The following is a 72,089-nucleotide window of genomic DNA, read 5'->3' as shown; positions in this document are numbered from 1 at the left end:
TCCACCCCATGTCCAGTCAACGAAGCAGTGAATGTGATGTGCTGTTGGGGTCTGGATGGGTGTCAACAAACTCAAACTCAACCCTGATAAGACAGAGTGGGTGTGGGTTTTGCCTCCCAGGGACAATTTCATCTGTCTATCCATCACCCTGGGGGGGGGGAGAATCATTGACCCCCCTCAAAGAGGGTCCGCAACTTGGGTGTCCTCCTCGATCCACAGCTCACATTAGAGAAACATCTTTCAGCTGTGGCAAGGGGGGACGTTTACCCAGGTTTGCCTGGTATACCAGATGCGGCCCTATTTGGACCGGGTGTCACTGCTCACAGTCACTCATGCCTTCATCACCTTGAGGCTCGACTACTGTAACGCTCTCTACATGGGGCTACCTTTGAAAAGTGTTCGGAAACTTCAGATCGTGCTGCAGAATGCAGCCGTGAGAGCAATCATGGGCTTCCCTAAATATGCCCATGTTACACCAACACTCTGCAGTCTGCATTGGTTGCCGATCAGTTTCCAGTCACAATTCAAAGTGTTAGTTATGACCTATTCATGGCATTGGACCAGAATATCTCTGGGACCGCCTTCTGCCCCCAAATCCCAGCAACCAGTTAGGTCCCAGAGAGTGGACCTTCTTCAGGTCCTGTCAACTAAACAATGTTGTTTGACGGGACCCAGGGGAAGAGCCTTCTTTGTGGCGGCCCCGCCTCTGGAACCAGCTCCCCCCAGAGATCAGAATTGCCCCCACCCTCCTCGCCTTTCATAAGCTCCTTAAAACCCACCTCTGTCATCAGGCATGGCGTAATTGAGATATTCCTTCCCCCTAGGTATATACAATTTATGCATGGTATGTTTGTGTGTATGTTTGGTTTTTTAATAAGGGTTTTTTAGTTATTTTAAATATTAGATTTGTTATATGCTGTTTTTATTATTGTTAGCCGCCCCGAGTCTATGGAGAGGGGCGGCATACAAATCAAATCCAATCCAATCCAACCAAACCAAACCAAACCAAACCAAACCAAACCAAACCAAACCAAACCAAACCAAATCATAAATAATGCAAGCCTGAACCCCTCATTCCTTCTATTCTCTGAAAAACTAGGGAGTGTCTTTACTGAAACATTTCTCACACCTTTTCTCCCTCTGTGGAGACGGAGATATATTTTACAGGCCAGCCACTGGTTCTTCCTCCTATTAGATAGTTAGATAGAGATAGATAGATAGATAGATAGATAGATAGATAGATAGATAGATAGATAGATAGATAGATAGATAGATAGATTTGTTAAAGGATATATTGTGCCAGATTAATTTTATCTCATTTGTGGATCACATTTCATTTAGAAAAATGGAAATGCTGTAGACGTGGTGTATATGTTCTGATTTTAGCAAAGCATTTGGCAAAGTACTTCGTGACATTTGTATTAAGTAACAGAATTAACAGAGGCCTGGATGACCTGGCAATTATGTGTAGACATGCACTCATACTTGGCTGAAAAACCATGCTCAGATCAATGGTTTTTCCTTGTATTTGTATGATGGATGAAGTGGTTTCCCCAAAGCTCTGGACCTTTCCCCTTTTACCAGTTTTATTAATTACCTGGATGAATAAATGGAGGCAATGTTTATCAAACTTGGGAAATGACATATATCATATAGCATAGAAGGGAGAGAGAGGAAGGAAAGAAGGAAGGAAGGAAAAGAGGTAGGGATGGAAAGAGGGGGAGAAGGAAAAGAAAGAAAGAAAGAAAGAGAAAGAAAGAGAAAGAAGGAAAGAAAGAAAGAAAGAAAGAAAGAATTTTTTTTGGCTGGGAAATGGATTGAACACAGTCATTTATTGAACAAAAATTAAGTTTATTACTATATCCTCTGCTAAGATGACTTCAAATCCTCAGTCAATTCTCCTACAGTGCACCCCAAAATGGGGCATTTGATTAAACATGGGCAGTGATGAAATTTTACTTCTCACTTTCAGTTCTAACTTATTCTGGTTATAAAGACTTATAATAACTTAATTCCTAGCATATTCCATATCTATATAATTATATTAATTTATAGTATTTAAAAACGAGTTTTCCTTGTGCTATAATGTCCCAGACTCTACAGCTGGTTTGGGAAGTGATATTTAAATAGTACTTAAGGATACTTTTACTATAGGTTATTCATAATACTATGAAATGAAAATAATTACAATATATTTTATTGCAAGAATGAAATGCAAAAAATAAACATGAACAAATACATTATAGCAAAAGTAAAATTATTAAATAGATCATATGTAAACAAAGAAATAAACAAAATGGCAGCAACCTCTAAACTGCAGTTGCAAATAACAGAATGCAATTTTAATGTAAAGGTTGGCTGTGTTCCAGCTTCTCACAGTAATTCTTGGAATGCATGAGAAATACAAGAAAAGCTTATCTCTTTGAGAGCAGGAGATTTTTAAAATACAATTGCTTGAGTGGGAGAAAATTGGAGTTGATTGCCATAGCAACAAAAGAATTACATTGATGAAAACTAGCACATAAAATCCTTGTATGGTACATTAATGATAAAGCAATCAAAAGTAAACAAGACAGGATTGGAATTCAGTTGCCTGCTCTGGAAGACATTGATTGTCTTATCCTAATTACTTAAGTTTGAACTTCACATTACATGGAGTTTTATTTTATTTTATTTTTCTCACTTAAAAAAAGTTCAAAATCAGCCATTTCAGTGGGAACAAAAAAGGCTGATCTCTCTCTCTCTCTCCCCCCCCTCTCTCTCCTCTCTCTCTCTCTCTCTCTCTCTTTCTCTCTCTCTCACTCACTCTTACTCTCACTCTCAGTATCACCTCACTAGGTAAATGATACATCGGGAAAGAACCCAGCTCCATTGCCATAAGGTACTTGCTATCCATGTTTGAACATCTGCAAAAAGTAATTCATTGGACAGCTTGCTCTACTTCTACAACATAAGACAGTACCAATTAGCACAAAGAAGCATGTCATACAAAGCATATTCATCCTCACCCTGTGTTACCAGTACCAAACATGGACACTTACAACAAAACATAAATGAAAGTTAGTCCCCACTGAAATGCGATGTTTGGGGAACGTTTCTGGAGTGACCAAAAGACATAAAATCATAAATGAGATCATAAGAGAAAGAATTGGTGTAAAACCAATCTTGAATTACATACAAAAACAGCAAATAAAGTATGGTGGCACAGAGATAACACACACAGCCGGCAGTTCAAACTAGCCCTTTTAGTGCTCCAAATCTCCCCAAACAAACCTCAGCCTATGGTCACAATTAGTCCAGCCCAGCAAGGAGTTCAGGGGGCAAAAGATACAGATAATCAGTCCAGAATATCACACAGGAATGCAAGGATTCTTGGTGTGCCTGGTGAAGCTGGGCAGAGCCCTCTCCTCATTAGTGGTCTCCTTCATGGGAGCTGATCCCCCCTATTCTGCACTCTCCAAGCTCTTGCATAAGAAGGTGGTGGTTCCTGCTCCTCAGCTGAGCTCTGTTCCTTCCTGCCTGCAGGCCTTTCTAATTCCAGACAGCCTGGACTGGACTGATTCTGCCCTTCCCCAGTTTCCTCCAAGGCCAATGGAGCTGCTCTCTCACTCGCTGTCATTTCTTGTTCCAGCTCATCTTCCGCTGCAGAGTCAGACTCCAGCAGGGGCATGACATAAAGTGGTTTGCTCACCTAGAGAGATGTCATGGGATTTCATACCATGTAAGGCATATACAAAAATAGGAGAAGTTCAAAGAACATGATGCAGACCAAGAAGAAGCTGGAGATACAATGTTAAATACTACAATAACATTCAATGAACAATGATTGAGAGTGCTGGGAAAAGAAAGAACCAGAAGTTTGTATATAGATGTAAATAGTAATGGGTAGCCAATTTTTTTACTGCCACACTGTGGGTGTGGCTTATGTTGTGGATGTGGCTTAATGGTCATGTGACTGAGTAGGAGTGGCTTGCCGGTCATGTGATCAGGTGGGAGTGGCTTGAACGATCATCATCGTTCAAGTGAACTGTTAAATCCTCGACTTACAACCTTACCAGTGTCTCTCACTGGAGTGACAATTTGCTTCATGTTTCCTGTGCTCTCCTTCCTGGATCGCGCCCCTTCCCCGCCTCAGACTGGGTAGCTAAGCGAACAAGTGCAGTCAGAAGCATAAATGCTGCCAGCGCCGCTTCCACCAACACCTTCTGCTTGCACCTCAGGCGGGAGGTGGCCACGTGAGGCTGGAGGAGAGCCAGACAGGAGAGAGGAAAGCTCTTCCGAGGCCAGGAAGGAGGAAAGAGGAAAAAAGCAAGGCGCGCAGACACAGCAACAGCAGCAGGGGGGAAAAGGAGAGCCAAACCCAGACCAGTAATCCAGGAAGTGACAGCCGCTGATCAGCTGGAGCTGCGCACACACCTTCATTTCTGCCACTGGAACTGTGTTCCATCCCGTCCTGCCTGCTGCCCACCTCTGGATGTAACTATCATCATTCAACGAAATTTATATAAGCCTTCAGGATAATCCAAGTCTAGAGACACACCCTTTAAGGACTATCAGACCCTATGTTTTAGGATATAATAATAGGATTTTGAAACCTGACATAGTTTCCCCCTGCCCCCTCTTTAATCAAATAGCATTTAGACTTATATACCGCTCCACAGGGCTTTACAGCCTCTCTAAGCAGTTTACAGAGAGTAAGCATATTGCCCCCAACAATCTGGGTCCCCAATTTACCAACTTTGGAAGGATGGAAGGCTGAGTCTACCTATTACGTCAAAAAGAGTCAAAGTATGATTGAATTTCACACATATAATAGACGAGGCCTTAGAATGGCAAACAGGTTTAATGTCAACACATGCCAGCAGTGGCAGGTACAGGCTTAAAGCAAAAACAATACACAGGCTTTTTATATTCCTAGCTGCATGAGGCATCAACCAATACACAGAGAGGAAACTTCCCGCTTACAATGTATCTGGGGCGTGCGCGCCCAATCAGCACCCTGGATAGATCTCGGCTCGCAGCTCTAGCGGCCGGCTGTTCCTATGCAGACACTTCACTCCTTCCCCTTTGGTTAGCACATACATAGTCCTTTAGATACGATGGTCTCCGACAAATTCTTTCAGAGCGACGTGGCTCCGAGACCCGAACCAAAACAGGTTCCGAGACCTGCGACTCCAGGTTCAAATTAGGAAACTCTGTTCTGCAGCGCCAGAAAGGAATGAAAAGCTCGGCTGGGGCAAAGCTCGGCCACCCCCTCAGCACCCATTGTCTCACCTGGGCCAAAATACGATCCTTCCCTGTCTCTCTGGCCACATCATAAGCGGACAACACCAAGGGTCCTTCGGACAAAGCTAAGACAGGGCACGACGGAGCAGGGTCGGACAATAATTCCTGTAGGGGGCATCTGCTTAGGGCGTAGGCATGCGCTATGTGGCGACCCGGTTTGTAAGTCAGTGTGTAGTTATAATTAGCCAGAAATATGATCCAGCGTGACATTCGCGGGGACAACACAAGGGGACTCTGGCGGTTACCTGCTAAAAGACCCAACAAGGGCTGGTGATCCGTGACCAGTTCGAACCTATGGCCATATAAGTACTCAGGAAATCGGCGGACTCCTGCAATCAGCGCCAATGCCTCTTTATCAATATGCCCGTAGTTCCTTTCGGCTTTAGCAAGGATACGGGAAAAAAATGCAATGGGGGCTTCTGAGCCATTTGGCAACCTGTGGCTAAGGACGGCCCCTACCCCATACTGTGAGGCATCACATGTGAGGATCAGTGGTAAACTAGGGAAATACTGCGCTAACACATCATTTGAAACGAGGATCCTTTTAACTGCCCCAAATGCGGCTTCCTCCCTGTGACCTCAGTGCCAGCTAGACCTATTGTCCAGCAATCTGTGTAACGGTTCGGCCACCGATGCTTTATGCGGAATAAAAACCGCATAAAAATTGAGCAGACCCAAGAACGCCTGAAGCTCCGCCTTTGACTGGGGCCTGGGGGCCTCCTGGATTGCCCTCGTTTTCTCGGGGGGTGGGGTGGATACCTTTCCCATCTACCTTGAATCCAAGAAACTCCACCTCTGGCACCCCAAAAACGCATTTCTGTGGTTTCAATTTTAACCCCGCCTCTTTAAATTTAGTTAAAACTTTCTTAACCCTGGATAACAATTCCTCTACAGAACTCCCTGACACTAGAACATCATCAAAATAGGGTACAGTCCCATCCAGCCCATATAACAATCGCTCCATTAACCCTTGAAAGATACCAGGAGGAATGGAGACTCCGAATTGGAGACGATGGCATTAAAAAAAAACCCTATGGGTGATTATTGCCTGGGCCTCAGCGGTGAGGGGGTCCACGGGGAGTTGCTGGTAAGCTTGCGACAGGTCAAGCTTGGCAAAGACCTTGCCGCTTCCCAAGGTGTGGAGCAATTGCTGCACCACTGGTAATGGATAGGAGTGATGCGCTAATGCCCGGTTCACTGAGCATTTGTAATCCCCGCATAACCTGATGCCCCCATCCCCCTTAAAGGCAATGACAAGCTGGGTCTCCCACGCCGCTTGGTCCACTGGTTCCAAAACTCCTTGCGTGATCAGCCGGTCAAGTTCAGCGTCCACCTTTGGCCGGAGAGGGATCGGAACCTGGCGAGCCTTCAGACGAACTGCAGGTACCTGGGGGTCAAGGCTGAAAGAAATAGGAGTTCCCGTGTAGCAACCCAAAGTGTTATCGAACACTGAGGGAAACTCCTTGGCAAGCCTGTCAAATTCAGAAATTCCATTAATCACATTAACCCCCGTAATAGACAATCCCAAAGACTGAAACCAATCCAAGCCTAACAGATTGGAGAAAGGCCCATCAACCACAATTAAAGGCAGCTTGCCCACAAATGACTTAAATCGGACAGTAAAATGACCCTCCCCCAAGATTGGAATCGACGCCCCTTGGTAGTCCTTCAACGTTGAATTGCAGGGCTGCAAACGACCCTTACTCAGTCTGGGAAAACAACGCTTCAGGGAGGCCCACGAAATCAAAGACTGCGCGGAGCCAGTGTCCACCTGCATTGAGCACCAGGCGTCTCCAAGGCGAACCTCTACCGAAATCTTTTCCACGGAGCCCGACGTCTTCCGGACGTACGATGGTACTTGACGCAGAGAGCTGTAGACCGCATTGCATTCCTCCCTCCGGTTTGAGGAAAATTTTCTTTGCCAACGGCCATTGAAATTCTGAGACTCCCTCTGATCCCTAGGCGCGGCAGGTGGGGATCTGCGGAAACGGCAGACCCTCACAATGTGGCCCCTGGCCCCGCAACGCCTGCACGCCGCGTCCTTGAAAGGGCAATTTGACCTGAAATGGCTCCCCCCACAACCTCGGCATGGTGATAAGGGAGGACGGGAACGGGCAGCAGGCAGATCATGGCTGCGGTTGACCGCCAGCCGGCAAACCTCTTCTTCCTCCGTGTCACAGGAATCCTCCTTTTCAATAGGACCCTTCGGCTTATCCGGGAGACTAGGCCCCTTATTTGTGACATTTATGGAGCTGTCCATGGCCGCAAGAGACTGGGTTGACAGCTCGAATGCTCGGGCTTCCGCAAGAGCCGCTTGAAACGTTAAATCCCGGGTGGCCAGGAGACGCCGTTTAAGGCGTCCATCCCTCACCCCAAAAACCAATCTATCTAACAAATAGTCATTTAGATCCGAAAACTCACAGTAGAGAGCCGCTCGGCGGAGAGCGGCTACAAAGTCATTGATTGATTCCCCTTCAGCTTGATTCCTCTGATAAAATTTGTATCTCCGCGCACAATGGGAAGGGGCCGGGGCGTAGTGGTCTTGCAAGGTAGAGAGGAATTGCTGCCATGGCACGTCATGTATAGAAACAGGGGCGAATAAAGCCCGTGCCATCTCAAACATCTCGGGCCCACAGAACCCGAGAAAATAAGACCTCTTACGGTCTCCAGAGATCTCTGTATAGTCATTGGAGATTAGAAAACAGTCGAACCGGACGACATAGGAGTCCCACGTCTCCCCTTGAGGGTCAAAAGGGGGAAAGGTAAGTTGTACTGACATCCTCACTTACATTACAATACTCAAACAGAATCCGCATACACAGGCTCGACCCCTCGTCACCAGTATAATAGACGAGGCCTTAGAATGGCAAACAGGTTTAATGTCAACACATGCCAGCAGTGGCAGGTACAGGCTTAAAGCAAAAACAATACACAGGCTTTTATATTCCTAGCTGCCTGAGGCAGCAACCAATACACAGAGAGGAAACTTCCCGCTTACAATGTATCTGGGGCGCGCGCGCCCAATCAGCACCCTGGATAGATCTCGGCTCGCAGCTCTAGCAGCCGGCTGTTTCTATGCAGACACTTCAACACACACACAACTTCTTCTTTTCATTCATTTTTGAAGCTCAGCTCTGTACTGTCTGCACCACCTCTGTTGTCACTTTCCTATCCCAAGCAAAGAAGACCCCAACAAGGTGCTCTATGAACCAACCATAAACTTCTTCCTTCACTTGGCAGTTCCCCCAAGGTCATACCACAAAAATGAGATGCCAGCCGACAGTTGCCGATGGTGGGAACCAACTCGGTACCGCCTATCAGCTGGGGGCGTTCCCCGTGGTAGCGTGGGAACGCCCCTGACGACCCAGTGGCCGCTCGGGCATTCTGGAAGGCCGAGGGCGGGGAATGCGCCCTTTATCAGGGCTGGCTCTCACCCCCCGGCTTCCCTGGCCCCCCGAGCTTGCCACAGAGCGGACACCCACCCACCCTCCACTCAATCCAGGGTGTTTTATAGGTCGCCTGGTTGGGGCCGAGTAGGAATTTTTTGCAATCTTATAGCATTTGCTATGGTTTGTTTTTTCGCCTACTCCATCCTGGATGAGGAAAAGGATTTGTAGTTATGGGGTGCATCTGTATGTAAATAGGTTTTGACTCAACAATTGGATGTATATATACTTGGTCACTATATGGCAGAAAGGGGGCGGAAAGGGTATCAGTAGCAAATGTGTGTTCTCCTTTGGGCATCTATTGTAAAATGATTGGCACACCTGTCACACAACTCATGCTTCCTCCACGGATGGAGCGGTGTAAAGGGGGTGCCCTTGGGGTTCACCCACATCATTTCCGGTTCTGGGTCATGCAGGGTGAGCCCTCCCACACGCTGGGCGTGGCTTTCCGGCTGGGTATAGGCGTGGCATGCCTCACCCTGACCCGGCATGGAGTTCGCCCATTAAGTTGCCCAAGCATGTTTGTGTTCAGGAAACTCCATCCCCTTTTAGCGACCCATGCAGGTCTTTTTCGTTAATATTGAATAAAGTGACCCATTTTACCCAGCTTGGTGTCCGAGTGTTCATTTCCCGTCCAAGGCAACTGAATTATGCACAAAAGATAAGAGAGTCTGGAAGGAGTTGGGCAGTCTATAAATATGATTAATAATAATAAAATAAAATAAAATTACACCACCACCACCCCAGAATAAGAAGCACATCCGAATATGCCCACAAATTATCCCAGGACATTGATGTAATTCACCTATCTAAACACGCAAACAAACAAACCAAAAACATGTCAACACTCCATGGCACACCAATTTATAAACTCTCCCACCCTCCCCTTCTCTGTGGGTGGTTAAAAGTCTGTTTATGGTCATTAGCACAATACTGTTTCCTAGGGAAAAAAGAAGATGGCACAGAAGAAGAAAGGTTTTATCTTCCCTTCATTAAGAGCTCATTTCATTTTTGCGTTTATTAGATTATATTTTAATAGGCAAATATGTTCAGGAAGGGGAAAAGTGGTTCATCTGGGCTTGTCAAATGGTTAATATGCGCTCATGAATATACACAGAAATCTGCATTAAGCAGTAAAGTAGCAGGCCCCGTGATTTTACATCCTGTCTTGAGTCCAAATGAGTGACAAGGCTCTCACAAAAACTCATTTCCACCCCTGATTTCCCTCAGCCATTTTCAAGCAGGCTTCAAAATAGACCACGGAAACGTGGAGATTTTATTGATGAAAATAAAGTTATTTCTCATTTGGGTACACAACATGCCATGTGCTTTCCCCCTCAGATTATTTGGAATATAGAAACATAGAAGACTGACGGCAGAAAAAGACCTCATGGTCCATCTAGTCTGCCCTTATACTATTTCCTGTATTTTATCTTACAATGGATATATGTTTATCCCAGGCATGTTTAAATTCAGTTACTGTGAATTTACCAACCACGTCTGCTGGAAGTTTGTCCAAGGATCTACTACTCTTTCAGTAAAATAATATTTTCTCATGTTGCTTTTGATCTTTCCCCCAACTAACTTCAGATTGTGTCCCCTTGTTCTTATGTTCACTTTCCTATTAAAAACACTTCCCTCCTGAACCTTATTTTGACATATTTAAATGTGTCGATCATGTCCCCCCTTTTCCTTCTGTCCTCCAGACTATACAGATTGAGTTCATGAAGTCTTTCCTGATACGTTTTATGCTTAAGACCTTCCACCATTCTTGTAGCCCGTCTTTGGACCCGTTCAATTTTGTCAATATCTTTTTGTAGGTGAGGTCTCCAAAACTGAACACAGTATTCCAAATGTGGTCTCACCAGCGCTCTATATAAGGGGATCACAATCTCCCTCTTCCTGCTTGTTATACCTCTAGCTGTGCAGCCAAGCATCCTACTTGCTTTTCCTACCCCCCGACCACACTGCTCACCCATTTTGAGACTGTCAGAAATCACTACCCCTACATCCTTCTCTTTTGAAGTTTTTGCTAACACAGAACTGCCAATGCAATACTCAGATTGAGGATTCCTTTTCCCCAAATGCATTATTTTACATTTGGAAACATTAAACTGCAATTTCCATTGCTTTGACCATTTATCTAGTAAAGCTAAATCATTTACCATATTACCATATATGTAGCTACATCTGAAAATCTGTGCCCATGTATTTGGAATTAGCACCTATATTTCACCTGCAGATGATCAGATTGTGATAGCAATAGCAATAACGCTTAGACTTATACACAACTGCACAGGGTTTTACAGCCCTCGCTAAGCGGTCCATTGAGTTGGCATATTGCCCCCAATAATCTTGGTCCTTATTTTACTGACTTCAGAAGGATGGAAGGATAAGTCAACTTTGAGCTGGTAGTCAGTAGAATTAGCCTGAAATACTGAAAGCCATTTTGGCGCAGTGGTTAGAATGCAGTACTGCAGGCTTCTTCTGCTGATTGCTGGCTACCAGCAGTTCAGCAGTTCAGTTCTCATCAGTTCAAGATTGATTCTGCTGTCCATCCTTCCAAGGTTAGTAAAATGAGGAGCCAGATTGTTGGGGCCAATATGCTGATTCTGAAAACCACTTGCAGAGGGCTATAAAAAACCATGGATGGGTATATAAATCTAAGTGCTTTTTCTGTGCTATACTGCATTCTAACCACTGCACCACTATGTCTCATTTCATCCAGGAAGTGGAATAGTTAAGTCTGTTGGCATCCTCCAAAAATATAGAGCAAAGGTGTGCATTTGGCAGTGATGTATGAAGAGGAAAGTGTATACTAAATGTTTATTAGGTAAAAGCATTAAGAGAAGCACAAAAGAACATTAGATGCGCCTTGTATTAATAACACCTAAAATGCATTTTAGAGGAAAGGACAAACAGCAGCAGTAACAAAATAGCAATTGCATATTTTAATATCTGAACAAGTCCAAAGACGGGCTACAAGAATGGTGGAAGGTCTTAAGCATAAAACGTATCAGGAAAGACTTAATGAACTCAATCTGTATAGTCTGGAGGACAGAAGGAAAAGGGGGGACATTTAAATATGTTAAAGGATTAAATAAGGTCCAGGAGGGAAGTGTTTTTAATAGGAAAGTGAACATAAGAACAAGGGGACACAATCTGAAGTTGGTTGGGGGAAAGATCAAAAGCAACGTGAGAAAATATTATTTCACTGAAAGAGTAGTAGATCCTTGGAACCAACTTCCAGCAGATGTGGTAGATAAATCCACAGTAACTGAATTTAAACATGCCTGGGATAAACATATATCCATCCTAAGATAAAATACAGGAAATAGTATAAGGGCAGACTAGATGGACCATGAGGTCTTTTTCTGCCATCAGACTTCTATGTTTCTATGTATCTACAATGAGAATGAATAGATTAATATATGAAAGTCTGCAATACACATATAGTCTGGATTTATACCTGCCCATATGCCTCCTTAGCGGGCAAAGTGGTACATTTGATACCAGCCCTACAGTCAATGGAATAGGGACAATGTTTCTTCCCTCATTAGAAAAGACAATGGATAACAATAATCAGTTGTCTCATATATTACAAAGTATTTTGTCCAGTTTAGAAAAGATTGTAATTTGCTGCCAAATGCCATTTACATATATCTTCAGCAAGCTCAATTCTTCATTCCTTTAGGAGGCATAATACTGAATTGTCCTACACACAATGCAAAGGAAATCACAGTTCTCATGAGTAATGTAGCAAATCAGCAATGGGTTGAGTAAATTATTAAAGTTGACATTTATCCACATTGTATTAGAATAAATTGCAGTTCTACAGTCTGCTTCTAAAGATGTTCCCATTGCCCCCGACTGATATCAATATTTGAAATTATATAAAAGGCAGGAAAAGGAAAAGAAGAAGGGGATTCTAAATTATGTGCCACAGATCAGCCTACATGTTAGAGAGAAAATAGAATTGAAGTCTATTTTTCTGAATCCCCTGGTAATATCTGATCAAATGTAGAAAGAAAACTGGTTGTATTATATTCATGTGAATTGTTTATGAACGTTATTAAAAAGCATGTGGACAATAAAAGGGTTTCATCAAATCTATTTGTTATAGAAATCTTGAGAGCTGTCTCACTTTAAATAGGAATGCAGAAATTAAAATTAACAAGACGAAAGCAAGGATGGACAAGTTTGTAGCTTAAGAAGACTTGTCAGATAGGGCGAGTGACAAAGCCTATATTCTGGGTTCCTTTATACCTGTCTCAACATTTTTATGCTAATTTCAAAATCCTACTCATATTTACACTCTTTCCTTCCCTTCTTTCTTCCTCATAATTATTGTTAAAAACAACAACAACAACAACAACAACGACAACAACACAATATGATTCCTTCTATTATTAACTGCAAAGTGAATGTTTTTCTCTCTCTCTCTCTCTCATTCCCTCTTTTTAAAACAAAGCACATTCTCCCCTCTATTTGCATTCCTCCACCTTTGGGTTCTGCCCTGATTTGAGACCAAGCAACTTCTTAGACCTTTTAAGCATGTTAGGAATTACAAAAGCCTCTCTGTATCCTCTCATACAATAATCACTATGGATTGAGGTTGAACTTATAAAATGGCTGTCAATTGTGGGCATGGTTGCTTAAAATACCCCACTTGTACCTAGATGATCAACCTTTATATGTTCCTATTTTGCTGTTGTTGGAGAGTAGCCAAATCTGAGCAGCATTAAATTACAATTTTGAGAGTATACTATTCCTGCATAATGCATGTCATAGATAAATATTCTGTTTATTGATAAAATGTTTGCTTTGATGGCCATAGTTTATTACAATATGCATTGTATCAAAAGCCTCTCTGTGTTATCACTCTGCCTTCTTTCTCAGATATTCTCTACCATGCCAGTTTAGCTTTGTTTCATTTTCTAGATAGTTAGGTACATTTCCATGCAAAAGACCCATTGTTTTTTTTAAAGAAAAACTACTTTTGAAAAATGTCCATGAGGTTGATGTGAGTCTTACAGGATCTCTTCCAAATAAAGGAAATTGTGCAATGCATCATCTTTATTATTAACAATTGCTAAAATAAATAAAAGGGTCTTAAAATAAATAAAGATCAGTCCAGTAGAGAAGTTTTCCAGTGTTAAGAAGAGATAAGTATATTGGGACCCTGAGGAATCAATTATTTTGACATCTCTTAATTTTCCTATTCTAATTCTGTCTAAGAAAATGAAATAAAACAGAATTATATTGTCTGTGAAATATGTAAGAAGAAACATACTGTCTACTCCTCATTTGCTTGATGTTTTTACACATTTATGTAAATTATCTGCTCATCAGCTGCAAGCTTCAAAAGGTCCTTTGCCCATTGATCCACACCAGGGGAACTGAAACCTTTCCTGTTTTATAATTTGATAATGTACTATGATACTGGAAAAAAATGGAAAAAAATGGCTACACATAAATAAAAGTGATAATGGGATGATGACAAAATAAGCTTATAAAAAATAAAAAAGACACATTACAAGGATAGACACATGACAGCATTAAATATCTTTTCCAAAGTCTATTATAGCCGCTCTACCAAGAACTAGTCTACAATGTATTTCTTGATTGCTTGTTCCTTTATTATTGATGATTGATGCTAAAAGGCAGAAACTATCAACTACTTTGATACCTTCTTTGTCATTCAATTTTGGTTTTTCTGTTGCAATTAATTTGGTCTTATTTATATTTAATTTTACTTTTATTTTTTCACTGTGCTTCTTGAGCTTTAAGTACTAGGACTTTCAGATCCTTTATATTTTCAGTTATCAGCATAGTGGTATGAGCACCTCATAGGTGATGATCCTCATTTTTCTGAGCTCTTTCCATGGTTTGACATAATCAACACAATTGAAGGCATTCTTATAAATGATGAAGCACATTGTGACTTCTTTTTTTAAAAAAATTCTTTGACTTTCTCAATTATACAGCATGCATCAGCAACAATGTCTTGTGTCCCTTGCTGATTGCTAAAGCCAGTTTGAACATCTGGCATGTCTTATTCCATGTAGGGCTCTAATCTGCATTGGATGATTGTAAGCATTATTTTGCTAACAAAACATGAAAAGAAGTAACAGCAAACTTCAGCGGCAGAGCTCAAAAGTAGCATAGTCAGTGATTCAAAGGCAGGGATCTATTCAAAGGTAGGGATGTCCAAGTACGAACTTAATTCGTTCTGTGACCAGGTTCGTAAGTAGAAAAGTTTGTAAGATGAAACAATGTTTACCATAGGAATCAATGTAAAAGCAAATAATGAGTGCAAACCAATTAGGAAAATCCAAAACTTTAAGGCTTTAAAAAAAAGGTGGCAACCGGAGGAAGCGGCGGGTGAGAGGTTACTTTGGAAGCGAGATCGGGTGGAGAACGTAGCAGTAGGCAAGGGACATTTTGGAAGAGAGATTGGGCAAAGAATGTAGCAGCAGGAAAAGGACATTTTGAAGAGAGTTTGGGCACAGAACGTAGCAGCAAGCCAGGGGTATATTGAAGAGAGTTCGGGCACGGAATATAGCAGTGTTCTTCAATGAGCCTCTGCCTTCCATTCCCCACCCCTCTCTCCGTTATTCCTACACACTTTTCTCCTCTTTTTTCTGCTACATTCTGTGCCCAAACCAGATTACTGCCTTTTGCCGCATGAATCCAAGCGACCGGTTAGGTCCCACGGAGTTGGGACAATGTCATCTGGCAGGACCCAGGGAAAGAGTCTTCTCTGTGGTGGCCCGGCCCTCTGGAATCAGATCCCTCCAGAGATTCGCACTGCCCCCACCCTCCTCGCCTTTCGCAAGAGTCTCACGATTCATTTATGTCATCAGGCATGGGGCAATTAGATCAAGCCCCCTTCCCCTGTCTATGAAATGTAATGTGTGGTTGTGAATGAGTTAGCTGACTGATTTTAATATAAATGGGATTTTTAGTAGTAATTTTAATTAATTAGATTTATTGTTGTGCTGTTTTTTGTATTCTGTGAGCTGCCCCGAAACTTTGGAGAAGGGCAGTATACAAATCTAATTATTATTATTATTATTATTATTATTATTATTATTATTATTATTATTATTATTAATAATACCTGTTCAAAGAATATGACCACTTTAATACCTTGCCCTAAAGTCTTTTGGCAATGGATATGCTTATATAGTCATTTTTAAAATTTGTACAGCCCTCATCTACTGTTATGTTAAAATTGAAACTATGTTCAAATTGGATGAGAATGTAGGAAGCTACATGGTGTGACATAGCATTCTAAGTAAGAGTGGGAGATCATGAGGAGATCATCTTAGCTACAATGCCAAGTAGGTCACACCCCTAGGAAGCAGGTACCAGCAAGCTACTTTTGAAATATATTGTCAAGAAAATGGCAGGGATCAGTAAAGGCAGATGCCAGGAGTCAAACAGTACTTGAAGGTGCCTACCCACCCTACCCCCCCCAAAAAATCATTCAGTTATAGATGGTTGGACTTTACATTATATTGTCCCAGTTTCCCAGTTGGATAACTCTGCAGACATTTCTATGATGAATATGAATATATGCAAATCTCAAATGGGTTTTTGTGCAAATATGCATGACTCTTTGAAATTATCTTCTGCAAATATCTAACCCTTTAAAACTTAGAGGCTAGATTGTTTGCTGAAAGTCTGCATATGAGAAAAATCTGGAAATGTGTTTAATTACACAGACAAACAAAGAAGTGGCAGGGATTTTGCAATACTCAACCAGCTTTATTCATAATCAAATTCCCTGAATAGCTTATACAGAGAGATTTAGTAAAGCATGAGGAGTTGAAAGAGAAAGGAAGGACATCTGGAAGTAGCTTAGTCAGACTAGCAATTGTGCTCATCATGTATATTCTATCTTGACTTTCAAAAGACAACAGTACTATAGACACCACAGGTCTAGGGTATGCATTCCCTAGACCTGTGATGGCAACAGATGGCAAGCAGAGCCATATTGAAGGGCACCCAAGGCATTGCCCTATGTCCACTTCAGCACACATGTGAATGCTAGACATCTGATTTTCGTTTTGTCTTCCAGAGACTTCAGAGATGTGCAAAAAACAGCACAATGGGCAAAGCGGAAGTTTGATTTCTGAACTTCTGGTTTACCTGTTGGGCTGCTTTCTTTTACCATCCCAGGTTTCAGTGAGGCCTGTATGCATATGTGGGGATGGGGGAAAATGTGCACACGAGCTGGGGCAGTGCAGGGCTGGACATGCATGTGGAAATGGGTGTAGGGACGTAAACACATGCTAGCACATGCACACACACCCTTTTGGTATGTGAATCAAAAAAGGTTTGCCATCACTGCCCTAGACATTGATAAGAAGCATTTGCAAATTCAGCCACCCTTCCCCAAATTCAGGATCAAATGTATTTTCAGCAGCTTTTAGCTGCTTCTAAGTAAAATTCTTTCCAAGTAAGCATGATCAAGTTGCCATCTCTGCTCAGTCTCTAAATCCAGCATAGAATATTCAGAAAGATTTCAACTCAATCCAATTTATAGAGAAATGTACTTTCCTGTTCACTTCAAAATCATTTCACCTCCTATGTTTACAAAATTTATTTATGCAATACCCCCCCCTTCTATTCTGCCAAGGATTTCAAAGTGGCTCCCAAATTTTAAAGTACACTGAAGGGTTGCTGAAAGAGATATGGCAGCCAAGCTATGTGAGAAAAGATGCTCTCTGTGCCAGAAAGACAGATCCTTGACAATAGACTCACAGATTAAAGATCCTGCAAATCTTTTCCTGCTTGACAATATGCTAATGTTAGCATAACTGTGACATGTGGCTATACGGTTTTATGATGTGGGTTTTTTAGATGAGTTTTATAAGAATAGAATAGAATAGAATAGAATGGAATGGAATGGAATGGAATAGAATAGGTACTCTCTCCTCCTACCTGCACATCCATCGCAATGGGGAAGGTAAGTAGAACCCACTCCTGGACGAGGCGATGGTGTTTGTTCCAATGAAAAAACAGGAATAAATAAAAACTTAAAACAAAAAAAATCTTCCTTCCTTCCCTCTCTCCCTCCCTCCCTCCCTCCTTCCCTGTGCAAGTCAGGGAGGATGTATGGATTAGTAAGAGAACTTAGGTGTGTGTGAGAGGTGTTGTGTGGGTTGCGTTGGTCATGCAGATGGGCCCCATTGGTCAAGAAGGGTTCATGGAGGTCCTAGGCATATTGTAAGAGGTGCTGCATGTGTCAAGTAGGGCATTCATGGGGGAATGCAGGTCAGGAAGTGAGCATGGAGGCATGTGTGCCACATGGGTCAGTGAAGGTGCATGAAACTAGCACAAGTCGGAGAGGGTCTGTGATGTGTGCAAGAAGTGTTGTGTGGGTCAAGGAAGGGGTGGTATAGGTCAGAAAGACAATCAGGAGATGGCAAGGATTGGGGAGCATGTGATGGGATGGCAAGGGCTGGGAAGAATCTGCAAGAGTTTTTGCTTCCATTTCCCTCCCTTTCTCCCTCCTTTCCTTCCCCCTTTCTGTCTCTACCCTTCTCTTTCCAGCAGGCAAGTGATCTTTGATTAATGTGGGTGTCTAATTTGCCATAATTCCCTCTACTGATGAAGATAACAATAGTAGTAGTTGGCTTGTTCTGCTCTTGGAAATGTTATTGTTGATTCTATGATATGGCTTCTCTAATTGTTACTTGTTTATTGTGATAATGTATCATAGCAGATCCATATTTTGGCTGTATGGGAGTGCTGTTGCGGTATTGTCTTTGCTATGAATTCTAAGGCTAGTGATCTCAGGAGTATACATCTGATTTATTGATATATTTGTCCATCAAACTTAAAAGTAAACAGTGAGGCAAAGATTGATGAGCTCCATCAACATTTCAATCTTAGTGTATTCTGTTAGCTTCATTGTGTTGTGTAGTCATGCTGCAATGGGTTCTTTTTCTAGTTCTGGATCTATGGTCATAACAAATGCTGTGACATCAAACATGGCTATGATTTTATTCACTTCTATTCTTATTCTCTCATTTTCTGGAAGAACTGGAGTGGAGGATTGAGAGAGGATTCTTTCTTATCTGGGAGAGCTTTGATGAGTTTTTGGTTATGTTACAGTATATGTAGGGGTCCGTGATAGAAATACAATTGGACAAAATGTCATCTTGGGTTGATGTATTTTTGGATATCCATAGAAGTGTAAGAGAACAGATCCCCCACTTTTTCTCTGCCATTTTTCTGTTTTCTTTTTAAAATTTTCCTTTTTTGGTAAGATTATTGACAAGGATTTTTTTCCAGTTTTCAAATCAGGATAATATTGATTTTCAGAAATATATTTATTTATTTACAGTAGTTTATTCAATTTATATGCCACTAACCTCATACAGTTCCTTGTGTGTCCAATCACACTTGGCCAATAAAGCTATTCTATTCCATTCTATTCTGTTCCATTCTGTTCTGTTCTATTCTTCTCCAAAGTGACTCTGGACTTTCTGTAAATATTGCATTTTATCCATTATAACAATGATTTGCCCCCTGATTGCCGTGAAAATAGTGAAAAATTTGGTGTACCTTTAGAGTTTTCAGGGCTGTTTTTTCTTCTACCCTGAGGGAAGTTATTTTCTGAATCTTTGGAATAACTGTATGTAAGAATCTTTTTTTGGGGGTGGGTGGAGGTTGTCACAATGATCTGTCCTGTTCTTCTGAATGTCTTTTTTCAAGGCTGCAGAGAATTGTAACTCATTTGCATTCTCTATATTGCTCTTGAGTAGTTTCTGGAGAATACTGTACATTGAAGTAGATAACTGGTAACTAGTACCACCCACTCAGGTTCACCTACATCGTTACCTCTAGAATTTAACCTGAGCAATTTGGTTTGCAGGTTGGCATTCTTTTTTTCAGCTTGTTTTTATTGTTTTTAGTTTTTATTTTATTTATTTTGTCCAGTACACAATACAGTGGCCCCTCATGATACGAACTTAATTGGTTCCAGGAGGAGGTTCGTAAGGTGAAAAGTTCGTAAGATGAAACAATGTTTCCCATAGGAATCAATGTAAAAGCAAATAATGCGTGCAAATCCTTCAGTAAAATCCCAAACTTTAGAAGGGAGGCGAACAGAGGACAGGGAGGAGCAGCTAAAGGGGGCGGGTGGAAGAAGCAAGGCTAGGCTAAAGGGTGAGTGGGAAGGAAGAAAGGCAAGGGGGGCGCCCCTCCCTTTTCTTTCTTCAAAAGACACAGTTTCAAGCTGCTCCTCCCTTTTCTTTCTTAAAAAGACACCGTTTTAGTGCTTTTACAAGCATGCGAAATGTTTACTCCTCTAAGCTACTCCTCCCTTTTCTTTCTTCAAAAGACACAGTTTCAAACTGCCCCTCCCTTTTCTTTCTTAAAAAGATACTGTTTTAGTGCTTTTACAAGCATGCGAAATGTTTACTCCTCTAAGCTACCCCTCCCTTTTCTTTCTTCAAAAAAGGGGGGAAAAAGAAATCCCTTCATCCCAGCAGCAGCTGCTTGGGTTCGTAAGGTGAAAATAGTTCGGAAGAAGAGGCAAAAAAATCTTAAACACCGGGTTCGTATCACGAGTTGTTCGTAAGACGAGGGGTTCGTATCTTGAGGTACCACTGTACATAGAAGAGAATAGACATGAGGTAATACATATAAAGAAAATATAAAATAGAGGAGAAGATATATGAAAGGAAGAAAATATATATGATATATGAGATAAAGGAAAGACAATTGGACAAGGGATGAAAGGCACACTGGTGCACTTATGCAAGCCCCTTACTGACCTCTTAGGAACCTGGAGAGGTCAATTGTGGATAGTCTAAGGGAGAAATGTTGGAGGTTACGGGTTGACACTATTGAGTCCGGTAATGAGTTCCACACTTCGACAACTCGATTGTTAAAGTCATATTTTTTACAGTCAAGTTTGGAGCCGTTAATATTAAGTTTGAATCTGTTGCGTGCTCTTGTGTTGTTGCGGTTGAAGCTGAAGTAGTCATTGACAGGTAGGACGTTGCAGCATATGATCTTGTGGGCAATACTTAAATCGTGTTTTAGGCGTCGTAGTTCTAAGCTTTCTAGACCCAGGATTGTTAGTCTATTTTCGTAGGGTATTCTGTTTCTAGTGGAGGAATGAAGAGCTCTTCTGGTGAAATATTTTTGGACGTTTTCAAGAGTGTTGATGTCCAAGATGTGGTATGGGTTCCAGACAGATGAGCTGTATTCTAGGATGGGTCTGGCAAAAGTTTTGTAGGCTCTTGTGAGTAGTGTGAGATTGCCGGAGCAGAAGCTACGTAGGATCAGGTTAACAACTCTAGAAGCCTTTTTGGCGATATTGTTGCAGTGGGCTTTAGCACTTAGCACATCTCCTTTGAGATGTGGTGTTGATGCTGCTTGTTGGCATCTTTATGTTTTCTAGGGTTATGGTTCGTTCAAGTTACCGTATTTTCCGGCGTATAAGACGACTGGGTGTATAAGACGACCCCCTAACTTTTCCAGTTAAAATATAGAATTTGAGATATACTCGCCGTATAAGACTACCCCTCTTCTGACGCACACCAAATAAAAATGAAAAAACCCCCATCAGATTTGATTTCAATATGATAATAATTTTAATTCAACTGCTTATGACATGCAGGTGTTTAGCAGGAAAACATAAGACTGCTTGTCATCAAACATCAAACCTAACTACCTAACTACCTACCTACTTTTCTATCATTCCATCTTTCTCATCTATTTATCTCTCCCTCTATCTATTTAACTATCTATCTATCTACCTACCTACCCACCTACCTATCTTCTATCCATCTATCATATATCTTTCTGTCGGTCTGTATGTCTATCTATCTATCTATCTATCTATCTATCTATCTATCCATCCATCCTCCATCCATCATCTGTATGTCTGTCTGTCTGTCTATCTATCTACCTATCCATCCATCCATCATATATCTTTCTGTCTATCTATCTATCTATCTATCTATCTATCTATCTATCCACCCATCCATCCATCATCCATCATCTGTCTGTCTGTCTATCTATCTATCTACCTATCCATCCATCCATCATATATCTTTCTGTCTGTCTATCTATCTATCTATCTATCTATCCATCCATCCATCCTCCATCCATCCATCATATATCTTTCTGTCTATCTATCTATCTATCTATCTATCTATCTATCTATCTATCTATCTATCTACCTATCCATCCATCATATATCTTTCTGTCTATCTATCTATCTATCTATCTATCTATCCATCTATCCTCCATCCATCATCTGTCTGTCTGTCTGTCTGTCTGTCTGTCTGTCTATCTCTCTATCTATCTATCTATCTATCTATCTATCTATCTATCTATCTATCTACCTATCCATCATATATCTTTCTATCTATCTATCTATCCATCCATCCATCCATCCATCCATCATCTGTCTGTCTATCTGTCTGTCTGTCTCTAAATTTGTAATTGGCTTATAGCAGGACTCTGAGCAGTATACAATTTAATCAATATAATAAAACGTTAAAACAAAATAATTAAGATTTTTTAAAAATGTAAAATAACATTATCAAATTACATTTTTTGTATGTGTGGTGGTGGCTATCAAAAACCTCTTCCTTTTATTTTTCTTTTTTCTTTTCTTCTTTCTTCTCCGCCTCGCCTCCGCTACTCCCGCCGCCACCTTTGCTCTCCCCGCCGGGCGAGAAGAAAGAAGCGGCGGATAGCTGGTGAGGCGTCGGCTAGAGGGCTGGACCCCGCCGCTTTGCCGCTGCCGGCTTTGCTGGGGTTGAGCGCCACGCCCGGCGGCAGGAACTGCGGGGGGGTAGCCGGCGTAACGAGCCCTTGCCCCAGCTATCTGCCGCTTCTTTCTTCTCCGCCTCGCCTCCGCTACTCCCGCCGCCACCTTTGCTCTTCCCGCCGGGCAAGAGGTAAAGGCGGCGGCGGGAGTAGCGGAGGCGAGGCGGAGAAGAAAGAAGCGGCGGATAGCTGCGGCAAGGGCTCGTTACGCCGGCTACCCCCCCGCAGTTCCTGCCGCCGGGCGTGGCGCTCAACCCCAGCAAAGCCGGCAGCGGGAGCGGCGGCAAAGCGGCGGGGTCCAGCCCTCTAGCCGGCGCCTCGCCAGCTATCTGCCGCTTCTTTCTTCTCCACCTCGCCTCCGCTACTCCCGCCGCCGCCACTGCTCTCCCCGCCGGCGTATCCGGCGTATAAGACGACCCCCCACTTTGGGAAAGATTTTCAGGGGTTAAAAAGTCGTCTTATACGCCGGAAAATACGGTACTCCTCAAAGATAGCAGGAAGGTGCTATTTACTGTAAGGTGAGGATACGTATGTAATGTTGAAATGGCAGAACATTTACACTCAGACAGGCTTACACTTCACCATGAAAGGAGAAAATCAAATGTACATGTTTGAGAATGATTCTGAAGAGATTTTTTGAATATGCAAAGGAGGACAGGCACAGTATTTCTTTAATCTGTCTTTTTCAGATTTCCATACGCACTTGAAAAAAAGACCTGAACACTCTAAAGCTCTAATGTTCAGCTTATGATCCCATGTGAATCCCATATTAATATTCCTGAATAATACCCATATTCCCCCAAACCCCCAATATCATATCTCCCTTTTGAGGACCCTGTAATCCCTATTCAGGGTACAGTTGAGTAGACTCAATGGAGTCGAGCATTTATTGGATGGATACCTTTCGTGATGCCTATGCAGTGTTCCAAGCAGATTTTTTTTTTTTGCACCTTAGGAGAGAAACATCTGCCTCTACCTACTAGAATTGAAGTGTCAACCTTCTGAGTGGGAGGCAAGTGTCTTCACCATTAACCCACCATGTTCATCTATTCATGCTTAATCCAAAATACCGATAATCGTAATATTCATAATAACTTCTTTAGGTATGCACAGCCCCCCCTTTTTTTACCACTTTATGAAAATAAGCAAGCAATAGCAGAGTCTAAGGCCATTTTTGGCAGCTATGTTTTCTGATGTCACAGAAGTGACCCTTCTTCAAGGTGACTGTCTACAAAATTTTAAAAATCTTAGACTCTGTAAAGTTTTGCTTCAAGTTCCAGTTTGACATTGCTTCGCAAAACAGTTTATTTATTTATTTATTAATAGAGTTGAAAGGGACCGTTAGGTCATCGAGTCCAACCCCCTGCCTGAGCAGGAAACCCTACAGCACCCGAGCCAAATGGAAGTCCAATCTCCTCTTGAAGGTGTCCAGAGTGGGGGAGTTCACCACCTCCCCTGGCAGGCAGTTCCATTGGTTGATCGCTCTGGCCGTCAGGAAGTTCTTCCTTATTTCCAGGTTGAATCTCTCCTTGGTCAGCTTCCAACCATTGTTCCTCGTCCAGCCCTCTGGTGCCCTGGGGACTAAAGAGACCCCCTCCTCACCGTGGCAACCCCTCAAGTATCTGTAAACTGCTATCATGTCCCCTCTAGACCTTCTTTTTTCTAGGCTGTCCATGCCCAGTTCTCTCAATCTCTCTTCGTAAGTCTTGGTTTCGAGTCCCCTAATCATTTTGGTTGCTCTTTTTTGCACCTTCTCCAGAGTTTCGATGTCTTTTTTGTAGTGAGGTGACCAAAATTGGATGCAGTACTCCAGGTGGGGTCTGACCAGGGCATAGTAGAGTGGTATTAGTACTTCCCTGGTCTTGGAGCGTATTCCTCTGTTGATGCAGCTTAGGATTGAGTTGGCTTTTTTGGCTGCTGCTGCACATTGCTGACTCATGTTTAGTTGATTGTCCACCAAGACTCCAAGATCTCTTTCGCAGTCACTACTGCTGAGTGGGGTATCTCCCAGGCTGTATGTATGTCTAGGGTTCTTTTTGCCGAGGTGGAGGACTCTGCATTTGTCGGTGTTCAACCTCATTTTGTTGGTATGGGCCCACTGTGACAGTCTGTCTAGGTCTTCTTGTACTCTGAGCCTGTCCTCAAGGGTGTTGGCTACCCCCGCCAGCTTGGTGTCATCTGCAAATTTTATTAGTTCCCCTTTTATTCCCTTGTCCAGGTCGTTGATGAAGATGTTAAGAAGTACAGGACCCAGGACAGAGCCCTGTGGTACTCCACTGTCTACTTTTTTCCATGTGGATTTGGTGCCGTTGAGGACAACTCGTTGGGTGCGGTTGGTCAGCCAACTGTTTATCCATCTACATGTGTAGTAATCTACTCCATTTTTTCTAGTTTGTGAATTAGGAGATTGTGGTCGACTTTATCGAAAGCCTTACTGAAGTCCAAGTATATGAGGTCCACTGAGTTGCGTTGGTCAACTGACTTGGTTATGGTGTTGAAAAATGATATGAGATTGGTTTGGCATGATTTGTTTCTGATGAATCCGTGCTGGCTATTGGATATGATCTTGTTTGTTTCTAGGAAGTGGGTAAGTTGTTTTTTGATTATTTTCTCCAGTATTTTTCCAGGTATAGAGGTCAGACTGATTGGTCTGTAGTTACCTGGGTCGGTCTTTTTGCCTTTTTTGTGGATGGGGACTACGTCATCTCGCTTCCAGTCTTCCGGTAGGTCTCCAGTGATCCAGGATATTTGGTAGATGAGGAGGAGTGGTTCCGCTATGGTGTCTGCCAATTCTTTTAGGACTTTGGGGTGAAGTCCGTCTGGCCCTGGTGATTTGTATTCGTTGAGTTCCCTCAGGTAGTCCCTCACTGTGCTTTTGTCTATGTTGAGTTCGGTTCTGGGGCAGTTTGTTGCAGTTAAATTGCAGATTGGTTGGAGGGAGATTCCCTTTTGTGTGAAGACTGATGCAAAGTAGGCGTTGAGTAGCTGTGCTTGGTCATTGCTGTCTGTGATTTCTCTACCCTCTTCATTTTTTAGTGTGACGATTGTTTCTTTGATTTTCTTCTTATTGTTGATGTGTTGGAAGAATCTTTTTTTGTTGTCTTTGACTTCCGCTGCAAGGTGTTGTTCATATTGTGCCTTTGCTGTTTTTATTTTTTGTTTGCAGGAACTGGCTGTTTGCTGATATTCTGCTTTGGTTATGAGTCCTTCTTTCCATATATATATCTCCCTACACTTTTAAGAGCAAAGTAAAGCTGTCACATTGCTTTTCTTTGCACCACTCTCTTTAAAATAGTTTTATGCAATGTTACAATTAAAAAGATAAACACTATTTTTTTAAAAAAAAAATCCCCTTAAACAATGGAAAGAAAAAAAATAGAAAGCGCAGAGAAGAAAAAAGCTTAAAAATAAGAATAATAATATAGTAAAGAAAATAAATACAAAAAATATTTTCCCCTTCATCACAACAATTTTAGTAAACGTATTATCTGCTCTTAAAACCTAACCTTGACCCTTGCTATAGCTATCTTTAGCTCCCCCAGAGTTAGCTGTGCTAGAGTAACATAATGCTGGGGGAACTAACACAAATACCTAGAGAAAAAAAGAAAACTGAGAGCTTCACCAGGGGGGAAAAAGGCTGCTTGTAGGATTGTGTCACACATGGCCCAACCAGTCCTCCTTCCCTACTCTAACTTTTTGAGATCTGGAGATCTCCAAAATGGGTAATAACAGAGACTAAAGTGGAGTATGTGGTATCTAGTAGACTGGCAAAGCAGACCTAATACCTATGGACTTGCGTAAGGAGGAATAGAGTGGAAAGTGTTGCACTGTGTCTGTGGTTGGTCTTAAAGATTAATAAATGCAAGGATGCTGCAATTGTCTTATTTTCAGGACTGGATCTTAAGTCCCTTTTCGGGGTATCTTTCATAACTTCAAATAATCACTTTAAGTGACTGATTATAAGTCAAGGACAGCTGACATACATTTTTTTTTGCCTAGTTTAGGACTGTATCATTTGCAGAACAGAATTTAGAAATAGAATTGCCTCCGCTTTTTGCCCCGGTATCTGCAGCCTTACCAAACTTGAGTGCCATTATGACAGCCACAAATTATCTTCTCCACAAATTCTTAGAATTCAAAATTGGAGGAATGTTCAGCAATTTTTGGTTATTGATCTTAGGGATTGATAGGCCAGAACTTTCTTTATCATATGGATGTCACACACGTATTGGTTCAATGTTGGCAACTACTACAAAAAGCAAAAGATACAAGGCAAATATACAGTACAATTAATTATTATGAAAGCAATATTAGATGGCCTTAATAGTTCTAATAGGTGAAGACATAATTCTGATGCCATAAGGTCTAAGACTTATGTAGACTTCTAATTCCTGGAATATTTACATGCATTTTTCTGTGAAATGATACATACATGGTACTTGTACAATATTTTCAGCAATTTAAAAAATCAAACTTTTATCGAATACAAAGCATTCAATTTTATATTGAGCTTTTCTTTGTTGAAGGTATGAATTCAGTTTCGGGTGAAGGATCTGCAGAAAGATTATGTGGTAAACAAAAGCTGAAATTGCTAATCAAGCTTCTGATCATTCAAGTTACCTTTATCAGTATATAGTATCTAGCTACCATAATATCTCTCCATGTTTTAAATTCTGTTCTTTTTAATCATAATGGTATCTTGATACTTTTCTGTTTCCCTTTTTTATCTCAATTTTTATTCCAAAGTTTAGCTCCTGTTTCATTCAACTAGTGGAATAGGAAACCTGACATACAAATCCTCCAATAGAAGCTGATTTGTAGTTTCTCGTTTTCTGGGTCAATAAGGATCAAAGTCAATGGTAATTATATCTGACATTTTGTGCTATGATGTCCCCAGCCGAGAAGCCTCGGTGCAAAAGGGATGAGAGGATTTTGGATAGCATTATAGCTATTTAGTAAAAGGGTTGTCTGCAGAGAGAGTTATTGCAAATCAAAATAGATTCAGAGAGATCAGCCTGAATGGCATCTGCACAGAATGGAAACGATTATTTTACAGGTCAGAATGAAAATGTATTGTTTCAAGCAGTGATAATAACTTCCCACAGTATGTTTTTTAATTGAAGCTGCTGCTGTGTTGCTTCTAATTAATCTCTCTTTAAAATTTCTCTTGAGATTTTTTTCCATTTTCTTTTTTTACTTTATCTGTTCGAAATGACAGAGAATGTTACTGCTGGACATTTTGCTTTCTGTTGCACATCTGTCCTGGCTGAGGTCTTCTCTTGGGGTTTATCTCTTGGGGTTTAACTGAAGCATAAGAAGCTAGAGAGCCCACAGACTGCTGGAAAAATGGTAATACAATGAAAAACAAGATAACAAAGCATTCATATACATCCCTTGACTAATTAAACAGACGCAAAAACACCACAATCCACCCATGTGAATTTTGTGGGGAAATGTCCATTGGAGAGGGGGGGAGAGACATTTCTCTTTCAGCAAACTGAATAAAATTTGTGTTGCTGTCTCTGCACGCTATTTTTGTCATTTTCATGTATCTACTATGGGAAAAGATACACAGATCTATACAATTCGGTGCATTCCTCTCTTATGTGCTCCAAACCCTTTGGGGAACCACCAAAAAGATGTGATTGTGCATCAGATGCTTAGGGGACAAAACCCAGGGAAACTGCTTTGCTTGTTCTGAAGTCTATTTGCACTAGATAAAGACCACAATATTGGATACTAAGGTTATGTGCAATTCTTTCTTTCAAAAAAAATCAGATCTTGTCCTTGCTTATCTCTGTTTCATGAGCTTATACTTTAAAGTAGCTACATCTTTTTTAGTCTCACCAGGAAGCCTGAGAGAAACAAGCTGAACAGGGAGAAGTAAATTCCCTGAAATATTTCTGAAGTTGAAAGGTGTTTTTGACAGATTTTTGAAGTGTATTCAATCATTAAGTGCATGCAATCTGCACATACAGTCTATGATCCTGGAGGCTTTTTTGAATCTTGATTAAATCCAAGTTAACCGATGGATGAAAAATTAGTAGTTTTCTCACTCTGATACTAAGACAATAGACGTTAAAACTTGTACCTTACTGAGATATCATAAAAGAATTCTGTAATGTAGATTAAGCTGCTGATTCATGGCCAGTATTTAAATTTCAAGGTTTTGTTCATGTCTTAATACTTTGAATGTCCACTTATTCCTCGCAATCAAGTATTGACATATTTGAATATTACATAGCATCTGATAAATATTTTTTCATGGAAAAATCAATTATGCTTCAATAACTTCGTACTATTTTTCCAACCCTTTAAAAAAGATTCTAAATGTTTTAATTCTGTTTGAAATGGGGTGATGATGTAATCTTTTTCATAGTGTTTGCTCAGCAGCTCAGCCTAAAGACCATACAAAATTTGGGGTTTTAAAAACTCGTGTTTCAGTACATGCAAAGTGGTTTGGTACTTACAAAGTTGCAAGAGTTTGCAAATGATCTGAGATCACGTCCCCTTAATAGGCCACCCAGATTTGTTGTGGGAGGAAAAGGAGAAGACAGAAGCTGCCTTTTCAAACCTGGCTTTCAAAACTGATTTTCAAGAACTGTGGGGGAATTCGGGAAGCTAATGCTGCTGCTTCATCTGTACAACTTGTGACATGGCAGATGTTGTCAACAGTCACGTTTGAGATACCACCTGCAAAAAAAGATTACATGTAGCGATTTAACTAGTAATTTTTGGATTTGAAAGTACTTTACTAAATGACTTATTTCATCTGCAGGTACAGTAAATCTGGCTCCTGATGCATATTCTCCCTGCAGAGGGCATATTACATTGTTTATGAAAAGGGATTGCTTTCAAAAGGTGCTGGATATATTGAAGTATGCTTTATTTATCTACGTATTTAACATGTTTTTCATTTCCTTGTCCAAACAATTTAAAGGTGATACATCACTAAAGCAGTGCAAACTTTACAATAAATTACAGAGCAAAAGCAGAAAATCCATGATGATGATATGTTGTAATGGATAGAATGCAGGCTATTTCTGCCGACTGCCAGCTGCCAGGAATTTGGCAGTTTGATTCTGACCGGATCAAGGGTTGACTCAGCCTTCCATTTTTCCAAGGTTGGTAAAATGAGGCCCCAGATCAGGGCAACATAAACTACTTGGAGAGGGTTGTCTAGTACTGTGAAGCAGTATATAAGTCTAAGTCTATTGCTTAGATTTAGATCTAAGTGTCATTGCTATTGCCATATTTATTAACAGAATGGAGACCGCCGGCCGCTCAATCAGGCCGGCAGGGAACAGAATGGAGCGTTCCGCTGCGGGGCTGGTAAGGGGGGGAGCCGAGGGGGGAGCCGAGCCCAGCCCCGTGGCATTCGCTTTCCTCCCGCCCGCAGCCGAGACTGATCGTGGGCTCCTTTCTGACCTCGGAGAGCTTCCTGGTTTTTGTGAGCTTTCATGCCCTGGAAGCTCTCCGAGGTTGCGAAGGAGCCCACGCTGGGCTCGGCTTCCCCCTCGGCTTCCCCCTCGGCTCCCCCCTTACCAGCCCCGCCGCGGAAGGCTCCATTCTGTTCCCTGAATGGAGACCGCCGGCCGCTCAATCAGGCCGGCAGGGAACAGAATGGAGCGTTCGGCAGCGGGGCAGGTAAGGGGGGGAGCCGAGCCCAGCCCCGTGGCATTCGCTTTCCTCCCGCCCGCAGCCGAGACTGATCGTGGGCTCCTTCCCGACCTCGGAGAGCTTCCTGGTTTTCGTGAGCTTTCATGCCCTGGAAGCTCTCCGAGGTTGCGAAGGAGCCCACGATCAGTCTCGGCTGCGGGTGGGAGGAAAGCGAATGCCACGGGGCTGGGCTCAGCTTCCCCCTCGGCTCCCCCCCTTACCAGCCCCGCCGTGGAAGGCTCCATTCTGTTCCCTGAATGGAGACCGCCGGCCGCTCAATCAGGCCGGCAGGGAACAGAATGGAGCGTTCGGCAGCGGGGCAGGTAAGGGGGGGAGCCGAGCCCAGCCCCGTGGCATTCGCTTTCCTCCCGCCCGCAGCCGAGACTGATCGTGGGCTCCTTCCCGACCTCGGAGAGCTTCCTGGTTTTTGTGAGCTTTCATGCCCTGGAAGCTCTCTGAGGTTGCGAAGGAGCCCACGGTCAGTCGGCTGCGGGCGGGAGGAAAGAGAATCCCCCATGGGCTCCGTTACATCTTCCGCTGCCAGCCAGGCCTTGCTGGCGGCAGCGGAACTATCGCCTTCCTCCCGCCCACAGCCGACTCTCCCAGGCAAAAAGTTGCCGGCATTCTGGGATGATGGGGCCGGACTTCCCAGGCGGAAGGCGTGCCCCTCTCCCCGGCATCTTTTTGCCTGGGAGAGAAGATGAAATGCCGCTCGTAGCAGCTGCTAGGAGCGGCATTTCACTTTCTCTCCCAGGCAAAAAGTTGCCGGCATTCTGGGATGATGGGGCCGGACTTCCCAGGCGGAAGGCGTGCCCCTCTCCCCGGCATCTTTTTGCCTGGGAGAGAAGATGAAATGCCGCTCGTAGCAGCTGCTAGGAGCGGCATTTCACTTTCTCTCCCAGGCAAAAAGTTGCCGGCATTCTGGGATGATGGGGCCGGACTTCCCAGGCGGAAGGCGTGCCCCTCTCCCCGGCATCTTTTTGCCTGGGAGAGAAGATGAAATGTCGCTCGTAGCAGCTGCTAGGAGCGGCATTTCACTTTCTCTCCCAGGCAAAAAGTTGCCGGCATTCTGGGATGATGGGGCCGGACTTCCCAGGCGGAAGGCGTGCCCCTCTCCCCGGCATCTTTTTGCCTGGGAGAGAAGATGAAATGCCGCTCGTAGCAGCTGCTAGGAGCGGCATTTCACTTTCTCTCCCAGGCAAAAAGTTGCCGGCATTCTGGGATGATGGGGCCGGACTTCCCAGGCGGAAGGCGTGCCCCTCTCCCCGGCATCTTTTTGCCTGGGAGAGAAGATGAAATGCCGCTCGTAGCAGCTGATAGGAGCGGCATTTCACTTTCTCTCCCAGGCAAAAAGTTGCCGGCATTCTGGGATGATGGGGCCGGACTTCCCAGGCGGAAGGCGTGCCCCTCTCCCCGGCATCTTTTTGCCTGGGATAGAAGATGAAATGTCACTCGTAGCAGCTGCTAGGAGCGGCATTTCACTTTCTCTCCCAGGCAAAAAGTTGCCGGCATTCTGGGATGATGGGGCCGGACTTCCCAGGCGGAAGGTGTGCCCCTCTCCCCGGCATCTTTTTGCCTGGGAGAGAAGATGAAATGCCGCTCGTAGCAGCTGCTAGGAGCGGCATTTCACTTTCTCTCCCAGGCAAAAAGTTGCCGGCATTCTGGGATGATGGGGCCGGACTTCCCAGGCGGAAGGCGTGCCCCTCTCCCTGGCATCTTTTTGCCTGGGAGAGAAGATGAAATGCCGCTCGTAGCAGCTGCTAGGAGCGGCATTTCACTTTCTCTCCCAGGCAAAAAGTTGCCGGCATTCTGGGATGATGGGGCCGGACTTCCCAGGCGGAAGGCGTGCCCCTCTCCCCGGCATCTTTTTGCCTGGGAGAGAAGGTGAAATGCCGCTCATAGCAGCTGCTACGAGCGGCATTTCACTTTCTCTCCCAGGCAAAAAGTTGCCGGCATTCTGGGATGATGGGGCCGGACTTCCCAGGCGGAAGGCGTGCCCCTCTCCCCGGCATCCCTTTGCCTGGGAGGGAAGGTGAAATGCCGCTCGTAGCAGCTGCTAGAGCCGCCGGCATTTCACCTTCCCTCCCAGGCAAAAAGAAGCCGCGCTGCTGCTCCAGTCGCCCGGTCCTCTCCTGCCTCCCGCGCCGATGTTCCCCCTTGTGTTGGGGGCCGCCAGCCCCGAATCGGATGCAACCTCGCCGCTACCGCTGCCGCCGCGCCCACTGCCGACCCCATTCTCGCTGGAGGTCTAGCTGGAGCCAGGTCCGCTCGGCCGCGCCTCCTCGCCCTCCGCCCAGCCGCCCAGGATGCTGACCTGCTACCTCACGGCGCGCCCACCGCCGGCCCAATCCTGCGCCTCCTGCTTCCCCCCCCCAGCCAAAAATATAAAGGCGGTCTGCCGCTCCCGCGGAGCAATGGGAAGCTGAAGCCGCCCGCGGTTTCAGCCTCCCTTTGCTCCACGCTGCTCCGCCCTGCCTGTCTTTGTGTTTTTGGCTGGGGAGGGGAGCAGGAGGACCTTCCTGACTCCCTCCCCCCAGCACTTCACCCAGGACAACAGGCAGGGCGAAGCAGCGTGGGGCAAAGGGAGGCTCAAGCCTCCTTTGGTGGTGGCGGCCGGCTTCCCGGTTTCTCAGTTTTGGGCTTTCACGCATTAATTGCTTTTCCATTGATTCCTATGGGAAACAATGTTTCATCTTATGAACTTTTCACCTTACGAACCTCCTCCCGGCACCAATTAAGTTCGTATCTTGAGGTATCACTGTATATGGATTGTGTGTATGTATGTGTGTGTGTATTATGTATGTATGTATGTATGTATGTATGTATGTATGTATGTATGTATGTATTAGATTTTTATCCTGCCTTTTATTATTTTGTAAATAACTCAAAGCAACAAATATAAATAATATTCTTTCCTCCTCCTCTTTTCCCCACTCAATAATCCTGTGAAGTGGACAGGGCTGAGAGAGTGAGTCTGGCCCAAAATTACCCAGATGTCTTTCATGCCTAAGGCAAGACTAATTTTTTGTCCTAGTTTTTAAGCTAGTACCATATCAAAACTCTGAAACTGGCCATTAAGATTTTTAATACACCGGCTGGAGCACTCAGCATTGTGCACCCCAGTCTTTGGAGGCTCCCAATAGATGAAGCAAGAGCATCTGGCTTGGCGTGTTATATTTTTATATTTCTGTTTACATCTGTGTGCTAACATTATTGATAAGGCTTTAATTGTCCTTATCTCCTGGTGGGTTTGTTGTCGCTGGATCCTCAAAGAACTAATTGTCTGTCTCCTGGCCACTGTGTGACACTTGATAAAACAACGAAATATCCTTTAACAGGCCAGGCATTGATTTATATCTGCATTGATTTTGCATTCATAAATGAGAGTACACAAAGCAAGGGTTGTCCATCTTGAAAGATCTGTATTATCTTTAATTAACTATTGGAAGGTAGTCGATATTTTTGCAAAATATGTGAGTTTTATACATAAGCATGACAGATATTGATAATTCTGCTCAAATTGTCCAGAAATCATCCATAGAATGCCCAAAATCACGCAAGATTTTTCAGATTCTCAAGGGATACCAGTTATTAATTTTATATGTAAAGGATTCCCTCCTTAGCAGCACTACTATATATGGCAACTCTGGATGAAGACCAGTCAGAAATTTCAACAAATTCAAAATGCAGTATTATATACAGTGCTGAGTGCCCCATAGTTCATCTATTTGTTTATTTATTTTTATTTATTTGTTTTGTCAAGTATGTATTGGTGGTATACAAAGATATAATAATATTTATATACATGATACTAGTAAAAGAGAAATATTAGGACAGGGAATATGCCCCTTACTGACCTCTTAGGAATCAGGAGAGGTCAACAGTGGATAGTCTAAGGGTAAAGTTTTGGGGTTAGATGATGATTCTACAGAGTCTGGTAGTGAGTTCCATTGGAGAGATCCTGCCATAGGATTTGAGTTTTTGAAGTAGGTTGTCATGGACCACTGAATCAAAGGCTTTGGAGAAGTCAATATAAATTGCATCTATAGATTTTCCTTGATCAAGATGAGTTGTCCATGTTTTTGCAGTGAAGGAGCTGTAGATTGCAGGACAGTTTTTTTCTGAATCCAAATTGTTTGTTAGAGAACAGATTATTAGTTTCTAGGTGGAGTGTAGTTGATTGGTTTATAATTGATTCCATAACTTTGCATGGGACGCAGCATAGTGATATTGGTCTGTAGTTATCGGCAAGAGAGGGGTCTCCTTTTTTGAAGATGGGGATGACCATTGCTTTCGACCATATCTTAGGAAGTGTGCTGGTACTGAAGGATTTTTCAAAAATTATGCTTAGTGGTCCAGCTATAGCAGAAGAGAGCTTTTTTAGGAAGTATGCACATAGACCATCTGGTCCGACTGATAGGGAAGGTTTAAGGTCACGTAATGCTTTTTCAACTCAGTTTTCAGTGAAGTCTATTTGGGTTGGGTCATTGAGAGAGTTTGAGGTGCGAGTGATGAATTTGGGGGATGAGCCGTTGCTGTTGACAAAGACAGAGCCAAAGAATGAATTAGGTTAGCTTTGGATGAATCATCATGGTATTCATATGGTTATCACTTCTAAAACCATATGTTGCATGGATCTAGGTTATTTGACTGACTTCTTTTTCCTGAGACATCTACCATCCCACTAGATTGACTACAATGAACTTTTCCAGGTCCCCTCTATTAAAGGTTGTCCTAGCAAGCTATATAAGCTTTTTCTTAAGTCCTAGCAAGCTATAGAAGCTTTTTCCTAGCAAGTAAGTCCTAGCAAGCTATAGAAGCTTTTTCTTAGCTTCACTGTTCTAATGAAATAGCCTTTGAGATATGGGAGGATGCTATCCTCTTTGCTTTCGGGAAACCTTTTCTGAGACTTTTCCCTTAGGTGTTGGGCCAAAAATGGAACCTGATTTGTGTTCCTAAAGTAGCAGTGTTATGGGATCCAGGAGTTTTAACTTAACCTGGCTGAAGCCAACTTTTTCAAAGTTGTCACACACTCAAAGGGGGAGGGGAGTAGATAAAACATCTGCAGACTTAACAATAAGCTTTCACATAAAGGAGGAAATGAGTGACTTGCCAACTGTCCTAATTAGACAATGTGTCTTGGGACAATTGGTAGGGAAACAGTTACTCTTTCATTATGCTTTTAGAATTGGAAACTACAGTGTTGGTTTTCACTAGCTGTGCCAATGTGATATGTCCAATGAAAATGTCCTCTGAGGAACACTCTTGCCTTGGAGCTCTGATTTCCTTAGATGTGTTATTTGAAACACTGTCATATAGTTTGTGCCCAGGTTCATTTTATATAATAGAGACTACTGTAAAGTACTATGAAGTAGTATATAAGTCTAAGTGCTATTGCTATATGCAGCCACATAAATTAGAAAGGGTGGTGGTGAGAGGAATGACCATGTCTGTTTGAGTCCATAATCCTAAGAATCTAAGAGTGCTGTTGCTGATCTAGAAATTCCTGAAGATTGTCTTTTCAGTCTGGTATTCTATGGAATTCTTGGATCCCAACACTCTCTGCTCTGAGGGGAAAAAAATGATAATTGATGGTCATTAAGCTGGTGAAAGCTGAATTGCTGAGATGCTTTCTTCTTCTGATAAAATTCTGCCAGATCCATATATCATTTTTGTTGACCATGGGAAGGTGACTATGTACAGAGGCGCATTTCCTTCATTTGTGAAAGCACTCCATGATATATGATATTTGAAATCCAGACATCTACAATTCAGAATGAATCCAGAAATAAAGAAAGGAGTTGTTTCTTTAGATACTTTGCATTACCACTAGATTTTTCAAGCATCTATTGTCCACAGTCGATCTCTCCCTGTTTCTAAGAGGTCTGTAAGGGGCCTGAATAAGCGCAGCACTGTGCTTACCATTCCTGTCCTACTGTCCTATTGTCCTCTTTTATCATTACTTTTTACTTATGTTATGTTATACAAATATATATTTGTATAACAAATAAATATAGATATATATAATTTCCATCAGAAGTCTTTCCCCCCTTCTGTTGAAGCTCTAATTAGCTTCTACGTGATTCATGGAACATCAGAAAAAACATAGAATTATGTCCAAATTGAAATATTTTGAATAGTTTTATCCACAATTTTTTTTGGGATAAATATTGTTGCATATTGTTTAAATGGAATTTCTGGTAGTCGTCCTGACAGTCATGTAGGTTTATAATAATCTATCTTCGGTTTATGCCCACAATTTCTCTGACTATGCTTTTCTATGTATATAACTAAGCATTTCACAAGATTGGTTGGGATGGAGAATAATACCATATTGCAGTTGCCTGGCAACTACAGATAAATTGTCAATCATCTGCGGTCTAGTTGTACCCCTAAGATGGCAAAACAAGTAGGATTCATAAGAGCATGATGAAAGGGGAAAGAAAGGTAGCAGCTGCCAGTTCAGTGTAATTTATATCTAAGGACTTTTCATAACTGCTGGTGAGAACTTGCACGTTACAAACCTACTGAGAAATAAAGTTCTGAAACATCCTTGTCATTGTAGAGAAAGCCCTATATTTTATGGGTAGATAGCCTTCCAAATGTTTGGGACAAATACTCATCATTTCCAATCAGCGTGGCCAAATGCAATTGATTAGAGGCCAAAACATTTGAAAGGCAACATACAGTATCTCTCCACAGAATATTTCAGTTATAGGTTTGCTTACTAATACAATAGGTTAGAGGTGTAGAAAATGGACAGCTCACAAAAGATATAGGATGGGTAATTATCTTGGCTCAAATAGCCAAGTCTCAAGGGATCAGGAATATAGTCTCCATATGAGAGTAGGGAGAGGTTGTTTTATAAACCTCTTCACTATTCAAACATGCAATTCACTCAGGTTCAGACCCTTTCAGTCCCTACAGAGTTTCTCAAAACCTTCAGGCTATCTAATGCTCAATCAAATAACTTTAAAAATTTTCAGAGAAGAGAAAAGCAAAGCAAAGACTAAGAACCAGAAAAAATGGCAAGGATATATCAAACCTAGTAAATTTCTACAGCTCTTTACTTTCTGATCGACCCAACACATTTGGAGATAGATGCAACAAAGCATTTTTATGGAAACAATTACATTGAGTTCCCCACCAGAAGAACGCAGAAAAACTCCAAGGCTCACAAAGTTGTAGGTTAAATATCCTCCAGACATGACATATAGAAAGCAGTATAAATTATAACATGACCATTATTGCAGGAATTAAGTATCTGATAATAATATGGGATAATCTGACACTTCAACATTCTGCTCTTCTAAAGAAACCCCAACCCTTTCTACTAATATTAGCATCTATTCTCATAAACAATGTCTTTATTATATATACCAGTGATGGTGAACTTTATGTCATAGAAAAAAAAACCATCAGGTTTTTATTATCTATCTCCTCCTTTTCCACAGACACTTTCAATTTGACTGTTCTGCCAGGTCTGCAATTCAGTATCATGTATGTAAAGATAACATTACACGATTTACTATCTATTCTAATTTATGATTTTATGTGATTTGCTTTCATTAAATTAATGGGATAAGCATTTCATCTTTCTTATAGAAGATTTCCACCTTTATTTTGCTCCTAATATATATATATACCTATAGGAGGCAACTTCTATACTTGCAGAAGAATTGGGTGGAACCAGATTTCCTTTGGAGATAAACCTTGCACCAATTATTGCAAACAAGATATCCAAATTCAGTCATATTGTTTTGCACCCAAGGGATGACAAATGATGTCATTTAGAGGCTTCTAATTCCCAGTGAGGCTATTCACTCTCAATCCTTGTTTAGCACTTCAGTAATCTGTTTGCTTTAACACATCAAAGCTACATCTGAGGTGAATCACATCAAAAAAGTAAGTGTAGAAGCATCTACAGGCATCAATAGAAGCCCATCAGTAGAGATGGGAGACAATTGATAGCAGGGAAATAATTTGTTTGAAGGCACAGAACCAGGAATCTTATGAGGATCATTTGCTTAATAGATTTATATGGACTGGGTTTGGATGACAATGTTTTAAGTGTTGCTTAAACACTTAGGTGTGATCTGACCAAGACTTTATAGAGTGGTACTAGTACCTCTCTGGTCCTTGATTGTATCCCTCTATTTGTGCATCTCAGGACTGCTTTGGCCTTTTTGGCTGCTGCTGCATGCTACTGGCTTATATTTAGTTGGTATTTACCAAGACTCCCAGATCCCTCTTGCTGTTGCTGCTATTAAGTGTGGTTTTGCCCAGTTTGTATGTATATTTTTGATTCTTCTTATAGGATTTTAGTTGGTCAGCCAGTTATTAACCCATCTGGTTGTGTAGCTGCCTATCCCACTTTTTTCTAGCTTATGAAGAAGTAGGTTGAAGCCCAGGTATATTATGTTCACTACATTTCATTAGTCTACTAATTTGGTCACAGTGTTGAAGAATGAAATGAGGTTGGTTTGGCATGACATGGTCTTAACAAATCCATGTTAGTTGTTGGTTATTACTTGGTTTGTTTCTAGATGATGGGAGATCTGCTTTATAATTATTTTTCCCCAATATTTTCCCAAATATTGATGTTAGGCTCATTGGTCTGTAGTTACCTCGGTCTGGTTTTTTACCTTTTTTGTAGATGAGGAGCATGTCAGCTCTTTTCCAATCCTCAGATAGTTCCCCTGTGTTCCAGGATTTGTGGAAGATGTGGTGCAGTGGTTTTGAAATGACTTCTGCTAGTTCTTTTAGGACTCTGGGGTGTAATCCATCTGTCCTGGTGCTTTGTATTCATTAAGTTCAGATAGGTGATCTCTTACTATATTTTTGCTTAAGTTGAGTCTTGTTTTGAGTATCTTTTTCAATATTTTTTTACTGGGTAGTTGAGCTGCAGTTTCCTTTTGTGTGAAGACTCATGCATGTTAAGTAGCATGTTAAGTAGCTCTGCTTTGTCTGTGTTGTCTGTTACTTCTTTGGCATCTTCTCTCCTTAGTGGACCAATTGCTTCCTTGATTTTTTTTCTTATTTTTTTAAATAAACAATAAAATTTTATTCACCCTCATTTCCTAGTGGAAATCATTTACAGTAGTACCTCTAGATACGAGCTGCTCCACATGCGAGTATTCCAAGTTACAAGCCGCGACGTGAGCAAAATTTCTGTACGACACCCGAGCTCAAATTTGGAATACGAGCCGAGCTTCCACTAGGTGGCGCAAGAATCTCCTTGCTTCCAGTTATCTCAGCGCGGAAAACAAAGTCTAAAGGCATTCGTTCAAGATGCGAATTGATCGACTTACGAGCTCGGGTCTGGAACGAATTAAACTCGTATGTTAAAGTACCACTGTATTTGCCTGGAAGGATGATGCCATCATGCTTTTGCTGAAACCAGCGCATGGCTTCCTCTTGGCTGATTCTATGCTTGGCCTCGATGCTGCCAGTTCGGTGCTTTTTGTCAACAATGCTGAACCCTGGCTGCCCCAGAACCACATAGAAATCCAAGCCATAGATACCAATACTGGGATCATATTTAATTCCCAAATCAATGTATTCTTGGATCCCAAATCCAAAATGGCCAGTGTCGGAGAAGTTATTCTTTCTCAATTCATATTCTCAGACCTTCAATCCTTTATCCAAGATCTCTTCAGCTTTTGCTCCACGTACGGTGCAATGGACAGCAATCTTCTCATTTCTCCTAATCCCAAAAATTGCACAGTGTATTGAGCTTTTGAGAAGATGGGAGTCTGTCCATCACTTTGGCTGCTCGAGTGAGCCTGTCCCCACTCTCTCCAATGCAGATGTTCAAGTAGAGTTGTGAATGTACAGCTTCCTCATAGGGTTTTCCTTCTCACCCTGGTCTTGCTGCGCCATTTTGGAGGCATGGAAAAGGCTACAGTGGTGAGGATTTTGTTCTTGTTTATATGTTGGAAGAAGTTCTTTTTTTGTTATCTTTGACTTTTGTTGTGAGTGTTTGTTTGTTCTGGGCCTTTGTTGTACTGATTTTTTCTTTACAGATAGTGACTATCTGTTGATTCTCTACCTTATCTACCTCTTTCCATTTTGGTGATGGATTGACCAAGCATGTGTCCAGACCTAAACCCTAAATGGAAGGTGGAGGTGTGCAAGGTCTCTTAACATCCACCAGCTTCATGACATCATCATGAGTCTTCGGAGAGGGGCGGCATACAAATCTAATAAATAAATAAATGTAGGAGTGGAAGAGGACTCCAGTGACAACCTGTGAAGCTCTGGAGAACTCTATGCCTAAGAGGTTATGGCACTGCTGGAAAATAATTGTGGCCACACAAAATATTGACACTTTGGGCCCCATTTGGACATTTTCACTTAGGGATGTACTCACTTTTGTTGCTAGCAGTTTAGACATTAATGGATGTGTGTTGCATTATTTTGAGGAGACAGCACATTTACACTGTTTAATACAAGCTGTATATTCACTACATTGTAGTGAATTTCATTTATACAAGCTATACATTCACTACATTTACATTGTAGCCAAGTGTCATTTCTCCAGTGTTGTCACATGAAAAGATATACTTAAATATTTACAAAATGTGAGGAGGTGTATTCATTTCTGTTAAATACTGTACAAGCACAGATCTTATGTGCATGTGATAGCTTTCACCATTGTTTTCTTCCAGGTCCATGCTCCAATAAACAGGTATATACTTAAATATTTACAAAATGTGACGGGGTGTACTCACTTCTGTGACATACTGTACAAGCACACATCTTATGTGCATGTGATTGCTTTCACCATTGTTTCCCTCCATATTCATGGTCCAATAAACAGGAGTAAGAACATCAACTCTAAATCTGGTTTTGGAAGCCATTATTAGAAACTGAATATGACAAATATCTCATTTTCAACATGGCATAACAATGTCTTCTAATGCATTCTTAACTCCCACGCCCCTACCCCATCTCCCAAAACTTTATAGATATACAGGAACCCAACCAGTGAAAAGTATCTGGCCCTTTTATTTTCAGCTGAAGATCATTAGAAACGTGGATTGACACAAAAGATGTTTTTCATTTATCTTCCAAAACTGAGGATAGCACTTGAATAAGGAGGACAAGGATAAATCAGAAAAAGAAAAAAACCCTGCTTAAAAATATCTATGCAGGAGATTCAGAACTATCGCTTTTGTAATGAAATCTAATACATGCTGTAATCCAATTTACTAAAAGGGGTTAAAAAAAAACCCCTAGTTTGACCAAGTTAATTATTGCTTTTCCTTGGAATCCTGTGAGAGAAACTCTTGCCTTTCCTTGCTTTTTCTCAATAGACTCATTTTTATATCTGCAGATTTGATTTCCTTGGGTTTAAAAGAATATTTCTCATTGAAACCTCCCCAGCCTACATCGTTGCACAATTGCAAAACTATCCTTTGCATTTCAGGGTAGTTAAGCTTTTTATTGCTGTCTGGGAGCTGCAAGATCCAAAGCACCTTCCTTTCTCTCCTTTCCAGAATTGGATTGAATAAAGATCTCCTGGGTAAAAAGGTTCTAGACAAATTAGAAGTATTGGGACTTCAGCCTGGACTTATTTGGGGAAATCTAGATATACCTCTGTGTTTCCAATTATCTCTCTCCTTTCTCAACATTCAGTGCTGCTGATTGAGGGGAACATATTTTGAATAAGCATGAACAAGCTTGCAAATTAAAACCCAATCCAAAACTTTATGTTTAAATTATATGTTTTTTAGATTGAGTGCGGGAAGTCTCCCTAACATTTCTTTTTAATGAATAGGATTGTGTTCACCACGCACTGTAAACATTGTATAGATATTAGTCATATGATATTTCAGATCTGCTATCTCGTTCCCATATTGCATTGCTTATGCTTGGCTTTTCAGATATTCAGAATATAGAATTTCAGAAGAGACGGAGTAATGACACGGACACAAGAGCTGGATTGAAACTGGATCATTTTTATTAAAATAAATTAGCATAATTTATTCAACTAAATTAGCATAAATTAACATATCTAACTATGACCCAAACAATGGACCTGCAGGGTCAAACAATTGCTTCCGGGGCGGAATATGACGTCACATAAACTTCCTGGGCAACATATGGGCGTAGCTCCATGCTAGTCCAGGTGAGGGACCCCTCCCTCACCTGAGACCCTGCCATGCACTTGCATGAGGGGGTCCCACCGGCTAACCCCTAACAGGGGACTTAAAGGTGCGGGACCCAAAGACAGGTTACCCCCAACTGCTCAGGTCGCTTCCACCACAAGCTTGGAGAGAACCTGTCAATCATCCCCAAAGATGCCCAACGGAGAACACGCAGTTGCTAAACCACCACCCAGTTTTCCGCCCCTAACCTGCCACGGAGCGGGGGTCAGATCTCTACCTTGGCCCCCCGACTCCCCCCTCTAACTGCGCCAGCTCACGCAGAGACCACTGCAGGTCCTGTAAGAAAAATGGTGTTCCTCTGTGCTGACAGAGGAAGACCAGCAGCCAGATAAAGCCACAGCTGATCTATGGTGATGCAGGGATGGGCCACTACCACCCCGCCTAACTCTCTGACTACCGTACCCAGGGCCTTAATAACTCCCCGTCTAACCCTGTGAAGGGCCCTCAGGGAAATGGCGTCCCACCAAGTGATCCTCGGGAGGATCTCGACCACACCACTTGCATGGTGGGCCCCACAGTGTGAAGCCACCGCAGGCTTCGTGAGCCTGGCAGATCAAAAGTAGACCCCCAGGCCCACACAGGTCCTTGCACCGAGGTGCAAGACCCACCACCTGGGCGCAGCAATGGGATGCCGCCCTCCCAGTAACAACTGGGCGCAGCAATGGGATGCCGCCCTCCCAGCACCAACTGGGCGCAGCAATGGGATGCCGCCCTCTCAGCACACATCTGGGTGCAGCAATGGGATGCCGCCCTCCCAGCTCCAACTGGGCGCAGCAATGGGATGCCGCCCTCCCAGCACACATCTGGGCGCAGCCATGGGATGCCACCCCCCGCACCAACTGGACGCAGCAATGGGATGCCACCCTCCCAGCACCAACTGGGCACAGCAATGGGATGCCGCCCTCACAGCACACCTCTGGGCGCAGCAATGGGATGCCGCCCCTGGCACCGACTGGGCACAGCAATGGGATGCCGCCCTCCCAGCACCAACTGGGCGCAGCAATGGGATGCCGCCCTCCCAACACCACCTGGGCGCAGCAATGGGATGCCGCCCTCCCAGGACCAACTGGGGGCAGCAATGGGATGCCGCCCTCCCAACACCACCTGGGCGCAGCAATGGGATGTCGCCCTCCCAGGACCAACTGGGCGCAGCAATGGGATGCCGCCCTCCCAGCACCACCTGGGCGCAGCAATGGGATGCCGCCTTCCCAGCACCACCTGGGCGCAGCAATGGGATGCCGCCCTCCCAGCAACCGCACTAGAAAAAACCCTTCCAACCGCACGCCTCTTCTCCCCAGCCAGACGACAGTGACCCGTCCTCCCAAGGACAGTCGGGTCCTCCCGGCGGTTCAAGCTGCTGAGCGGCCAGCCCCGGATCAGTACGGTGGCCGCAGAGCAACCCGTTGGTGTTGTATTGGCATGGCTACCTGGAAGAGGACACAGAGAGGTTACCTAGCCTGAGACCCTGGCCTAAATCCTCAGCGGGCCTAACATAACCCAAACATGCCGCTGACCGCCAGCGGCCGATCTCCCGAATCCTCAGGGCCGGGAAACCAGAAAGTGCCGCGCTAGTGGCACCGCCGATATGGAACAAAAGCGTTCCCTAGCCGGCGGGATCAATGCCTACCTTAGCCATTGCCCTGGATACTAACACCCAGAATTGATACCGGGTCAGAGGGGTACCGTCCTGATGCTTAAAAAAGGTACCCTTGCCCCGACCCCTCAAGCTACAAAAAGATGCCGCAAAGCAGCCACCGGGCACACAGACTGGTCGGTGGCCGCGCTAAGCTCTATCCTAACCCCTCTGTGTAACTGATCTGCCTTGGAATGCCTCACCCAAAGGGAGACACCCCCCTGCCTAAAGGCTAGATCAGTGTACTGGAAGGCACGGAGAGACGTGTCAGCCTGTGAGGAGGCCATGGCCTCACTGACCCTTAGGGGCCCAAAAAACATGACGCAAATCGCTGCCCTAAAAAGACGGGCCTCGTACAGAGAGGCACACAGACTGTCCAAAACCTGATTAATCAGGGACAGCTGCTAAACCGTCAGGGCCTGACGAGTGTCACCAGGGGTCCCCTGTCGCTCCCTCACCCTGTCGGGATTAGAAGGACCCTACCTTAAACAAGGTGCTCAGCCCGTGAGGAGTGAGCCAGGACCTTCCAGAGGAGATGGGTATTGAAGCACAGACAAGCATGTTCGAAAGAACAAGTTACTTTTTATTAAGAAAGTATAAAAATAATAATTGTCTTAGGAGACAAAGATGGCACATCTTCTAGCTAAGAAAATGAACCGAAAAGACAATTGACTCTGGATAGAGACCGCCCTTCTTCATCAGAAAGAGGGGATGTGAGCAAACAGGTTACATCACACAGGAGGAGCTATCTTACTAGACAGAGTTAACTCTCTAACTACTGGATGTTTCTCAATGTCGTTGGGGGCTGGCAATTTCCAGCACGACACCCCTTCTTTGTCAGTCATCAGAGACATGAGGGACATCAGGACATCAAGACATCAATTCACTTGAGGCACATTTTGTTGGTGAGGTATTCATGTTGATCAGCTGGCAATGGCTTATTCAGCAAGTCAGCGATCTGCTCAGTAGTAGCCACATACTGAATTTTCACGAATCCATCTTTCACCTTCTCTCTGGTATTTTGATACCGGATGTGAATGTGCCGTGAACGAGCTCCAACAAATTCAGCTTCAGCAATGAATGCAACTGAAATATTATCCTCCATAATAACAATTGGTGTCATAGGACTTTCCCAAATACTATCAACGAGAGGAAAAAGAGACATTAATGCATTACAGCAATCAGAAACACATGCATATTCAGATTCAGTTGAAGAGCAAGAAATAAACTTCTGCTGCCTAACTTTCCAAAAGAAAGGACAACCATTTAAAAACATGATATAACCAGAAGTACTTTTTCGTGTTTCTGTGTCACTTGCCCAGTCAGCATCAGCATAACAAATCACTTCAGGGTACCCAACATGATCTGGCTCGAGGTACAGCTTCTTGCCCTTCGTGAGCTTCATGTATTTGAGCAGCTTCTTTATGCAAGACCAGTGAAACGTGGTTGCTTTCCCAACATATCTGGACAGTAGATTCACACTCAGTGAAATGTCAGGTCTCGTCCAGCTGCTGATGTACAATAGCGATCCAATCACTGACCGGTACAATGTTTTGTTCTCAAAATCAGGATACTCTTCTCGGGTTAACCTGTAAAAGTCAGTTTGCATAGGAGAACGACAAGTATGCGCATCAGACATGTTACAATTTTGCAAAAGCTGGTCAACCTTACTTTCTTGTGAAAGAGAGAACCCCTTCTCAGTTTTCTCAAACTGAACACCTAGATAATCATTGATATGCCCTAGGCTTTTCAAGGTGAAATGTTTCTTAAGGCCCTTAGCAAAAGTTTGACTAGTGCTTTCATTGAGACCCACATAAACAATATCATCAACATAAACAAGAACAATTTCATAAGTCTTACCTTGCCCTTTTGTGAACACGCATCCATCAGATTCGGACTTAATAAAGCCCATTGAATTTAGCTTTTGGGATAACAATTTGTACCAGCAGAGGGCACTCTTCTTGAGGCCATATAAAGACTTGCTGAGAGACCAGACCTCTCCTTCTCGGTTCTGGAATCCGGGAGCACCCTTGACGTAGATCTCTTCATTCAGATCAGCGTTCAAATAGGCAGTCTCTACATTGAACTGAAAAACCTCTAAACCCAAAGCAACAGCAGTGATTAGGGCAATCTTGACACTTTCATTTCTGACTGTGGGTGAATATGTGTCAGTGTAGTCATCCGGATAAACTTGAGAGAATCCTTGAGCTACAAGTCTAGCTTTATACAGCTTTTCCTCATTAGGTTTTTGTTTGACTTTATACACCCAGCGTGTGCCAATGACTTTCTTCTTGTTAGGAGGCTCCACCTTTTGGAACACTTTAAGTTTCTTTAAACAGTCCAGTTCGCGTTCCATAGCCTCATGCCATTTTTCTTGTTCAAAGTCAGGCAAAAGTTTGATCTGGTGAAAATGATCAGGTGGAAGTGTAAGATTGTTACACATGAAAAGATAAGGAGATTCAGATACTTGCTGTGCAAATCTCTTTGGAGGAGTTCCTTTGGTAGTCCTCTTGGAACGTCTTGGAACGCTGGCCCATCCTTCATCATCGTCTCCGCCTTCAAGTTCATCACCAGAGGTTTCCTCGGCAACTGTCGAAGGCTGTTCATCATCTGGAACATCAGGAATATCTGGCACAGCTCCCTGGTCATCAGGTATCGCCACACCTTCCTTAGGAAAATAAACTGAAGTATCATTACTATGTATACTGGACCAATTTGTGTCTTCCTCAAATTTGGCTGAATTAGAAATGTAAACTCTATGATGAGAGTCAGCAAATTTGTGGTACTTGGAGACTTCATCAAAGCCGATGAATCTCATTCTTTCTGACACAGGACCTCCTTTTCTTCTCTGTTCAACTGGAATGTTAACAGTGGCATAACAACCAAAAATGTAGATATTTTGAATGTCAGGTTTCTTGCCATGGAGCAAGTAATAAGGAGTGTCTTGTATGACGCTACTCCATGTTCTGTTAACAATGTAATTAGCATACCTTAATGCTTCACCCCAGTATGAAAAGTCCACGTTTGCATCCTCAATGAGACAACGAAACATTGTCTGCAGAATCCCGTTCCTACGTTCGCACACACCATTTTGCTGTGGCGTCCCGGGTAATGAGGTCTGCTGGCGGATTCCATTCCTGGCCATCCATCCTTGGAATTCTTGTGACATAAATTCGCCTCCACGATCACTTTGAATCCGCTTGATCCAGACGTCGTGTTGGGTGAGTATCTCTGCAGCAAAGCCTTTAAAAGCCTCAAACGCCTCTGATTTTTGTTTTAAAAGAAAAACATAGCCAAATCGTGAGTAACTGTCAACTACAGTTAAGAAATACTTACGTTTACCAACAGTAGGCCGAAATGGACCGACAACGTCGGTATGGACCAATTCAAAGATGCGTGTACAGAGCTGGACAGCCACCTTGGGAACTGGGGAGTGCTTGGATTTGGCAGAGTTACAAATTTTACAATCTAAGTAAACCTTGCAAGCCCCATCAATTGTGAAACCATCAACATATTCAGACATCTTTGCTAAGACGGGGTAAGAAGCATGCCCCAAGCGACGATGCCATCTGTGAATGCACCTGGAATGAAAAGATTTATTTGTTAACACATGTTTAACATTTTTAATAGCATTTGGAACCTCAGGGGTTTCATTGGTTTTAGGAACCTTTGAACTAGCGGTGGCACCAGGGTTTCTCTCTGGACCTGTGCTTACGCCCTTTGGAACGCTTATACTTACACTACCTTTGCTGGCAGGTTTGGGTTGCAAATAAAAGACACCTTTGATGGGAATGGCAGTAGCAAGAAGTTTGCCATCCTTGATAATGTTAGTATCAGTAAGTTCAAAGTTTATTACAACCTTCAATTCTTCTCTCAGGCAATATCCACTAAGGATGTTGTTCTTGGCAGTTGGAACGTAGAAAACATTTGAGATAAGGGAGTCCAGTTCTTTGACGAAGACTTTTCCTTTTCCTTCCACCTTGGAACGTAGATCACCAACTCCGAATACTTCCTTGACATCTGTCTGGTGTAGTTCACTGAAGGATTCCTTCTGGTACGCGATGTGTGCCGCTGCTCTGCTGTCTAGGGTCCATAACTCACGAATGTCGTAGAGTGGACTCTTGTCAGGAACAATGCTGAGGTGGATGGTACCAACATAATAGGTTTCTCATCTTTTGAGTCTTTGGGAGTTGACTTTGCAGCTCCAGAACTCTTTCCTCTGGATCCTTTCTTGTGTGCGCCTTTAGGCTGGGTTGGATAAGGTGGATTATCAGTCTCGCCAGATTTCACACTTTGCACATCAGGAGATTTGCGAGTGTCATCCTTCTTAAAAGGTTTCTGGCGTGAGTACTTTGGAGTACTTGTTTTCTGCTGACCGCCCTTGGCCAAGTTAGATTTAAATGCTGCTGACATAGGTCTAAGGCCAGTGTTCAGCAACTCTGCTTCTTCAGTTAGCATGTTACAGAGTCTCTGAGTAGTCTTCTGGGCCAGTGGGGAGTATACTGAACTTGTAAATAACTTCCTTCCATTCAGGACCAAGGGAAGTTATAATAGCCGCATTTACTTGATTATCATCATAGCGGTATCCTCTTTCTTCTAAATCTTTATGCATAGTAAGGAGTTTAGATAAGTGAGGTGCGAGTTCACCCCCATTTGGAAGTTTAGTGTTATTAAACTTGGCTATCAGTATGTAATTGCCTTCATCTGATATTGGCCTAAACATGCCGTCTATTGACTCTAGTATCTGAGCAGAAGTAATGTCATGTGTGTCATATCTTTGTGACAATTGTGAGTCCATGCTCATAAGAATGAGTAGCTTGGCTTTTATGTCAGCTTCCCTTTCCTCTGCAGTCCAGCGCCTTACTGGGGGATTATGAGCAATCCCATCTATGTCATGAGCCAGTAGGTGCAAATTTATTCTGTGAAGCCACTTCCGATAATTGTGTCCATTAGGTAACAGCACAAACTCACCTTTCAGAGCAGAAGAGGTGATGGTCTGCCTCGTTGATGCAGTCATCTGGACCGCTTGGAGTGGTTGGGGTTGAGCCCCAACCCCTCCTGGCAAACCTTGTGGCTGTCCCACCTGGGGAAGTTGTGCTGGCATCTGTGGAATAAAGACTGGAGGTCTCTGCGATGAAACAGAAGGACCTGAAACAAATGGAACTTGTCTCTGCATTTCCGCTGCCATATCTGCCTGGGAAAGTCCCTGTCTGGCTTCAGGTAATGCCTTTTCCTTTCGGGCATTCCATCCACTAGTGGCCGCTGTTGCGTAACTTGTAGCAGTGGGGGAAGTCCTCCCCCCTCTGTAGTCAACAGATTCAAAATGCAAAAGCTCCGTTTTTTTTTCTTTGGGCTGGTTAGCCCTCCCTTCCTGAATTGGAATGTGTTCTATGTTAGAGGCAGGCGGGAAGAAGTGGGTCACCATGGGAGTATGACTGATGTACGCATGCTTATCTTCGGGTGAGTGGGAGGAATGGATTCCTTCTGTCTCTCCCTTTGGGGAATGAGTATACGTAGCACCTCTCAGGGACATAACCTCCATCTTTTCTGTAATAAGTTTAAGCTGGAGTTTCTTCAAAGATCTTAATTCAGTTCTGGCATCATCCGCCTTTTTTAAATAACTGAAATAGATTTCTTGCTGCTCTATATTTTTCATAGTAGGTAAGTTATCAAAGTGGAGACAGACTGATTCTAATGCGTGAATTTCCTTCTCATCTTTTTCAATGAGCTCTTCAATTGTCTGCAAGTTTAGGGATGTTCCCTTAATTTTAGCAGAAGTGAGAGAGCTGAAATCATCTAAATGCTTCATTTTGGCTGATGCCTTAACATGCATAGCAGATGATTGAGATGGGAAGAGAGTCAATGTCTCGTCTTCTTCTTCATCACTAGGGTTAATTGAAAGACTGCCGGAGGGGCCACCCTGGGCAGATTTACATTCCTCCTCCCGATTCCCAATGTCATCAATCATGTAAGATAGACTTACATTTTGGTGAATGCTGTCGTCAGCTGGAACGGCTTCCTTCTCAGAGTGCAAAGACATTGTAGGATTCCGTTTACTATCCGTTACACGAATAGTCTTCTTGAGCTCGGCTAGCTGCTGGCTCGTGAGAGAATCTACGTAGGATTGCGTAAGAGGATTGCGTTTCTTCTTCGCTGGCATCAGGAGAGATTCCTAGTGAGCTTACGGGGTGTAAGCGGGGTCTATTACTTCAATAATAACCGTCACTCTCGCTACCATGTCGGGATTAGAAGGACCCTACCTTAAACAAGGTGCTCAGCCCGTGAGGAGTGAGCCAGGACCTTCCAGAGGAGATGGGTATTGAAGCACAGACAAGCATGTTCGAAAGAACAAGTTACTTTTTATTAAGAAAGTATAAAAATAATAATTGTCTTAGGAGACAAAGATGGCACATCTTCTAGCTAAGAAAATGAACCGAAAAGACAATTGACTCTGGATAGAGACCGCCCTTCTTCATCAGAAAGAGGGGATGTGAGCAAACAGGTTACATCACACAGGAGGAGCTATCTTACTAGACAGAGTTAACTCTCTAACTACTGGATGTTTCTCAATGTCGTTGGGGGCTGGCAATTTCCAGCGCGACACACCCAGCCTTCCAGCATCTTCCGAATGCGGGAGTCGCCAAAAAATTCTGCAAACCCCCCCCCCCCTTGGACAGAAAGGTGAGGCCGGCTAACCGGGACCTAATTGTCCTAACTGAAAGGCCACGCTGCCTAAGCTGGACACAAAATTCTGCCAGGTGTTCTACTGGGGCAGGCCAACTATGGGGGTAACCCCTATCCTGCCTGAAATCCCCAAACTCCTAACCTGCATGCTGGTAAGCCCTCAGGGTGCCTGGTGCTACCGAGAGGGCGATAGCCCTGGAGGCCTCTCCTCTCCACCGCTCGGGAACCCGCCCAGGCTCCAAAGGTGGTCGGGGAATGCCTCTGGCGACTCTTGGGCCCACGGGGCCAGGTTCCGAAACCTGGACAACTGACCACGGGACAAGGCTTCAGCAACCCCGGTATCTAACCCAGGGACATGTCTGGCCAAAAACAATGCATTTAGGGACAAGGACCTGTGCACAAAATGGCGGACAAGCCGCATGACCCCATCGCTCTTAGAGGACAGGGCATTCACAACATGGACAACCACTAAGTTGTCACACCAAAAATGCACAGTCTTGTCCCTAACTGCTCCCCCCATAGCTCTAAGGCCACTATCAGGGGAAAAGCTCTAAAAAGGTCAAATCCTTAACCAGGGAAGAGGTGCTCCATTCCGGAGGCCAAGCCGACCAGCACCACTGGTCACCTAACACTACCCCAAAACCACAAGTTCCCGCGGCATCGGAGCAGAGCTGCAACTCAGCTTCCAAAAGAAGCTCGTGCCTCCAAAAAAGACAGCCCATTAAATTATTCTAAAAACTCCTGCCATACGCAGAGGTCAGCCCTGACCCCTCCACATAAGCGGGTACGATGATGGGGCAAACGGAGCCCCTTCATCGCAGCGTATAACCTCCTAGAAAAGGCCCTGCCCGGCACAATGACCCGGCAGGCAAAATTAAGTATCCCAGCTAGTTCCTGGAGCTGCCGAAGAATGACCTTCCTGCAGCCCAGAACCGCATCGAACTTACCCCTGATTTTAGTCAACTTGTCCAGGGGCAGTCTAGAAGATTGCTCCTCTGAGTCCAATTCAATGCCAAGGAAGGTAATCCTGGTGGCGGGGCCTTCGGTCTTCTCAGAGGCTAAAGGCACCCCCAACTGAGCACAAAGGGCTTCGAAGTCCCGCATTAGAGCAAAGCATTGCTCTAAACGCACAGGCCCCGCCATCAAGAAATCATCAAGGTAGTGAACGACCGAGCCCAGACCACTGCGCCTCCTGAGCACCCACTCCAAGAAGGTGCTAAAGCTCTCAAAAGAGAGCATGAGACAGAGCAACCCATGGGTAAAGCCCTGTCCACATAAAAACCACCTTCGAAATGGAAGCCCAACAGCTCGAAACCGTCTGGGTGTATGGGGAGGAGCCGGAATGCTGACTTAATGTCGCATTTACCCATAAGGGCTCCAACCCCACACTCCCTTACCATGGCCACGGCCGCATCAAAGGATGCGTACCGGACTGAACAAAGTCCGTCAGGAATGAAATCATTCACTGACTCCCCTTTAGGAAAAGACAAGTGGTGAATCAACCTAAATTCACCACTCGCCTTTTTGGGGATCACCCCTAATGGGGACACCCTAAGATTCGGAAGGGCGGCTCCGGGAAGGGCCCCAGGACCCTCCCCTCGGCCACCTCCTTCGCTATTTTGGACCGAACAATGTCTTCATGTCCTACAACCGACCTGAGGTTGTCGGACATGAAGGCTTGCCTAACCCCCATGTAAGGGATCCTGAATCCCTATGAGAAACCTAGCAAGAGAGCAGCCGCTCTCGAGCGAGGGTGGTAGTCCCTCAACCAACCCTCAAGTGTTTTTAAATTAATTGGGCTGGGCCCCTTTTCCCCCAGTAGGTGGGGGTTGTTCCCTGGACCCCCTCCCCTCCTAACCGTCCCCTTTTTGGGGGCATGGGCACATCGAAGCGGCATGGGAACCCCCGCTTCCCCGCATGCATGGCTGTACGTACAAAAAAGGGGCGAAACAAGCCCCCTTGCAGCAAACCCATGACATGCGGCGAACGGGTCCCACACTGTGGTGGCCCCCATACCTAATACCCCTGGCCCTGATGGGTAAGCCATCAAAAGGGGGCGGAGGCACTACGGCCTGCGTTGGTGGGGTCCAACCCCCCCGCCCCAGACACACCAGGCCCTAGCAGAAAAGCTACCCCAGGGGCCTGTGCCCTCGCAGTAGGAGCTGGCGGGGGGGCAAACCTGGTTACAGGTGCCCCCCCGAAAACCCCAAGAAACCGGGACCGGGTGGCACCAACCCCATTCCCTCCATCAGGACCCCCCGGGGCCCCCTTCCTGGTTAGCCCTGGCCGAGCTACCGGCTGGGCTACCAAAATATTTAAATAATTAATGTTTGACCATTATATATATATATATATATATATATATATATATATATATATATATATATATATATATGTCACATATTTAAGCTGAATTTGAAAATTAAGGGAGACTAGGATAGATCTATTTCGGCCTTATTTTGGCCTCATCAGCTAGCCATACCCACTGGGACTTGAACCTGCAACCTTTGCCTTGTAAGGCAGAGAATTATCCTCTAGGCTACAGTATCCAATCCCTTCAGCTCTGTAATTTGACCGTAATTATCAGTAGTAGCAATCTTATTATTATTATTATTTTTGTTTTACACCATCGTTTCTGTTTTTTACACAGTAATGAAACCGGGGCCGCCCAGGCCCCAAAAGAGGGCAGCAATTGGCCTCTGCCCAAACAGGCAGCGCAGCAGCAGGAAGCTGCCGCCAAGGGCCTAACTGCCCTCCGTACAGGGGCCACGAACCCGGGGGGGGGGGCCCGCACATGCGAGCCCTCCGCCCGATCCCCCCATGCTCCCAAGGGGGCGACCAGAACGATCCCCCCCGGATGCCATAGAGGGGGCAACAGCCGAAACGGCACAAGGCCCAGCCTTCCCGCCGGACCCGCAGCCCCCAGACCGTTCCACGAGCCTCCGAATGAGGCTCTCAAAATGGCGGCCGCAACACGTCGTGGAAGAGGGGCAGACCGCAGGCCTGGATGGGCTGAAAAGGGGTCTTTCCCCCGCCGCCCGCAACGAGCCGCAGCCTCCTCAAGCCTCCGACGAGGCTTCAAAAGTGACAGCTGCTGCAGCCGCCGAAAGAGGCTCCAAGAGCAGACATCCGAATGTCTGCTCTGCTGACGTAGTCTGGGCGAACAGGCCAAACCCGGGCCTGCACGCCCTTTTATAGGGCTGGCAAGCCCCGCCCGGACACGTCAGCAATCAGGCCACCCTGGCCTGATTCTCGGCCGAAGTCTCGCAATCTCGCGAGACTTCAGCCGAGATCCAAGATGGCGGCTGCCATATGTCCGGTGTCATCCCGACCCTCCTGCAAAAGGCACCAGTGGGTAAGTCCACCGGTGCTAATAAGTCTATGTATAATGGTTTGTATAACAGTTTCCCCCCCAAATCTGCACAGAACAGAGTATATTTTTAACGCTAGATTAAATCTCTCTTTTCTTGGTTAGTGCTTTGCAATGTAATCCTATTTTATGTTTTTTTTAAGTCCCACTGAATTAAATGTCCACCCCTCCTGATAAATGCATGCAAGCCTCATTATGTGATTAGCACAGGATATATTGATAGGTATACATGATATAAATGTTTGTTTGTTTGTTTGTTTGTTTATATGCCGCTCACTCCAAACGGTCTCTGAGTGGCTAACAATAGGAATAAATACAACAACAATAAAACAGTTAAAATCTAGTCAGTTAAAGTCAGTATTAACAGTAATAATATAAAAAACATACCTACCTGCAATCAGCCTAATTCCAGGCCTGCCAGAAAAGCCAGGTCTTTAATGGCTTTTCGGAAGACTGGTAGGGTGGAGATAGAAGAGCTCAGCTGGTTTTTTTGCCTAACTCAGGACCAAATTCATGGTCTTTAGCACTGTGGCTGAAGTCACTAAATGAACCTGGCTGTCATTGTTAATGTGACTTTCAGTTGTTTCTTTTTCCAGGAATCAAAATGCCCATGCTGCTATTAGGAATAGAACTGCACAAAAAACAATTAATAATTATTAATAATAATAATTTATCAGATTTGTATGCCACCCCTCTCCGATGGGCTTGTACACTGCATGAGTCAAAGGGAGGGCAGTGAAAATATTTACTGACCCCTCACATCCTGGACATAAATTGTTTCAGCTCCTACCCTCAAAACATCACTACAGAGCACTGCACACCAAGACAACTAGACACAAGAACAGTTTTTACCCAAATGCCATCACTCTTCTAAACAAATAATTCCCTCAACACTGTCAAACTATTTACTAAGTCTGCGCTACTATTACTACTAGTTTTTTCTCATTATTTTTATCACCCATCTCCTCCCACTTATGACTGTAATATTGATTGTTTCGTCATTGCTTATTTGACCACTACGACAATCATTAAATGTTGTACCTCGTGATTCTTGACAAATGTATCTTTTCTTTTATGTACATTGAGAGCCAGTCTGTGTTAACTGGTTAAAAAGAAAGAGTTAATTAATCCTTCTCATGTGCTTTTTTATACATTTATTGTAAAATAATATCAAAAACTGATTATAGTGTCAGCGAGTTAAACAAATGTCATAGCAAATAATAAAATCAAGCTTAATAAAAAGTTAAGCAGGGGCAGATCTGCTTAGTATTTGGATGAAGGAAATGAGAAATATTTCAGTTCCGTGGACTATGTTGGAAATCATAAAGGCATCACAAAACAAAATGATAACTTTTACTTTTTTGTCAAAGAAAACAACATGGAGATTTTCACCAAACCACTAGAAATAAGGTTTAATCTGAGGAAGATTTTGGAGTGTCATATTTAGTTGATATTTTCTCATTTTGTTTAAGGCCTGAAACACAGCAAACCTCTTTTCTTTTCAGGTCAATGTCCTTTAATCTGAGCACAATGTTCTATTTCTGACGGCTTTTTCTTAACTAAAACATAATTTTCAAAATTATTTCATCTATTTCCAACTTTTATACCCTAGTGGTTTGGGTACCAGAAATGTGAAGAAGATTGGTGAACCTTATTGGCCAACTATACAGGACAAAGGCTTTGTGAAAGGACCATTATCTATAGGCTACAAAGGATATCTTCAATTAAAGTCCCACTGAACTCATTGAGCTCAGTGAGCTTAGTTTTCAACTAAGATATACACATACAGATGATGATGATGATCAACATCATCACTTGGGTAACAATTTTATACTTTGTACTTTGCAAAATGTAGAATCCAAAAACTTTTTAAAAGTCGCATGTTGGATCTGTTCCTGACAACTGATTTTTGTCAGAATATTGTACCAAAACTACACCATCTGTGCAAAAGCATTTGACTAAGTATAGCGGTAATTGCAAGGATAGGAAAGTAACTCCCCTGGGGTGCTGTTATTGATGGTTTAGTGCAAAATGTCTCGAACATCTGAAAAATGTAATAATAACCGACAGATTTCCAGTATAAAATGCAACTCAAAATAAAGAAAAGGGGATTGTCAGTTATGCAATTCCTTATGAACCACTAATGAAAAAAACACTCTTTGTTTTATGGAACTCTTAATGCAATGCCTGGGTGTAATGACGTTTGCATCCTCAACACTGACGTTTCCCATGTATTTTCACTTGCTTTCTAAAAATGTAATTAACTAGTGCTTCTGGCTTCCATTATTTTGTTAGACAGGACCTTTCAAGTCAGCTCCTGTGACAAGACTGCTGTCAGTTCAACTGCAAGCAGCAGCTAAATATAGTTCTATTTAATAAGCGTTGATTTCAAGAAAGTTCTCACATTTCACATAATTTACTTCTCTTCTCTAAGTTGGTATCTGGATATATTGTTTCCCGTGAGGTTAAGAGCTTCACATTTGGGTTTTGGGGAAGAATTGTATAAAATCATCTCTAAATTCTAATGTCCATTTGAAAAATATTTAAGACGGTAGAATAAATTCCAGGGGGGTTTTTTTGTTTGTTTTTGTTAAAACTATATTTTGTTATTTGTCAGCATGGCATTCTGCATTCTTGAACTGTTTATTATTAATTTCCTTTCTTTCTTTTTATCCTTGATATCCTTTTCCTTGTTTGCTCATGCTGCTGTTTGATTTTATTTTATTGCTGTTTCGGGTAGAATGGGTAAATCTCTTGCCAATGGTTGTTTTTTGTGTTCTTTATAACTTTTAAAATAATGTTTATGCACTACTTACAAGAATTTCTGCTGTCTTTTAGCTTCTCTTGTTCTCTTTCTTTTTTTTACAGTTCAAACACAATAAGTGGAAGCAATTTGGCTGATGTCCACAAGTTAAGCAAAGATGGACATGATCACTATTTAAATGGAAGTCCACCGGTAATCTAAGGCATAGGATATTAATTTTAAAAATTCCAGAAGAAGGCAATGTAAATCACTTCCATATTTTTGCCAAAAAAATTGAAATAAATATCTCCATGAGTCAAGTTTAGCTCAAATAAGGAAGAAGGAAGAGAACATTTCAGGGGGAAATACTCCGTTTGCTCATGCCTATCGGTCATCGAAAAGCATGCACAGAGAGTAAAAGAACCCAAATTGAGTTGTCTGGTCAGTGGGCGGAGCCTCGCATTCCCTTTGCAACTGGCTCTCCAATGACAGACAGGCATGAGTGAACCAGGAACATTTCACCCCTGGAATATCTCACTAATTAGTTCCAGGCAAATTCACAAGGCAAAGTTAGAGAGACAGACATGAACTACTTTTTTCTTGTTGTAAAGATACTGAGGCTGGAAGCCATTCAGATGAAAAACAAATTGGAGTTTTAATCTAAGCACCAAAACCAGGATGGAAAATAGGGTTTTGGTGGCTAAAAGCTCCAAACCTTATCTATATAGAAGGCATTTGGGTTAGTATGGGAGTGACTTTCCAGTCTTCATTCATATCTCAGTCTATCAGGCAACGAAGCTAACCTTGACTTACGATAGACATTGGGTTGGAATTTCTGTGGTTAAGCAAGGCAGTTGTTAACTACGTCATCCCCAGTTTTATGACTACTGTGGCTAAGGTTGTGGAAGGTCTTAAGCATAGAACGTATCAGGAAAGACTTCATGAACTTAATCTGTATACTCTGGAGAACAGAAGGGAAACGGGGGACATGATCGAAACATTTAAATATGTTAAAGGTTTAAATAAGGTTCAGGTAGGAAAGTGAACACAAGAACAAGGGGACACAATCTGAGGTTAGTTGGGTGAAAGATCAGAAGCAACGTGAGAAAATGTTATTTTACTTAAAGAGTAGTAGATGCTTGGAACAAACTTCTAACAGACGTGGTTGGTAAATCCACAATAACTGAATTTAAACATGCCTGGGATAAACATATATCCATCCTAAGATAAAATACAGAAAATAGTATAAAGGCAGACTAGATGGACCATGAGGTCTTTTTGTGCCATCAGTCTTATATGTTTCTATGTTTCTATATAGATGAGAAAGAGGCCATTTGAATATTAGGGCTGAAGTTTTGATACTTGAAGTCTTCTGATTAATATTGCCCAAAATTGGCAACATCATTTCCTATCCATTTGAGGCAGGGGTGAAATGCTCTTGATTTGCTCATGCCTGTTGGTCATAGGAGAGCCAATTGTGAAGGTACCGTGTTTTCCCGAAAGTAAGACAGTGTCTTACTTTCTTTTTATCCCCAAAAGCCCCACTATGTCTTACTTTCGGGGTATGTCTTATATTGGAAAAAAAATCGTCAAATTTTTTGTTTTAACCATAAAATTAACATTTATTTACAACCTGAACAGTATTGTATTCACCACAAAACAGCAGATGATACCCCAGTATGCCAGTGTGTATGTTTTACTGGTGTATGATTAATACTGTGTGCATTACCGTATTTTAAGCAGGAGGCGGCAGTGACAAGTGCAGGGGACGGCGCGGTGACGTATGGAGAGGGGGACGGCACGGTGACGTATGGAGAGGGGGGTGGCGCGGAAGTGGGCAGGAGGTGGCGCTCATTAAGATCAGAGGGAGGTGGCAGACGCGGCGACGTATGGAGAGGGGGACGGTGCGGATGTGGGCAGGAGGCGGCGCGCAGCTAGATGAGAGGGAGGCGGCAATATCCCCGTGTTTCCCCGAAAGTAAGACATATGTCTTACTTTCGGGGTATGGCTTATATTAGCCGACCCCCCTGAAACCCCCGATACGTCTTACAATCGGGGGTGTCTTACTATCGGGGAAACAGGGTAGTATGAGGCTCTGCCCATCTGCTTAGATGTGCAAAGCCTTCTGTGCATGCGCAGAGAATAAAAGAACCCAGATGGCAGCGCCAAGGCGGGTGAGCAGAAGCTCACACTCTCTTCACGACTGGCTCTTCTACGACCGATAGGCACGAGAAAACTGGGAGAATTTCTCCCCTGATTTGAGGCAGGAAGGATATTAAAATAGTTGCTCAATCACACATCATTCATTTTGATCAGGGCTAAAGTTTAGGAGGAAAAAAGAAAGAATTAAAATAAATGAAATGAAGATACCTGATAAATTAAAACAACTTTCACTACAAAAGGATCACTTTCTGGTACTCAACTTCCAGACCCAGGTCAACATCTAGAATTGTAGTGGAGCTGGGGGTGGGGGGAGAGAGAGGGGAACAGTTTAAAAATTAAATTAAATTAAACAATTAACTTAAATTACAGCATATTATTTTGGCAAACAAAAATTATTGTATGGATTCTAAAATGAGTTATATATAGTTATTTTATTTTTAAAAAATGGCAAAACTGCCACCATCCCTACATGAGGCACAGAGGGAGGGGGGAGAATATCACATATCTAAATGAGTGTTGTAAAAAGCGTGTTCAGTCTGACTCATTCAAACTAGTTGTTGAATTGTTGCACCCATTTCTCATGCTCAGCCTGGAGAAACTAGCTTATGAAAACTTAAATAATAATAATAATAATTGCAAAAATAATAAATAAATTAAAAAGAAAGCAAATAACAAAAAAACCCTCAGAGGGTGGACTTGACAGACCACTAGGCATTTTTCTGCTGTTGGCTTTCTATCCATCCAAGCAGAGAAGGAAGAAAAGCCTAGAACATAACTGAAGTATTGGCATTTTCATGTGCAAACCAAGACAGAACCCTGATGGAAGCATATCCATTCCTTTCTATACAGATAGCTTGTTCAAAGAGTAACTTGAAAAGTTATATTGTGATTCCAATGAATTAATGATACTGAGACTTTTGTACCTAGTGAAGAGTTTAACTCAATTCTTTTTTTAAATAGATATGCCTATTTGAAATCTATGGATGAAAGCCTCTGCCAAGCTCTTATATCTATACTGGCTGTGAAATTCTGGGAGTTGAAGTCGACACCTTTTAAAATTGCCAAGATTGGAAACTCGTGCTCTAGAGATTCAGTATTTTCCTCTCCATGTACTAAAGAATGATTTTTTTAAAAATGTCTTCAGTTCTTAAAGCAACCAGGAAGAAATTTAGTTATTTACTGAATTAGCGCTCACGTCATTCTTAAAATGAGGGATTTTTTGGTGGGTCAGTCTTAATTCCAAAATTGTTGTATTTCTAAGGGGTTTCAATTTAAGTTTATTGAAACTGTCCTATTTAGACCATATTCCAGAATCTGTAATATCAGGATGATGAGAACGGTCAACTTTGTTTGAAATGTTAATGATTCATCAGACCCAAATTTGAGAAACGTGTCTTACTAATGCCATTGTGACTCACTGTATTGTTTAACTTTATTGAAATGACACAATTTTTTAAATAGATGCACTTTATGATTATAACTGCTTTGATATTTTTCATCTTGAAGGGAAAGGTTTGACCGCTCCAAATTTAGATGGAGAAACCTGTTGACTTTGTTTCTCCAGCACTCAGTATATTTTGGGGGAAAATGTATACATTTTGTAGGCTTCTTATTAGAAGAACAATCAAATAAAAATGTCACCCACATCTAGCAGCAACCCACACACTTGGAATATGCACGGCTATGATTGTCATTCTCACATTACACTTTGTGACAACTTATATTGCAAGAATGGTCTGATTTCCAGCCAATAACCAGCAATGTAGGCAAGAAAAGATGAAAGATAAGAAGGTAAATTGTTATGAAAGAAAACATAGCACAAATATGTTTATGTCACAGCAGGGGAGCATCCTATCAAATCCTAACAATGGTGATAACAAGGATACGCTATTTTGGTTGATTGGTATTATAATACCAATGTTATTTTAACTGAAAGGTCAAGAATCATATTATTTTGTAAGGAAAAGCATTTCACTAATTTGGTTGTGTGTGTGTGATATGAAGAAGATTTAAACAGATTCTTCCCTATTCATGCAGTCTTTCAATACAAAGTCTTTTTTTTTTGCATATAAAGATCATTTGTCCCTTAACATTCTTTCATTTCTTTCTTACATAGTATTTCAAGGAAGGACTTTAATAGAAAGTAGAAGGGAAACTATGAAATATTGTGAATAATACAGTGTAATACTACTGTGACAATCAGTAGAGGTAGAGAAATGAAGGCAACATTTCTCTCAATAGGGTTCATCTTCTATTCAAAGTTCTTTCGTGCCTTATTTACACTTACCTGGGAGTTACTCACCTCCTGCCCAGAGTCTGCAAAGTAGATATCTCAAAGCAGATGCTAATGTAAACCCAGGGGAACAACCAGACTTTGCCCAAATGTGCAGTTTTTATTCTGGCAGAAAGGGTCTTGTTGTGGCTACCCTTAACCCTGCTGTTCTGTTCGAAAGAACTCCCTAATCTTATGTTCCCGGGTCTATTTGACCCGGACTGCAAATTGATCATTTTAGGTACTTATATTTGGTCTTTTTGAAAGCTTTTTTCACCTGGAAACAGGTTTGAACATTTCTGCACACAATGGAATGAAAATTGAACTGGAAAAATTAATCCTCATTGGTTTATTTTGTACATAAATGTGCCTCCCCCCCATTTTTGTGAAAGTTTTTTCAATTTATGAATAGTTTTGCTTGCAAAATCCATTATATTTTACTAAAGTTGGTGTGGGATTGGTAGCTTGAACATTTCTGAACATAATGATATGAAAATTGAACTGGAAAAATTGATGCATATTGGTTTATTTTGCACATAAATGGGCCCCCATGCTTATACTCAAATAGGCTTATACTCGAGTCGGCTTATAACTCGAGTATAAGACAATATGGTTTTATATTCAAAAATAAACCAATAAGAATCATTTTTTCAGTTCATTTCTATTTTTCTTATGTTCAGGATTGTTTCAAAAGGATATTCCAAATATTTCTAGCCAAATATGTATAAAAAGTGACAATAATGGCACACAATAAGGCCGAGGGGGGGGGGTGGCCCTTTTGTGGCAAAAATAAACCAATAAGAACCATTTTTTTTCAGTTCATTTATATTTTTCTTATGTTCAGGACTGTTCAATTTAGTATATCAAACCTTTTGGGGGGAAATTCCTTAGGGATTTGTAGCCTTAAAAAATAGAAATTGACACGAAATTCAGAAAGGATGGGGGAGGGGCTTTTTGATCAAAATAAAAATATAAGTCTCAATTTTTCCAGTTCAATTTTCATATCATTATGTTCATAAATGTTCAAACTAGTTTTCCAGTTGAAAAGGTTTTCAAAAAGATCAAATTCAAGTACCTAAAAAAAATATTTTTGGTCCGGTCATATACGAACAGAAACAGACTCGAAGTGATGAATTTTTTTTGCCCAGAAAACAATTAGCCACCACCCCAAAAACATTTTTTGATTATCAGCATTGTTAAATTGAGTAAATGAATGCCTAAGATTTTAAAGAATATTTCGGATTTGGAGCATAAAAAAATAAAAAGTGAAAATGGATGCAAGCAGCCAAGGGGGGAGGGAGGCCTTATTTCTGATGTTAAAAAACCAATAAGATTAGATTAGATTAGATTAGATTTATTGGATTTATATGCCGCCCCTCTCCGCAAACTCGGGGCGGCTCACAACAACAATAAAACAGTACATAATAACAAATCCAATGCCCACCAATCTAATAACAGTTTAAAATTAATAAATTTATAAAACAATCCCAATGTATATAAAAACAGACACACAGTCAATCAATCAATGGCAAAACAACATGGGCAAGGGGGAGATGTTTAGTTCACCCATGCCTGACGGCAGAGGTGGGTCTTAAGGAGTTTACGAAAGGCAGGGAGGCTGGGGGCCATCCTAATCTCAGGGGGGAGCTGGTTCCAGAGGGTCGGGGCCCCCACAGAGAAGGCTCTTCCCCTGGGTCCCGCCAGACGGCATTGTTTGGTCGACGGGACCCAGAGAAGGCCGACTCTGTGGGACCTAACCGGTCGCTGGGATTCGTGCGGCAGGAGGCGGTCCCGAAGATATTCTGGTCCGGTGCCATGAAGGGCTTTATAGGTCATAACCAACACTTTGAATTGTGACCGGAAACTGATCGGCAACCAATGCAGACTGAGGAGTGTTGGAGTGATATGGGCATACTTAGAGACGCCCATAATTGCTCTCGCAGCTGCATTCTGCACGATCTGAAGTTTCCGAACACTTTTCAAAGGTAGCCCCATGTAGAGAGCGTCACAGTAGTCGAGCCTCGAGGTGATGAGGGCATGAGTGACCGTGAGCAGTGACTCCCGGTCCAAATAGGGCCGCAACTGTCGCACCAGGCGAACCTGGGCAAACGCCCCCCTCGCCACAGCTGAAAGATGTTTCTCTAATGAGAGCTGTGGATCGAGGAGGACGCCCAAGTTGCGGACCCTCTCTGAGGGGGTCAATAATTCCCCCCCCAGGGTAATGGACGGACAGATAGAATTGTCCTTGGGAGGCAAAACCCACAGCCACTCCGTCTTGTCTGGGTTGAGTTTGAGTTTGTTGACACCCATCCAGGCCCCAACAGCCTCCAGGCACCGGCACATCACTTCCACTGCTTCGTTGATTCGTTGATTCATTTTTTTCAGTTCCTTTATATTTTTCTTATATTCAGAAATGTTCAAGCTACCAATCCCACACCAACTTTAGTAAAATAGAATGGATTTTGCAAGCAAAACTATCCATAAATTGAAAAAAATTCACAAAAACGGGGGGGGGCATGCATTATATCCGCAAAATAAACCAATAAGATTTACTTTTTTCATTTCAATTTTCATATCATTGTGTGCAGAAATGTTCAGACTACTTTCCAAGTGAAAAAAGTTTTCAAATTGACCAAACATAAGCACTTCAAATGAAGAGTTTTTGGTCCGGGTCGTATGTAACCTGAACAGAAGATTTGTAACTTTTTTTGCCCAGCAAAAACTAAGCCCCCCACCCCCCCAAAAAAAATTCTCATAGAGAGAACCCCTGAAATGATGAAAAGTCATGAAATTTCAAGTTTCAGATATGCAGGGGAAATGTTTTACAGGGGTCTCAAACTTGGTTTCGGGTCGCATACGACCCGAACAGAACATTAAAAGCTAAAATAATTTTGCTTCTTCCCCACCTCTCCATCTATTTTTCTCTCCCTATTTCTATCTCTTTCTCTTTTTCTATCTCTATTTCTGTATCACCTATCTACCAATTTATCTTGGGAGCTGCAAATAAATATAAGCAGTGTGATTTGTTTTTTTTTTGTTTTTTTAGCATACTTTAATGGTTATATTGAATATCTATGAGACTTTCACTTTGCAAATATAAAGCATGCATTTTTCAAAGGAGTAGGATTCTGAAGTTAACTTTCAGTATGATTTACAGAGTCTCCTTCTTTCACAGTAGTTCTACAATTTGCTCTCTCATAACATGTTCCAACTCTGTCATTTTCATACTATGTAGGGTGTGTGGGGTGTGTGGGGGTGGGGGTGTATGTCTGGAAATAGAGAGATGGGGGGACATTATTTAGCAATAGCAAAAACAGACTTATATTCTTATATTCTGATGGCTGTAAAGCACTTCACAGTGCTCTCTAAGTGGTTTACAGAGTAAGCATATTGCCCCCATTCCTGGGAAGGATGAAACTTTGAGCCAGTACCCATTAATTTCTAGCAGTCATCAGAGTACTGTATTTTAACCTCTGCAACACCATGTTTTTAATGTGTCTGTATAACTATCTCTATCTATATATGCAATACAGATTTTTTAAAATTTCATTTTTATTTTCCCTCCTTTATAATAATAATAATAATAATAATAATAATAATAATAATAATAATAATAATAATAATAATAATAATAATAATAATAATAATTATTATTATTATTATTATTATTATTATTATTATTATTTATTAGATTTGTATGCCGCCCCTCTCCGTGGACTTGGAGCGGCTCATAACAACTTTTTTTTGTCTTCCCCCCTTTTTCAGATGTTTCCTGAGTTCAGACAACTTCTTATGGGATCTTCCAGCTTCCCCAAGTAGCCACCATCATGCTGTTATTTTAGGGAACAAAACTTACAATTTCTTTTCCCTTAAACATTATTGGCACTATTTTGTTAGCTCTCCCTTTTTAATTTAATTTAGGGAGACTACTCACCAGGTCATGGCTGCCTCATCTTCCCCCTGTAGTCTCTGTTTACTCAACAGGAAGCAAATATTTAATCACCCTTAATAGGCAATGAGCAGCTTTCAGGGGATATCATCTGAATTAACAATTCTTTAGGATGTGACCTCTAACCCACACAATACAAAAGTAGTACAAAGTATCTCAGAATACACAGTTTTTCTGCTTTTGAACTCTTCTGACAAGCTCCTTAGCTCTCCTGGACTTGCTTCTCAAGTCCGGGGCTCTCTGGAAATGTTGAACATGGCTTCCCAATTGGAATCGATGCATCCCTTTTTATTACTAGTTAACAATCTTTTTTTCTTTTTTGCACAGAAGCAAAAAAAAAGAAGCCAATATATTAGATACTACCTCAGTCACCTATGTCACCAAAGTGCTTTTTAAAGGAAACTTCTCTTAAATAATGGGCAGAGCTAAGAATAAACATCTACAGAAAAACAAAACAATTATCACATCTGGAAACACTTCAAAGAGTGGCATGATGACATAACCATATGCTTGCCTATTAAGAGGGAACATCGTTGGACTGTAATTTATGAGGGGGAGATATTCAGGCTGTTTTCCAATTCCTGGTTCCCCCCACCCCCCATAAAAAGGAAAGTAAAAGAACAGAGGGCTATGTTCTGCCACGTAATTGCTACAACAAGCAAAACTTCTAGTCAGATCCACACACTTTATGTTCGCTGTCCTGTGTCAGTTTCTCATAAAAGCAGCAATTAGTACTTCTGCTAATGACTGTGCTTACATATTATTGAAAATGTAGCACCCACTTGCTTATATGTTTGTGGGAGAGAGGCTTGATATATGCTTTGTTTTGGGGGTTTTTTCCTTTTGAAAGTCTTTCTGCATAAATAGGCTTTTCAGCTTTTGATTATCCCCACACAAAGTTATAATTTTTCCCCTTTTACCTAATCAATAAAGTATTCCTAAAGGTTACTACCTCAATGTGAGATGAAAAGCAATAAATGTCTGAGCCATCTGATTTAATGCAGAATAAAGTTGTTTATACAACATACAACTCAGTGAACCAGAGGATTAAACATGATGTTTAAGTGTTTGGTATTTAAACTTTTTTATTTTGGCAGCGTAAGAGCCAGACCTGAAAAAAATAGTGTAGATGTGAACAAAACATTAATCAGAAATGCCAGCATTTCCATAGAAGACAGAGAAATTTGTCTGAATTTTGTATCCTTATTCTATTTTTATCTTCTAAATTACACTGGGGATATTGTAATCTACATTATCTGATGTACAACGTATCTAAATTATGTTGTACATCAATACAAGAAATCAAAAATCTCTCGTATTGATGTACAACCAATTGCAATCTAAGTGTATATTTTAAAGAGCAGGTTAAGGAGAAACATATTCTACCAGAGAAAAGTCATTTTGAAACAATACACACAATAGTTTTTAATCATTCTTAATTGCCGTTACTGGTGACTAAAAACTAAGAGTGAAGCCTTTCTATTCAGTGAGTCTTCCAATGTTTCCCACTTGAGCCCACTCAACTATGTAAAACAGCTTCCTACATTAGGGCAATGCCATACTTCAGATTCAGTTTCCAAAAAAGTGTTATGGACTTTGCAGAGTACAAAAGTCATGCCCATCTGCTAATCTCTTATAATAGCTGTGTCTTTCCCTGGCATCTTGCAGCTGATTTAGAGAATTGAGCTCAAGTACCACCTTGTGGTCCTGCATATTCCAACCAATCAGAATAGAGTTGGAAGGGACCTTGGAGGTCTTCTAGTCCAGGGATCAGCAACCTTAAACACTCAAAGAGCCATTTGGACCCCTTTTCCCACAGAAAAGAAAACACCAGGAGCAACAAAACTCTTCCTGTGCATATTTCCTGAGCAGCCACAAAACTGGCATATATAGTTGAATTAAAGATTCTGTTTTCTTCTGAAACTTTTCTTTTCTTGGATTTATGCATGGTTGGTTTGCCAGTGGTCAAAAAGCTCAATAAATTGCAACCCACCCCTGGTTGTCACAGTACATTTCTAACCCATTGGAGATTAGAATCTGAGAGTAAATACTACCATTTATCAATCTGAAAACATGGAAATGAGACTTCTTTCATTAGGTACACATTTGAATATTAAGTTAGGGGACCTATCTTTTCTAGATTTGATTATAGAATCCATGAAAGCTCACTCATTAAATCTTGCCAGACATATAGAACCTACTACATCAGTGATGGCAAATCTTTTTTTCCTTGAGTGCCGAAAGTGCACATGCAATTCAATGCCTGGGGATGACAAAAAATGGCCTCACCCCCCTGCCCCCGAGGCTCTTTGGAAGCCTGAAACAGCCCAGTTCCCAAATTCTGGTGGATCCGGTAGGCCCGTTGTTCACCCTCCCCAGGCTCCAGAGGCAAAAATGCCCTCCCCCATCCCCTTGGAGACTCTCTGGAAACCAAAAATGACCTCCCAGAGGCTCCAAGTGAGCCAAAAAATCAGCTGGCCGGCATGCACATGCACATTGGAGCTGAGCTAGGGTAACGATTCATGTGCCCGGAGATATGGCTCTGTGTGCCACCTGTGGCACCCGTGCCATAGGTTCGCCATCACTGTACTATATCAAAAATATAGGATTCTAGCATGAACTGTTCAAGCTGTATCAAATCAATGACGATCTCAACAGTCTTTGCTCCAGCAAAAACAACCCATTTAATCTGAGTCCTTTTCATTTTATGGGCATTTATAAATCTGATTAGGAACTAGACATGATGTATCATTAAGCCTTGAACCTCCTTCTTGTATTTTGTGATACCATGTCTAAATGGAACATAGATGAATAACCAATAATTGTGCATATTTGTAAAGGTTTTTTTGTGGACCACTAACAACAAGAAACATGCATGTTCCTGAAACTTCCCTGTACTCCACCTTGTGGCCATGGAAAACCTTTTCAGAATCTATATTCTCCCTGTAATCTGAAAGCAAATATATGTTTTTCAGGACCTGCTGAGAATGTTGGATTGCTTGTGAGAGGAAGCAGCCCTCCCTTTGTTCTATCCAACTCTGAATTTTTATGTTTTTCTCTCTACAGAATTAAAGCTCCTTTTAAATGGAGATGGATTTTTAATTCCTTCAACTTAAAAGACACAGTGTGTCCCGTTGGAGTGATTGGGTCATTGGTCTGGCCTTGAGGATGTCTGTTTTGGAACATATCACTATGACCTTCAATATATCTTCTGCTGGATGAGCAGGAAACTGCACAGTCTGCTGTAGAAATCTGCTCCCATAAGTCTGATTTAGCTGACCCATCAAACCCAGAAGCTGGAAACAAAAATAACTTTTGTTATGCAGCTTTTGTGTGTGCTCACTAGATTAGAATTTAGTTTTCTCACTAGATTAGAATTTAGAAGAAGAAAAGGGAAGGGGAGGGGAGGGAAGGAGGGAAGGGAGCATCTTTATCTATCTATTATCTATATTCTCTCTCTCTCTCTCTCCCTCTCTCCCTCACCTACCTACCTACCTACCTACCTACCTATCTATCTACCTACCTAACTCTAGATATAAAGGGTCCTTTGTGCTCCCTTATTTGAATCCTGAGTTATAAATATTCAAGAATATTTATACAGTGTATTTATACAGAATATTTATTCAGTGTCTGTCTGACCCCAGTGCTACCTAATCATATGGTAAAAGGGTCTTAAATTTCCTTACTTGTAAATTAAGATGCCTTCTTAAGATGCCTAATTAAGAGCCGAGGTGGTGCAGTGGGTAGATTGCGGTAGTGCAGGCCACTAAAGCTGATTGCTAGATCTGCAGGTCAGCAGTTCAAATCTCATCACCGGCTCAGGATTGACTCAGCCTTCCATCCTTCCGAGGTGGGTAAAATGAGGACTTGGATTGTGGGAGCAATATGCTGGCTCTGTTAAAAAGTGCTATTGCTAACATGCTGGTATGCCCTTTGTTAAAAGGGCAATATAAATAAACGCTTATCATCATCATTATTATTCTCAATTTCAAATAGTTTTGCAATATGACAGTTCCAGTTATATTCTATGAATCTACTGCAAGGATTATATTTTATATTTTAAGTAGAGATAAGACTTTCATATCCTATGCTAACTCCCTGAGAATTAAAGTTAAATGAAAAAAAATAATAAAAAAAAACCAATGTGAAAATATTAGCATATTCTTAAAGGTTTCAGATATTCCCTGGGTGGTTGATTCTCACAAGACATAAACAAAACAAAGTTTTATTAAGAAGGGAAAAATATGTTTGGATTTAAAATGCTGTCACTGAAGGAGATAAATACACAGCTGTTCAAATAATGAGAAAACAATACATTTTGAAAGAAATTGCAAAAGAATATTGCAATGCTCCAGTAAAGTCTACTGCAAAAGAAACACAGCAAAAAGAAGGAGGGAGGGAAGTAGGGAGGAAGAGAGGGAGGGAAGGAGAAGGAAGGGAGGGAGGGAGGGAGGGAGGAAGGAAGGAAGGAAGGAAGGAAGGAAGGAGATAAAAGTTCAGGGAAAATGAATCTTTAGAACAAGATAAAAAAGTTCATAACATGGAATGCATTCCCTGCCCAGAACATATTTACCCATTTCTATATAAATGGCTTTAGTTTTTTGTTTAATCAGACTTCCCCTTTTTTCTAGGAGTCACAATTTTAATCTGGTTCTCAGTTCAGCCAATTCTCTTTGTAAAAAGCACATTTTCTATGTCCAAGATACAGGAACTGGCCAGAGATTCTTTCTGCTGAGGTGACAAACGTCCACCTCTTATGAACAAGTGGTTTGGGCATTAAGTACTCTGGCATTCACAACACTATCATTCTTGGCTACTTTATGCTATTCAATTTTTTGTGTTCATCATATTGTACTTATATAATTTCTTTAAAAGACATGTGACCTACAACAGGTGTCAGATGCTTACAATAAGAAAATTCTGAGTTATTTGTAATGTATTTTCAACAGAAAATTTAACCAGGTACTATATAATTAGGAACTTCTTGTTCAAACTGTGCATTTATCCTGTTTATTTAACAGTTTTAAATACACATATAACAGATTCAAAAAATATATTATATTATATTATTATAAAATTCATTGCATGGCACTTGACATATTTTCTTCTCTCCATCTGTTCTCCATTTTTGTAGACTATAATGTCTTCTGCATGAAACACACATTTACAATTTAGTAGAGGTGTATGGATGTTGCCACCTTAGGTAGTCAATCAATCAATCAATCAATCAATCAATATCAACTTTATTTGATTAGTCAATCGAAAAAGGACCACATCGGTCGTCATAAAACTGTGACTGTATATATTAACTATATATAACTTAAGCTATATTAACAGCAGAGTTTAGGTGTAAAGGCAAAAGGAAATAATTACCTAATTGAGGCCAGAGCAGGAAGTCCCTTAACACTAGCCAAATGCACACACACACACACACATAGAGCAAAGAAAGTACCTGTGATTTTTTTTTGGGGGGGGGGGGGCGGACACAAGGAAATGACTATCTTGAATAAGCAACTGCTAATTAAAATTACCATTCATTTAAAGCTTAAAATCTTCAAAGCCCAGAATTTTGCCCAGTAAAAGAAAGAGGACCAGGTCATGAAAGTTTTTCAAAGCAATTGATTTAAGTAATCCTTTGAAAAAGCATGAATAGAATAGAATAAAAGAAACCCTATACCACTTCAAACAAATGGTTAGCTAATCTCTTCTTAGCATTTACAACTTCTGGAAGCAAGCTGTTCCACTGGTTAATTGTTCTAACTGTCAGGAAATTTTTCCTTACTTCTAAGTTGCTTCTCTCCTTGGTTAGTTTCCACCCATTACTTCTTGTTATACCCTCAGTTGCTTTGGAGAATTGGTGGACTCTCTCTTCTTCGTGGCAATCCCTGAGATATTGAAACACTACTATCATGTCACTTCTTGTCCTTCTTTTCATAAGACTATCCAGTTCCAGCAACCATTCTTCATATGTTTTAGCCTCCAGCCCCCTAATCATCTTTGTTGCTCTTTTCTGCACTCTTTATAGAGTCTCAACAACCTTTTTACATTGTGGCAGCCAAAACTGAATGCAGTATTCCAAATGTGGCCTTACCAAGGCATTATATAGTGGTATTAACACTTCATGTGATCTTGATTCTTTCCCTCTGTTTATGCAGCCTAGAACTGTGTTGGCTTTTTTGGCAGCTGTAGCACATTGCTGGATCAAAAATAAGGTGATCTGTTTTCTCCTGCTAAGCCCAGGAATGCTCAGAAAGTTGGTAGAGATGACAGAATGAGCCAGGTTTCCTCAATTCCTGAGACCCCCATAGAAACTCTTATACGTAGTGGAATATCTAATATTTGTTAACCAATTATAGTAATGGGAAAGGCAATCATTCCTCAATGCTTTGACCTCCAGGTTGCCCTTGCAGTGAACTGCTGTCCAACAAGCAAAAGCAATATGGGATAAATCATACAGGTCAGGCTCTTTTCCATAGGCAGAAACATTGAAGTAATGAGGCATGATGCTGCTAAATGGATTTGAGTAAATCCAGTACAATTCTAATTCATCACCCTCCTGTGACTCTGAGTTCTACTTTAAAATCTCTTTGGAGGTATGAATGACAAAATCAACTTGCAGCCAACAGAGGGGGGGGGGGTTCCTTCTGCTTCCTTCCTGCTAACAAATCTAAAACTGGTGCTGTGCTGGGAAGGGAGAGATTGCATTTCCCCACTATTCTTACTTAAAATATGGGGCAAAATGTTTCATTTATAAAGGAAAAAGAAGTGTTGAGGACACCCGCTTAGATTCAATGTGAACTTGTGGAATTATTTTTGCTATGAATTGACTAAACATTATCTGTGTCCTGGGAAAGGGAGTGCCTGTTTTTATTATAAGATCTGGGAATAATAAAGAAAATAATCCA

The 72,089-nt window shown here is 42.2% G+C and overlaps 1 pseudogene; it reads right to left on the bottom strand.

The window, feature by feature from the left end:
- Nucleotides 1-35,693: 35,693 nt before the first annotated feature.
- On the bottom strand, nucleotides 35,694-40,079 carry LOC139159418 (large ribosomal subunit protein uL5-like; annotated as a pseudogene).
- Between the last annotated feature and the right edge of the window lie 32,010 nt (nucleotides 40,080-72,089).

This window comes from Erythrolamprus reginae, chromosome 2 (assembly GCF_031021105.1).
Source record: "Erythrolamprus reginae isolate rEryReg1 chromosome 2, rEryReg1.hap1, whole genome shotgun sequence".
In the NCBI taxonomy this organism is placed as follows: domain Eukaryota; kingdom Metazoa; phylum Chordata; class Lepidosauria; order Squamata; family Dipsadidae; genus Erythrolamprus; species Erythrolamprus reginae.
Note: the sequence above shows the minus strand (reverse complement) of the source record. Positions and strands in the feature narration are given on the sequence as shown.